This window comes from Amblyomma americanum, chromosome 8, assembly GCF_052857255.1.
Source record: "Amblyomma americanum isolate KBUSLIRL-KWMA chromosome 8, ASM5285725v1, whole genome shotgun sequence".
Taxonomy (NCBI): domain Eukaryota; kingdom Metazoa; phylum Arthropoda; class Arachnida; order Ixodida; family Ixodidae; genus Amblyomma; species Amblyomma americanum.
In genome coordinates this window covers 57,033,393-57,096,795 of record NC_135504.1, presented here as the reverse complement: position 1 = coordinate 57,096,795, position 63,403 = coordinate 57,033,393, and the positions used below count along the sequence as shown (strand labels likewise).

At 46.7% G+C, this 63,403-nt stretch overlaps 3 protein-coding genes across 3 annotated transcripts; 2 read left to right on the top strand and 1 right to left on the bottom strand.

Annotated features, from left to right (window-relative positions):
* Window positions 1–8,486: 8,486 nt before the first annotated feature.
* On the bottom strand, window positions 8,487–9,910 carry LOC144102407 (uncharacterized). Its single transcript, XM_077635687.1, has 2 exons — window positions 9,551–9,910; window positions 8,487–9,230 (listed from the first exon to the last, which is right to left on the bottom strand). Exons 1-2 carry the CDS (start codon window positions 9,908–9,910, stop codon window positions 8,487–8,489), a joined length of 1,104 nt encoding a protein of 367 aa, XP_077491813.1.
* Window positions 9,911–30,831: 20,921 nt separating this feature from the next.
* Window positions 30,832–35,421, top strand: LOC144100358 (uncharacterized). The gene is made up of 3 exons (XM_077633333.1): window positions 30,832–30,974; window positions 33,188–33,299; window positions 35,202–35,421. Exons 2-3 carry the CDS (start codon window positions 33,192–33,194, stop codon window positions 35,412–35,414), a joined length of 321 nt encoding a protein of 106 aa, XP_077489459.1. The 5' UTR covers window positions 30,832–30,974; window positions 33,188–33,191; the 3' UTR covers window positions 35,415–35,421.
* A 2,853-nt stretch (window positions 35,422–38,274) lies between these two features.
* Window positions 38,275–48,785, top strand: LOC144100356 (uncharacterized). The gene is made up of 4 exons (XM_077633332.1): window positions 38,275–38,636; window positions 42,558–42,819; window positions 44,942–45,211; window positions 48,707–48,785. The coding sequence occupies exons 1-3, from the start codon at window positions 38,424–38,426 to the stop codon at window positions 45,205–45,207; spliced, it is 741 nt and encodes a 246-aa protein (XP_077489458.1). The 5' UTR covers window positions 38,275–38,423; the 3' UTR covers window positions 45,208–45,211; window positions 48,707–48,785.
* The last annotated feature ends 14,618 nt before the right edge of the window (window positions 48,786–63,403 follow it).

Sequence of the window (63,403 nt, the reverse complement as noted above, 5' to 3'; positions counted from 1 at the left end):
ACATAGGGCAAGCATTTTAAAGCCAAGCTCAAACACCCCTTTCAGTGGCCCTTTAAACGAATAGTAAGATCAAAAAAAAGCAAAGACAATGCAAAATAAACACTGGCAGTGCAAAAAACTTTTCACTGAGGCCGCTTCTTCGAACCGGCGTCCACACTTGTACACGGTCACCAGGCTTGCATTGCGTTTGGCGACGGAGGAATACGCGGAATACGGAATAGTCGGCCGATGTGCCGAAGTGGAGGTGTGCTCAAGGTGTGTCAAAAGATGATTCAGACTTATCTGTTCTGGCTAGGCGGAACAAACACTGCTTCTAACTACAGGCTGTATACCCCACTCTACCATTGTAAATGAATTTTCGCAGAAAAGATGCGAGGGAGCTTAGGGGGAACAAAACTGGAAAACGTACTTTTCCTTGTGGCAGCTGAGTGGTAGGTTACTGGAAAAAGGTTTATTCTCTGAGCAGCACCCCTTGATAGGGGTTATTTTTTGTGCTTCAGCCTCCCAGCTTTGGCAGGATATACACAGAAAGTTCTCAGCCTTACTTTTTGTTCGCCGAAGAACTAATACTTTCGTGTTGCGTATACTGAACTAGAATACTAGTCCAGTATTCTAGTTCACTATAGTGTCGCTGTAGAATCTGCACACCCGGCGGGGAAATGAAAGCTCTCTCCTTTTTGTGGTACTTAAGTGCTGCCATCTATCGACAGAAAAAGTTCAAATTTAAGTGGCCTCGTAGCTCGTAGGTCTTAACTCCGCCAGACCCGGTTGGAAGGAACATGCCGCGATTATTCACGAACACAATGCTGTGCCCGGCAGTACTAAAACACTTCGATCCCGCGTTCACTGGCAGGTGCAAACACTGTGGGGAGGTGGCTGACACCTACCACATGGTTTGGGCTTGCCAGCGCAACTCAGCTCTCTCCCCCCACCCCAACCCTGCAAGAGTGGCAGATCAGGCTAGTTGGTAATTTTCCATAATGCGATACAGCGCGAATAAAGACGGGGACGAAGCGAGACAAGACACCACACCCCAACCCTACCAGAGAGGAATGGGAGGCGGCCCTGCTTGGCTGTTCGGACCTTCAGTCCCAAAAGGCTTTGGTCAAGAGGGCTAAGCTGGCGGCTTCGACCAATGGGGTCCAGGAATAAGGACTCCGCCCATTGCGGGGCTGTTTAAAGAGCCTCACCTCTTTCATTAAATAAAGGCTTTTCACCACCACCACCACCACCGTCAGCTTAGCGCCTCCTCTCCTGCCTCCTCCCTGGTCTGGAGGTGCTGCACCTGACGGCGCTGCGCAAGCCTGGGCTACCTGGGCTTGATATCTGCTCGCCTCGGCTTTCAGGGTGAGGACACCCTTCGTACCATCCCGCGCCGCCGTTTCCCCATAGCGGCGACATGTTGGGTCCCACGCTCCGGTCCTGCACTGCGCGCTATGCGTGAGGCACGGTTTCTGTGCGGCTGCGTGGCGACTGTAATAATGCGACTGAACTGGAAATAGACAGTACATAGTTGTTTCACTCGTGGCAGTAGTGCTTTGGCGATTCCGAGTGCATTTTATGCATGACGCACTCGCTCCGACTACACGCGGAACCTGCTCAGGCTCACGCAGGCTTTCATCACAAGCAGGATCTGCTACGCCACCCCCTTCATGGAACTTAACAAAGTGGAGGTAGACAGACTGAATATAATCATTAGGAAAAGTGTAAAAAGAGCCCTAAGTTTACCTGTAAATACATCCACTGAAGAACTAGAAAAAATGGGGGTTCATAACACATGGGCGGACTTAAGGAAGCAGTTAGAATTTCACAGCTTGAACGACTTAGCAAAACCCGGACAGGCAGGAAAATTATGGAATGGGTGGGGGTTCAGCCTGACAGCAAAATAGAAGGCAAGGTAGATAAACCTCTCGACATCAGGTCCAAAATAAAAATTCCTCCCGTACCGAAAAACATGCACCCTCAGTTCAACAAAGATAGACGAAAACATAGGGCCAAGGCTATGGCAAAAAAGTTCAGAGAGCTGCCTACTGAGGAGGTAGCATACGTAGACGCTGCTGGGGGTCTGGAGGGGGCTGCGGTTTCGGCCGTTGTAGACGGTCAGGGAAAACCCCTGATCACAGCCTCAGTCAGAACCCAGAACACGGAAACTGCTGAAGAAGTGGCGGTGGCGCTCGCCCTGGCAGGATCTAATGCAGGGTACATTCTTTGCGACAGTAAATCCACTGTCAGAAATTTTAGTAAGGGCTTGGTCTCTTGGGAAGCCAAACGCATTCTGGAAAGCATGCCAAAGCATAGGTCTGCTGCACTATTCTGGATACCAGCACACGAAGAAATAGCTGGTAACGAGGCCGCTCACCTGCTAGCCCGAGTAACCTACATCCGGGCAGCAGCGGAGCAACCGGTCTGCACAAATCTTAAGGATGCCCCAATCACGTACAAGGAAATTACGGATGGTTACAAATTAGGAAGAAGAATATACCCTCCTCCAGACGTATCCCTTACTCACAAAGAGGCGTATATCTGGAGGAGGATCCAAGCAGGGGTATACATATCGCCAGTCAAAATTGCTAAGAACCCTGGTGACGAAAAATGTATCGACTGTGGGGAAAGGGGTACACTAAACCACATTACTTGGGAATGTCTTAGCTCACCAGGGGCTAAGGAAGAAATAAATAGTTTTGAAGCCTGGAAGGCGCTGCTGCGGAGCGAGGACACCAACGCGCAGCGCAAAGCCACCCGCGTGGCGGCTGAGGCCGTGAAGCATCAGCTACACCGTCCTCAGCCGACGGCCTCTTCTCCTAATCGGGCTTAAGGATGCCCCAATCACGTACAAGGAAATTACGGATGGTTACAAATTAGGAAGAAGAATATACCCTCCTCCAGACGTATCCCTTACTCACAAAGAGGCGTATATCTGGAGGAGGATCCAAGCAGGGGTATACATATCGCCAGTCAAAATTGCTAAGAACCCAGGTGACGAAAAATGTATCGACTGTGGGGAAAGGGGTACACTAAACCACATTACTTGGGAATGTCTTAGCTCACCAGGGGCTAAGGAAGAAATAAATAGTTTTGAAGCCTGGAAGGCGCTGCTGCGGAGCGAGGACACCAACGCGCAGCGCAAAGCCACCCGCGTGGCGGCTGAGGCCGTGAAGCATCAGCTACACCGTCCTCAGCCGACGGCCTCTTCTCCTAATCGGGCTTAGGCTTCGGCCGAGCCTGAGAGGGGGTAGGGAGACCACCATCTGCCGGAAATAAAGTTTTTCTGAACTGAACTGAACGACCATCAAAAAGTTATGACGAACCGCTGTGTTTCCAAGTCAACGCCTGCACTGAAAAAGGAAAGCGGTTATTTGGTCTTCATTGACAATGATAATATGGACTACAGGGTCACTGAATTCCATAGAATTATGCTGCTTTTGTTGTTTTGAACGTAATGACTGTTCACAAGGCCCCAAGTTTCTCGTGTATACAAGCAGCACGCAGGTTGACTTACCAAATATAATAATTTTGCGTAGTTAACACCCACTTCCCAACATTATCTGAAGTGCCTTTGTCTTGTTGCTGCACCGTATGTGAAAAATTCAATGTAGTAATGTGAAATTTCTCTTAAAACTGGTCCGTCGCCTCACTGCTCTGGAGTTAAAAGCTGGGGACACGTCTGGAACCAAATGGTCATATTTTCAGGACTGGTTTCCTTAGTGACCTGTTCCGAAACAAAATAATCCAGATGGTTTAGTTTCCCTTTGGATGATGTTGACTACACGTAGGCTGATGATGCGATGCCACGGCGTCTTACTAATTCGTAGTGACTAAGTCGCTCTATTCGTAAACAAATTTAACTAAACAATCTATTTTTCTTTTCAAAATATGAACAAAAATCATTAAAAGCGACTGATTCACAAAGAGACCTCACAAAATCAGCCCCTGATGACTACTTATTTTTAATTCCACTGTCCAAACCAGGCTGAACTAACAAAGAGGAGCCGGAGCAACACAGGCCGCCTTACTCGCGTCCGCGCAACGGTCGGCTCCAGTTGCTAAGAGACGCTGGCATGCTGCGTCACTCGATAGTCGTCCGGCAGGGCAATAGGTCTCTCATTAAGAAATGGGTCTTGGTTAGTTGGGAAACCACATTTGAGGTAAAGCGCGCAGGAAGACGCGGGCTTCTGAACACGATTGACAAGCTCTCACCCCAGCTGCTGTCATCGAAAGAGACGAAAAAAAAGCAATCTATTGGACATGGTTGCCAAAAAACAAGCGTGACGAATTTTATTGGTGTGACTGCGTGACTGCAATCAGAAAAGCCTATTTCCCCAGTTGTGGTTTCTTTAAAAACAATGCGAAAAGGAAGGAAAACAAACCATCACTGGAGAAAAAGCCGCCTTTCGTTGGCGTCACGCAGCCACGACTTCTTTGCTTACTGACGCACAGAAGATTGGAGCCAGGATATTTGTAGTGATCTGGTCCAAAAAAGTACAGAGAGGGGAGAGGTTATAATGCCTTCGTAGCATTAAGATAACACAAATAATGAACTGAAAAAAAAAACGCTGCGACGAGAGTTTCACATACTCGCTTACCCACGAGAGCGCCAAATATAATACGGCTGCTTTTTTGAGAAACGTCTTTGGGGTTGTGAAGATGCCGCTCGGCAAATTTAGATGTGGCCTGGCAGGTTTGAACACTCGCCTTTCAGCTTTCCTGGTCTACGTCATCGGCGCAGGGGCTCCGGGTCTGGTGGACAAAACATGCAACTTCTGACAACGTGGGACCCGCCGCGGTGGCTCAGTGGTTAGAACCGGGTTCGAACCCAACCGCGGCGGCTGCATTTTTATGGAGGCAAAACGCTAAGGCGCCCGTGTGCTGTGCGATGTCAGTGCACGTTAAAGATCCCCAGGTGGTCCAAATTATTCCGGAGCCCTCCACTACGGCACCTCTTTCTTCCTTTGTTATTTCACTCCCTCCTTTATCCCTTCCCTTACGGCGCGGTTCAAGTGTCCAACGATATATGAGACAGATACTGCGCCACTTCCTTTCCCCGAAAACCCATTATTATTATTATTATTATTATTATTATTATTATTATTATTATTATTATTATTATTATTATTATTATTATTATTGACAACGTGGTGCATAACGTGCAACGTGTACCGTGACAGCCGTAATCGGGAGCAGAAAGGCCGCGACGCGCAACGACAACGAGGCGCCTCTAATCGGAAGAAAGGCGACGGATAACGAACGAAATTCGCAAAACTGAGGCTAAAACGGCAATTCGCTCATCGGGCCACGCCACTTTGCTTGAAGTGGGCTCGTGTTGTGTGTGCGCCGCAGCATTAGGGGATCAAGCTATGAGGAACTATTGTGTTCCCGGGTGTTCTGCCCACATTATTAAAGGGTGCCGGCTATTTCGCCTTGCTCGTGACAGCGCGCGCCGAAAAAAATGGCAATCGCAGGTCCAACAAGACGGCTGGACCAATTCAGTTAACTCCAAAGTATGCGAGGTAACGAATACGAAACGCTTGCTTTCCAGAAGAGCTACAGCTGGGGTACACTCGTGGCCTGGTATAATGCGCCACTTGACTTTGCATCCTCATAATTATTGAAATTAGCAGCCGTTAAAGGCGCCTTCTCGCATTGGTTTCATGGTAAACGAGAAGTTTTTATTGGCTTTGGCGAATATGCAACTGCTTCTCGCAATAAGTTCTCCTGATTGTTGCAGAAGTAATTGAAATGTAGAGTATACGAGTCAAGAGATTGCACTGGAATATGGTACGCACGTTGTAATCTTGCTGTTATGAAGGAACACAGCGCAAAAGGAACTGGACAGAACAGAACCAAAACACATGAGCGCACCGACTGTTCATAAGGCGCCGACTTTCTCGCCAGATTACCTGCGAAAGTTGGTATACTTCAGAGTAACTAACTCTGACTCACGGTTTAAACAACTTCTGGTACCACCCTGTCTTGGTAGAATACCAAACTTCCTGAGTTCCACGCAGCAGCTGCGGTTTTCTCTTCGAAACAGCGCGCCGCCGCAATGCGCTGAATGCATTCGAATGGGAGTGTGGGACCCAACGTGGCCCTGACGAAGCGGTGTATTCACCCTGAAAGCGGGGCTGGCCATCAAGGCATCCTACTCGACGTCAGCAAAGCGCTTCTTCAATGGAATAGAGCTATCTTTCTTCAAACAGGGGCAAAATATCCGACGCCCGCTTTCAAGCTCAGTGGTGGTGCAGGTAAAAAAACTAAAAGTAATTTTAAAGTAGTTTTCGTCCCCTAAGGCCAGTAATTCTAATGTAATGTCATTATTTTTGAGAACAGTAATTTTAATGTATTTTAATCGTCTCTACGATATTTCTAGGCAAGTAATTAGTAATATAATTTAATTACTTTTCAAAAGTAATTTTGCCAGGTATGAACAGGACCGCATTACAAGCAGAGCCGTCCCCGAACATTCCGGAAATCGGAGTACCCAGCTAGCTTGCGGCTCGTTCACATCGAGCACCACCCGCCATCATTTGTCACACCCGTACTTTGAGTTCAGCTATAATCCTTCAATCGTTCAGCGTATCAGGGTAGCATAGATGGACGGAAGGTATACGAGCGCCCCCTTTGAAACGGGGTGATGACAGTTGCCACCATGTTGTAAGGATGCATGGATAAGGCTGAACCCTCTAAATCGGGCGGTGGTTCAGGCCATCTATCCAGGGCTTGTGAAATTTTACTCTTGTCTTTATTTTAGCCACCAATCAGATAACCTTCGCTCGGTTACCTCTACCCGCTTGAAATCTACTTTCCCTTCGCTGTCCTTAAACCCCAGTGCTTTGAATAAATCAGCTCCGCTGCTTTCCACTCCAGGGTGAAGCCCTTTGCAGAAAAGTATCTAGTGTTCGGCCGTTTCCTCTTCCTCGCCGCACGCAACGCACAACGTGCCTATCTCGGGGTACCTTACTCTATGTCTTTCTTCTGTCCTGGCCTCAAACAACAAAGAGCTTCCCCTACAATTATCTTTTCTTGATATTTTCTGTGACAATTTCCTGCTTAATGATCCTGCATGTTCCCAGTGCCGATTTCTTCAGCATCCCTGTTTTATACCCCTGTCACACGGGCACTTGTAAGGCCTTAGAAATTAAGGTCCTTTGCCCCAAAGGCGCGTGACGCGCATCTACACGGCAAAGCGTCGAGACCTTTGCGATAAAGGTCCGTAGCAATAAAGGCGGCCGTCAGCGGCCTTAAAGTTGCTTAAAGGAGCAACCCAGACGGCAGCGCCAGCTAGCGAGCTCAAAGAATAAAAAATTGACGCAATTTTAATTTTGAAACCGTAAAAAAATATCTAATTTATCTTATTTATTGGTTAATTTTGCGTTACAGTGCACTTAACCGTAGAGGAGGCTATGACTAAAGACATCCACACTGCTAAGAAAGGACTGGAACGCTTTTCAGCAGCCGCATTGACACACACGTGCTTGCGCATCTCGCTTTGCTGTTTTTTCTTCGTTTGCACTTCGTTGTGTGCGTGTTTTGAGTTTGCTTGTGTGCACAAAGGCACAAGCAACAAAGCACGCTTCTTGAACACAACGAGGAGCCGAACGGAAAAGTGCGCTTACCGTGGTCGGACCGAGAACGATGAAAAAAAAAAAAACAACTGTTTCAAAATATCCCTTTCTCACCGTCAGAACGCTCGTTTATATCGTGATAGCTACTTTTTCCAACATAAACGAAAGCACTATTAGCTGAAGTGCTACCGTCTGCTTTAATTTCATAATGTTACTAGCGCCGCTTCACACACAGCGATGACTTTTGGCATTCACGGAGGCCGCGTTCTAGCTCCTTTAGATTTGCCGTGTAGCAGCGATCCTTTTCGGTTTTCCTCCTTTAGTGCAGTAAGACAACTTTACGGCAAAGGCCGAGAAGAAGTCCCGTGTGACAGGGGTATTAGCCCACGGATTTCCCCCCATTTTTCTGAATCGCTCCTCAAATGCTGCTTACTGCTAACTTCTTTGCCATGTGCTCCCAAAGCTAGCCTCCCTACTCCACGTTGTTTGATTTCTAACCTTGCTTGTACAAGGGCGTCTCTGCCTCGATGCGCCCGACCGGCGGAGGGGTCATTGCTGTTTACGAAGTTTAAGAACTGCCTCCATTTCTCCTTTTGCCTCCATTTCTCCTACTTTCACCATGTACAAGTAACTGAAAATTTCTCCGAATCCCTATTACTAATCTGTGCCTATTGCACAAAGAAAGCTGGCCGAGACAACCCAGTCGTGCTAGTAACCTCCCTTTTTGCCCTTTCCCAAGCGAAACCATTGCAGTAACCAGCGTCCAAAGCAAAATCTGTGGATCACTTTGGACTGAGAGAGCATGTAACCAGTAGTACGGTAAATATTGTTTTATTTTTAGCACTATGTACACTATTTACATGACTAGATGTAGATTTTACACAGCCGTTCACGGGGAAGCGGGTTGAAGGGATGACGCTCGCTTTAGAAGCCATAAGACTCCCCGAGGTCGGCCAGGTACTTGGGGTTCACCCGGCAGGTAGAGTAGCGCGACTTGCACGAGTCGCCGCTGCGGCCAGCCATCGATGCCTTCTTGTAAGGCGCCGCGGGCGACGAATCCGACTCCTTGACGCGCTCGAAGAACTGCAACACCTTGCGGCCGTAGGCACCGAACTCCTGTGGATCCGCGGCCATCGAGCAGACCATGAGGGCTACGCAGCGGCCCTCGTCGTAAGCTTCGATGAAGTTGAAGTAGCGGCCCACTACCCCAGGGTCGACGGAGCGGGTGGGACGATGCAGTGTGACGTTGGAGGAAGTGTTCTGGCCGGTGGTGGTCTTGTCTTCAACTTCAGCAGTGACTGCGGGAGTGCCGGTAGTTACTGCGAGAGTGCCGACGGCGGGAGCAACGGGAGCGAAGACCTGCTGCTGTCCGGAGCCCAACTTCACGTCGCCGGAATGGGAGCCGGCGGCGCCGTTGCCGTGACCCACGCGGAATCCACCCTGGATGTAGCCGCTGGCGTGCTTGGGGACTCCTCCCAGCATGGAGGCGGACTTGTGGCCGAGCCTGTTCAGCAGAGCAACCTTGGTCTTTACCAAGTCGGGGACCACAACGGGTGGCACGACAATCTTGGGCACGACCACCTTTGGGACAATAACGTTGGGAAGCGGCGGGAGACTTGGCAGCCGGATCACGGGCTTGGCAACGCCGGGCAGCCATTCAACCTTCACCTGTGCAAACAAATAGGACAAAAGGCGTTTCAACTTGTACAATTACTGAGGAAACAAAAGTTGCTTTTATTGACATTATAACTCTTGAGGAACCAAAATGCTAGTATATAAACATTGCCACCATTGGAAAAGTTCTTCATGATGCGCTTGGACAAGGCGTGTAGTGCGAAGATAACCGATGGCCCTTAAGGGAAACAGTAGACTTGAAAGTTAGTGAGCCGATGAGATTAACAAGTTTGCGGGGATACAGTTAATAAAGGGTTAATTGAAGAGATGAGAGAGACCTTTGCCTAGATGACATAAACAAAAAGTCTACTAACCTCATTCTCGACGTTCACAGGACTAGGGGCTGCGGTGATTGCCGCGACCCGCTCAGACCAGTCGGCATGATGGTGATCGCCGGCGGCGCCATGGGGTTCCTCGTAGCGCTCGAGCTGCGAATCGTAGGCGATGGTCGCCTTGAAGGAGCGGTTGCCGGTGATCATAGCGAGCGCCTTGGTGGCCAGGGACAGCTTGTAGGCGACCAGGGTTTGCGCGGCGTCCTTGGCGACGTTTCCGGCCCACACGAACGGAGCCCCCATGAGGCCCAACTTAGCGAGGATCGCCTTGGCCTCGGACTGCTGCGGTGAGGCGAGCAGCAAGACGCAAAGGCAGACAACGGCGGCCGACAGGAACTTCATGATGAACGTCTGGAGTAGACTTCTCGACGAGGAGTGATTTTTGCTGGTCCGGGCTCGCTATTTAAAGCAAACGCCGCACGTTCATTGGCTCGTCGGGGAAAGTGCTGGGAGGGGCCGATGTGACGTCGGGCACCCGTATCGCCCTCTGCCTAAACCCGATTCATGGTTCTTTGCACGCCCTCTAAACCACCCTCTCTCGTTGCCCGCTTACACACCTCTCTCCGCGCTCGCTTTCTTTCTTTTCCTTCGCCCGCTACCCTCTGTGTCGCGTTCCCTAATTCCACCATAGACCATGAGTCACAGCAAAAAAAAAAACACAGCAAAAAAAGAAAAGAAACGAAAGCTGCAATTGCTTTGTTTCTGGTGTGCACAGGCGAACCAGGGAAAGCGTGCAACATAAATTATATCTCTTACGCTAACTAGTAGCTTGCTACGCCTTTACGGAAATTCCGACCACTGTCGGGGACCATATGCAATTTTGCATGTTTTTTTTTATTCGAGAAGTGTGCCATGAGGCATGTTATAAATTATAACCAACCGAACACATCAAGAGTCCCAAGATGTATTTAAGCACGCCTAGGTCTTTTTTGCTGCAGGGATTATTTTTTTATTATTATTTATTAGTACCTCACAGGCCCCGAAGAGCATTGGGTGAGGGGGGCAAATACAGATGTACATACAGATGGAAAAAAAAAACCATAATATCGGTGCAAGAACGCGGTACAAGTCAAATACAAGAAAGGAACACGAAATTTATACAAAACCGAGTAAAAATAACATCAGACACGAAACAACGTTAAGAACAAATGAAACTGTTGTACATTTCGAACATCACTATGGCAATAAATGTACGCATAGATGTTTTTTAAACTCACCAGGATCAATGAAAGAGATTATGTTGTCAGGAAGATCATTCCAGAGTTTTATTGCTCTAGGTAATGCAGAGGAATTAAACGACAGGGTCTTCCCATATATCCGGTTGAAGCTGAGTTGATTGTGTAAGCGTTGCGAAGAGCGGAAAGGTGATGCCAGAGGTAACAACGAAGGACGGGTGTGAACATATTTATGGAATAAACACAGAAGTGAAATGGAGCGACGAATTTCAAGTATCTGTATGTCATTAAGGTATTTAAGCTGGGATGCACTTGCGAGGGGACTATAATTGCTAAAAATGTACCGGGCAGCATGGGACCTTTGGGACCTTTTGCGCATGGACCTTTTGCGCATTTTGGTAATCATTCTTTGGTAACACAAAAAAATAAAGATCGAGAAGTCTAAATCAACGTATTCTAGGCGGAAATGGGAGAGCTATAAGCCTCAGTATTTGCACACATATAATCAGCGCATTCGTGTTTAAAGCTAACCGAACACGAATACCGTTTATCGAAACGACGGTCCTGTTATTCCGCTATAACACGATCATAGCGCTTGTGGGGCCGCCGCGGAGGCTGAGTGGTTACGGCGCTCGGCTGCTGGTCCGAAAGACGCGGGTTCGAATTTCGATGGAGGCGAAATTCTAGAGGCCCTTGTACTGTGCGACGTCAGTGCACGTTAAAGAACCTCAGGTGGTCGAAATTTCCGGAGCCCTTGACTACGGCGTCCCTCACAGCCTGAGTCGGTTTGGGACGTTGCAAACAAACATAGCGCTTGTTTGCTAGTCCCAAGGGTGTTTCATATCGAGACCACGCTGCTAAATGCGTTCACCTTTCGTGATGTCGGAAATGCTCCAACATCAAAGGGCCCTCCGTGCAGTTATCAAAGTAACACTTGAAACATACGTGCACTTATATCGGAACGACGCTAACTGTCTGTATTCAGTATTTAATTAATTTTTATGGACAAATTATAGTGGGGCGGATGTTCACTATCTTTGCATAATTCTTGATAGTCCTGTTGATTTGAGGCTGCAGTTTGAGGACGTCGCGTGAAGCAACCTATGGTATATGCCTCGCAAAGCATTCCACGTTTACGCCAACAATATACAGGACTAACACTACATTAATACCCCTCTTTGGGCTAGTTGGTAAACACTTGAATTAGATAACAAAAACAAGCGCCAAACCATGCAGACCACAAGACATGAACGAAGACGAGACACAAGCGCTAACTCACAACTAAATTTTAATGAAGCCAAGAGCGCTTGTGTCTCGTCTTCATTGATGTCTTGTGGTTTGCATGGTTTGGCGCTGGTTTTTGTTCTCTAATTCAAATATACAGCACTGAGAACGCTGCAAAAGTCGTGGTTGCCTGCATGAAGCGTAGCAATTTTTTGTATATTTTGTGTTGTACTTTGTTGATCCACTCGTGTAATGGCTCGATATAGGCTGACAGTATAATTAAACAAACAAATAAAGAATCATACAATGACCTATATGAATGGGACGAAAAACCGGAGGAGCACATGACGCTGTGCTCTCGCTGCATTCTCATTAACGTCACATCAATTAACCCAGTTCAACACCCTGCTGCATAAATACTACTTTCTGAGAAGCACTCATTTTTATTTTCCTCAAAACATCAGCAAAAGTTACCGCGTTTACTGCGCGCGTGTTCGTTACGATAAGAAACAAGTGGCGAAAAGCAAGGGAACCCTGGCTTCATATTCTCTGAAGGGAACCTCCATTTTTTTTTTTTGCGCGGCTTGTATAGCTAGCTCTTCAACATCAGCGTCAAAATCAGGAAACACTGAAGAAACTTTCAACTGAAACCCTTTCGCAACACATGGGCATTTGTAATTGGGAATATGTGACACATCATAATTGGTACCTCTGTGTAGAAAACCGAAGTGCCACAACGGCTTGTCCGTAAATTCTGTGTGCTGTGTATTCACAGCACGGTCACGAGTGAATTGTGAAGAATATGGTTTATTTTGGCAGCTATTCTTCTCAAGTTCCTCATGAAACGCACAAGCATTTGACAGGGCTTATTTTATTCCTGAGTTTACATGCCAAAACTACACACCTCTGCTTTCTAGAGCAGAACGGAAAATAGGGATGTAAGCTACAGCTTTAATGTGCTTATCTGTACAAAAGTTGGTGCGAACTCTCTGGAAATGCTGAAAAATCGTTTCAGTTTGCGATGATTCCTCATGATACATTTTCACACATCTTGACAAATGTGCTGGCCGGGTTTCTTTTCTTTTATTTATTTATCACATTACCCACAGCGCCTGTTTTGTATTACAGTGGTGTGGAGTTACAACATAATCAGAGAACATAGTGTCAGGAAAGCAAAAAAATACTCACAGAAAGTACATTGCAGCATAATTTGATACAAATAAACCCAATAATAAAACTACAGCAACGCGGCAAACTATTCAATAGATTTTGTTCGTTAGACTTTCATGGGGAATGCTTTAAATGTGTTGGAATACTACGTTAAGGACACTTTTATTGTTTTTAATGACCAACCATTTCTACAGCGGAATGGAATTTGTATTGGTTCGTGTGTTGCTCCTGTGCTCTGTGATATATTTTTAGCTTGCATTGACCGCTCTTTAGACCATGTTTTCAAAGCAGGGAAGATTTTAAAGGTTTTTAGGTACGTTGACGACTTTTTAGTGGTGTTAAAGGCTGAGTCTTCCTACCAGGATGCGATTAATGAAGTTTGATGTGATTTTAAGCAACACGGACAAGGTCTTGCTTATACCCACGAGCTACCCCACAGGAACGTTTTGCAGTTTTTAGACATCCAGCTTGAGGTCCGTGAACGCCATACTTGCTGGGAATACCTACCACGAGCAAAGAAGGAACTCTTGCCTTTTAAGTCTTGCTTTTAAGTCGTGGAAAAGGGCATAGCAACTTCATGTATAGAATCGGCACTCAGAAAATCGTGTGTGCATAAATTGCAAGCAAGTTTTGATAATCAGGTGCGCCGGTTTTTGGCAGCAGGTTACCCTGTTTCGCTTTGACAGTGGCTGAGGCCATGATCCAGAAACATAAAACCAGAGCGCCAAAAAAGAGGGTGGCCGAATATGAAACTTACAGGCCTGTGGTGATGCCTTATATACATAAGGCCTCCCACCAACTCAAGAGAGTGGCTAGCAGGCATGGAATCCCTCTGGTGTTCTCTGCGTCGGACAATCTTTCTGAGCTGTGCTCCCGCAAGTGCGGTGATGGAAAGCATGGCTGCCAAATCAGGCATGAGACAACCTTTGTCCCTTGCTCCATCGGAGTCCTGTATGCTTTTGCACTCTCGTGTGGAAAGATGTACATCGGGCAAACAGGGCGCTGCCTAAATGAGCGACTCAGGGAGCATGCGCTAAATGTGAAGAACAAAAGTGACAAAGGTGCACATCTTGTGTCACACATTATTAACTGCAGCAATTGTGCACCACGATTCGAAGAGACGGCGATTCTGGGCAGGAGCAGAAACGAACACGCGCGGCTGGCTCTCGAAGCATTCCATATTAAGGAAAAGGCTGAAGGATGTGTTAGGGATACTTCCTTATCACTTTACTCCGCCGAATTGAAGTTTTCGTGCACGCATCGTTGCCAGTAAACTATCATGACTGGAATGTTTTGTTAGCTCGCGCAAGTGTGGCAAAATGTACATCTATGCGTTGGTGTGAGAAGAATAAAATAGTTGTTAGTGTTGCGCCAGTCCTTGTGTTTCTCCCGTGTATGTGGTTCGTCGAATGTTTTGCGCACATCGTTCATCTGTTTCACACTTGAGTGCGCAGTGTTGCACTGCATCGCCATGCATTCGTTGCTTCGCATTCGCGAATGCATGCCGATTGGGAAAGGTCTTTACAGAGACTGTATACTTTAACGCGACACAGTTATGTTTCAGTTCATGCCCAGGTTTGTCGAAACAATAGGGCACAGGCCGGCGGTGCTTGCAAATGACGATTGCCGAACAGGTAAAGGGTGAAGACTAAAGCGCCGGAGGGGAAACCGGGCCGTGCACGTGCTTCGCGTAAACTTTCAATGTGGCAAAAAAAAAACATTTATTTTTGTGCATGCATTCGTGTTCTCGTGTCATTCGTTTAGCGAACTTGCCCTGTAGGAAAAAAAAATCGTTGGTCTTAACGATTTGTCATTAGTTCGTGTCTGGAGCGGACCAAGTTCCCCATTATTCCTTTAGAAGGAGGTTTTTTTTAGCTAGCTGTAAGGGGCACTCACATTTTACTTGCCACTCACTACTTCAATAAATAAAGGATCAGCAGCACTAAAAAACAACGAAGCTTGCCAGGGTAATTTGGGGTGTGGGTAGTTCATTCTTCGGGCTAGTGGTGCGGAAGGGGGAAAATTGGTCACAGGGTCGTTAGCGCTTAAGCTGCCGCACCCGGGCACACAGACAAAGGATCATTTCCTGTCTTGTCAAGCCTGGCCTGCACCCAAAGATGTCATGTGAAAAGACAGACTGTGGACTAAGGATTGAGTGGAAATTCCCATCTCCAAGACAGCCTATTCTATGCCTGCTGGTGGGGTGCTAAGAAGCAGTGGACAAAGCACTCACTGGGTTCTTTGGGGCCTGGGTAGTTCATTCTTCGGGCTAGTGGTGCGGAAGGGGGAAAATTGGTCACAAGGTCGTTAGCGCTTAAGCTGCCGCACCCAAGCGCGCGCGCACACACACAAAGGATCATTTCCTGTCTAGTCAAGCCTGCGCAGCACCCAAAGATGTCATGTGAAAAGAGACTGTGGACTAAGGATTGAGTGGAAATTCCCGCCTCCAAGACAGCCTATTCTATGCCTGCTGGTGGGGTGTTCATTCTGGGTAGTTCATTCTTCGGGCTAGTGGTGCGGAAATGGGAAAATTGGTCACAAGGTCGTTAGCCCTTAAGCTGCCGCACCCAAGCCCACACACACACACACAAAGGATCATTTCCTGTCTAGTCAAGCCTTGGCCGCATGCCAAAGATGTCATGTGAAAAGGCAGACTGTGGACTGAGGATTGAGTGTAAATTCCCATCTCCAAGACAGCCTATTGTATGCCTGCTGGTGGGGTGATAAGAAGCAGTGGACAAAGCACTCACTGGGGGCTTTCCAGCCTGGGTAGTTCATTCTTCGGGCTAGTGGTGCTGAAGGGGGAAAATTGGTCACAAGGTCGTTAGCGCTTAAGCTGTGGCACCCAAGTGCACACAGACACAAAGGATCATTTCCTGTCTAGTCAAGCCTGGCCTGCATCCAGGGACGTCACGTGAGAACTGTCTGTGCATCGCCAATATGGAATGGGGAATGTATTTCAAGGAAGGCGAAAATTCCAAGAAACGCTACCACCAGTGGCTACCAAGAAAATTCCGAGAAAGGAGAAAACAGAAATTACTTTTAGTTTTATCGGAATGTCTCTAAGTGTGTTCAGTTCCAAGTGCCTAATAAAGCTACAAATTTTTTGAATGCTCTCAAGTTAACCATTCTTGACAATTGTCCATTGCTGCGCAATGTAAAAAATAGTTTCTTATTTATACGGGTGAGGCAAAATGCATTTGGTTTCTTCAAAATTAGCAATTGAGAAAAAAAAATTGCATCCAGTTTTTGTACACGGTTATGCCGGGCTCATTTGGTTTGCTCTGGATCACTTGTCTGCGGATGAAATAAGTGAACTTGATAAATTTTCCGTAGCAATATGTGAGCCAGCGCCTGAGGTATGTGTGATATCACTGCACGTGAAAGTTCCCGAAGTGGAGCAAATAACTCTGGTTCGCTCCGCTAGACCACGTTATTCTCTTTTTCTTTTGTTCTCGGTTTATGGGGGTTTAACGTCCCTAAGCGACTCGCGCTACAATTAAAAAATTGAGGAGGAAACTTTGTTGACCTAAAGTGCGATGAGGCGAAAGCCTTTAGCGCGGTGTTGCTGCTTGTGTCGATGATGAGTGGTGAAGATGTTGATTAAGTACACAATTGTTTGTGAATTTTAAATGCTGGAGACACTGGAGGGCGCTTGGGAGACATCGGTCTGATTCGACGCCCTTCCGCAAACTCTCTCCAGTGTCCTTACACTAGACAAAAATTACTGTGGGACTATAAAAATAACGAAAAGTAATGTCCCTGCCCATCGAGGAGAACTACATATGCGTTCGCAGGAAGCAGCGTTGTCGTTAGCCCGCTGGGCTGCGGAACGGAAGGATGGTGGTTCGAATCCCGCCGTGCATAAGACTTTTTTCTTATCGAATCATCGTTGTGACATGACCTGAGACCGGAGAAGGTCACGGCCGCAAGTATGAGCCATTAAAGGCATTCGCCTTAATAGAGTGGCATGCTTCGTGCGATGGCGAAGAAGAATGTCCCTTTTCTGCAATATAACTTCCGCTTCCTATTATAGAGCCTGCTCAGCGTATGTGAATATTTTCGGGAATAAACAACCGAAAAATCAAATGTACCGGAACATTCCTGAATAATTACTGAAACACGAAAATAACGGTCACAAATAAGTAAATGAGTACAAACTGGGCGAATAAGACGGGACGTAATTAGGGTACTTTGCGCTTTTTCTGCCGTTTTGTGTGCCTTACGTCCCGTCTTGTTTGTGCAGTTTGTACTCATTCGCTTCATTATGAACCAACTAGCCCGCCAGAACGTCCTTCTACAAATAAGTAAGCGCTCAGGAAATTTCAGGGGATGTTCTGACACCGAAAGTTTCCGCTGGCTACGACCCTGGTAAAGTACTTGGCAAACCTGACAAATTTAGTTCCAACAACGCAGATTACACCAGTACGAGTCAAAATATACTTCTGAACGCCCACCGTAAAAATTGTTTTAACCAAAACAATGAAATATCAAAGACACATATACTCCATTTCTTACATAGCAGGCAACGCAGTGGAGGCTACGGAAATAGTTCGTCTGCGAAGCCATATTACTCCGCCACGTGTCATTCGTCCTTCTCGAAGCCACAGTGAGTGTTTGGACGAAAACAAAAAGCGGTATAAAACGAAGGTGTAGTACTGAGAATTACGGCTGAAGCTGTGAGGCGCTCAGTGTTCGGGCCATCTGGCTATAATTTTCACTGATTGTGAATTATTTTTTTATGCGTGGATTGAGTATTAGCGATTTGCCCTGCCAACTGGGTATCATATCGCCGCATGCTATTCGTGCTTCTCCAAGTCTCGATGAGTAGCTGGACGAAATTCCAGCAGAGGGTAAAACGAAGTCCAGAAGGTGCCAGTCATGAGACTTAATGTTTTTCGCAACGAAATGTGCTTGTGTTCACGTAATTTGTACGCGAACTATTTTTTGGAGGGGTGGACTAAGCCTGCGCGAACAGGCGTGCTAGCTTTGGTAGAGTTGCCTCCTATGTATGAAACGGTGCTTCGAACTGCCGGCCTCTGCTGAAGCTGTCCTCGTGGTTCGCGGGGTACGATGGCTAACAGACTGGACTGAAAATGCTCCGGAGCTTAAGCGTTTTTGGTGCGTGAAAAGCTGAACCACGTGGTCACCATCGTGCTATGTTCAGTGAAATATTGTTCGGGCTTGCTAATAGGTGACACGACAACCAGTTTTTCCGGATAGCAAGATTGTTGTTTTATTAAGCAGCATTGCCTTTCGATTAGTTTGCTTGAATGCACTGCTTATACTTACGCGCAAATACTGAGGCGACTAATGGCGCCATTCTCAGACAGGGTACTCTGCTTTAGACTCCTGGGTCGTTATATTTTCTGCTACAAAACAATAATGATCAAACGCAGGAAATTACAAAAACCACATGACTACAGCATAAAGACTTACACTTTACACAGCAATATGTAAGTAGCATACATGTAACAACATGTAACAACATGTAAGTAGCATATGCAAGAAGGCCCAGGGAAAGTTGTATTTCCTCAGAAGAAGATTACGCAATGCTCCTCCTGCTGTAAAACTTGATGCATACAAAACCCTCGTGAGACCGTCCTTAGAGTACGCTGATATTATTTGGAGTCCCCACCAGAAATATTTAATAGGCAGATTAGAACGAATTCAGAACCTTGCAGTATGCTTTGTATACTCCAACTATTCTAGGCACTTCAGCATCTCTAACCTACTAATGAAAGCAGATCTACACAGCCTAGCTCAGCGTAGAGTGGTATCAAGACTCAGGTTCTTGTACCTACTTTATCACGGACACTTCAACATAAAAAAAAGAAACATATCTTCAGGAATCATTCTACCACTCCTCAAGGACTAACAATACGAAAGCACTTCGTCAACCCATAAGCCACATTAATGTTCAGAAATATTCCTTGTTTCCTTCAGCTATCCATTACTGGAATAAACTACCATCCTCTGTTGTGAACTGCAGCACAGTAGAATCTTTCTTACAACATGTTAGTCACCTTGATCCAACATTCTCACCGTGATGCTTCTGTAATGATGAAACTGTATTGTGTATTCATTTGTGCATATACATGTCTCCCTTGTTGAATCTGCCATTGCAATTTTTTGTGCCTTGTATCCACTCCTGCATGGGCCCGAGAAGGGCCTGCAGTATTCGCAAATAAATAAATAAAATAAAAAACAAGCACATCAAGGGCGACAATATACGTAAGGTTTAATACATTGCACTAAGTGCGGTTTTTTATGTTGCAGTGTATTAAACCTTAGGCATGTTGCCGCCCTTGATGTGTTTCTTTTTCTATTGGTGTGTTAATTCGCATGCCTTTATTGACAGTGGTCGTACTTGGCGTACGCAAAGCCGTGAGAATATGGTGCACTGGTGGAGAAAACCGTACCCAATGTTCTGGACAAAAGCAATTCTGAGCTTCAAACCATTTATGAGCGCAATTTTTTTCATTTCAACATAAGATTTCACTATAACAGTCAGTATATCTACAGATGTACCCTACGGCAGCCTTGAATTTGTTTTTGTATTACGTTTTAGCTATCGTCAAAAGCGTTTCCCATTGGTTTTCTATAAGAGTTTTTTAAGTGTTTGATGCAACCGATGGAAACACTAAAAGAAAGATTTTGCTATATATTAGATGAATAGACCATTACCATCAATATTACAAAAGCATCTTACAATTTTGCAATTTCCAAAGTTTCTTCTCGAAAGTGCTGGACTTTAGCAGCTCGCATTTGCAGACCTACAACAAAACTTTGGCAGCATTGCCATCATTTTTATTTTTTTTTTGTTTGCGGTGACTGAAGTGTCGGAAGCAGCGAAGACGACATGGAGGGAGCCATCAGTTCGCATGGGGTGAGAGCAAGCAGCTGATCGGGCCAGGACGAGGGAGAGGGTAGAGCACGTGGAGAGAGGCGCGTGTCCATGCAACGGGAGAGAGTGGTTTCTGGGCTCCAAAAGGGCGGCGAATCCTGCTTAGGGACAAGGCTGAAGGGGGCATGAACTCAGGCGCGACGTCACTTTGGCCCCTCCCCTTTACTGTTGCGGTCAAGCCAATGAGCGGATGGCACTGGCTTTAAATTGCGAGCCCGGACCGGCTGAAGCCACAGGTCGTTACAATGAAGCCCATGGCGAAGCCCTCACCGGCGTCAGAGTCAAGCAGGTCGCCTCCCGGCAGCAGTCCGGGGCCAGGCTGGGCTTCGTGGATCGCGTACAAGATTTCACTTGCCACCAGAGGAATAGCATCGATGATGAGTAAGCGATTCTTCAGTCTAACCATCACGCAGGCATGTGCTGACGGTGGCATGCTGATTTTCTCGCACACAGATTTGAAGCGCACCCGGGTGGTCACCATAACAGATGACGTGGAAGCGGAGGCCCCCACCGAGAGGAGCGAAGATGAGCTTGTTCTGGTAAGAACGCTATTTTTGTCAGGTTAAAACAGTGGCTGTTGAAATTTCTCTTGTTACCTTATGTAAATCGTAAGTAGATTGTCCTGATGGGTCTCCGGCCGAGTTTCCAAATGACCGCCCACCGAGGCCTATCATCTTTGGTTTGAGCGCTAATTCGTCCCTCCAAGACAGGAGCGATGCTCTTACCTTTCTGGTTAGGGCGGAAAATCTCGAGGTCCAATTACTGGATTTGTTAGGCTTGGCCAGAAATTAGACTTCTACCATTACCGGGCACAGGGAAAAGTTCTGTGAAAATCAGCATGCTCTGCTAGCTTAGCCAGCTGCACGCCACTGCTTCTTTCCGCAGCCCCGCTTCTAGGAACTGACCCGCTTGCTTTAATGCGTGCTGCCAGCTTCCTTGTGCCTTGTAGCTGTTGGTGACATGTGACAGCGGATTGTAGTCGTACTGAGCCTGAACGGAGAGGTGAGTGGACTGCGCGCTTGTGCCGTCGCCTAGCTGGTTCTCGAACTCTACGCAAATGACCGGTCATTGCACAGCACGGATGCCTCAGCGTGCTTTCTTTAGCCCCCCCCCCCCCCCCCCCCCCCTTCCCCCCTTTTTTACGAGCTTAACAGCGGGCGTTTTTCCTTAACGTATTATTAACGTCCGTGTTACTACTGCTGTTCCGAGTAGGGAGTTTGTTGGCACTTTAGACACGTTACGCCCTCGTCTAAAACTTGTGCTTGTGCGAAATAAGCTTAGCATGCATTGCTCAGATCTTTTAGTTTGGGCTTATTTAATCACCTCTTTGGTAGGATCCTTGCATATCGCGCGCTGGTCATGGAGTTGATTCTAATGAATTCGCTGAGCTCCTTCGTCACTCCTGTCTGATTGCTGTTTTCCTCAAGGTATGCTCAGGTTATGAGGATATAGATCATCTGTGCTGCCAGCTCAGAGTCAAGGGCTATCTGTGTCACATTCACAACCGTCACTCATTACTCTTTGATGGCGGGACACGTGCAGCTTGCTCCTGGTTCACTTCAAGCGGTTACTATTCTCTATCGTTGTTTGGAGTCCCTTTTGTAGTGTTCGTCCTGTAGCGTTCGTCACCAGCGCCGATTACTTCCTAGTGGCGTGCAAATCTAGCGGTGTGCCAGTGGAGTTCGCGGAATCGTTGGCTCATCCTGCCCGCATTTGTTCTTTCAGACTATACAGCCTTAGGAGAGGAGCTCCCACTTCGCACTGGTGGATTCGCCGCTGTGCTGCATACCGGTGTCTGCTGCTGCCACCTCTTGCGCCATGAGCAGCAAAAGTTTTGTTCTCATACTGTAACGCCACGAAATAAAGCATTTTCGTTTGGCTAACTGTGTGTCCGGGGCTTCGTGCTTTTCGCAGCCATGCGTCCCCAGTGACGCCTGGCTCTGGACGGTGATTTGCCGAGAGGCTTTGTAATTTCGTGATGCTCGCACGTTGCTGTTGGTTGCAGCGAAAGTGGAGATTGCGGATCTATGACAAAAAACATTTTATCCTTAAGGATGGAGACTGGATTCGACACGCAGAATAGATCAAATCCAGTACACTACGTCGTTAACGAAAAATAATTTCGGGTTTAAAGTTCGCCACTATAGAGCTGGACTTTATTTAAGCGAAAGGCACGTGCTTCGCGCTGAATGAGAATGTGATCGAAAAGTGTCTTTTCCCTTCAATGCGCATTCATGCTTCGTACACAAGCGTACATTCATGCTTCGTACACAAGTTCTCATGAGGGCTCATCCATACTCTCATTATTCAGTTCAGTAGGGTGTTGTTGATTTGATTCGCGAAAGTGTCGACTTTTTTTTTTGTCGGTCGTTCGCTTCTCGTTTTGGCCGATCGCTCACGGGTGTAAATATTGCGGCTTACTTCAGAAAAAAAGTAAGTTGTGCACAGCACTTAAGAATGAACAAACTCGTCCAAATGAAAGCATGGATAGTTGTCTACAACTGGAACTGAAGGATCAACGGAGGAGGTTAATTTATTAATTTTATTTCTGCGCTAGGTGTTCCGGTCACTAATGTGTTAGTGCTTTTTTAATTCACATTATCGGTATCGGAAATTGCTAAGCATATATTAAGTGCCCCTAACTTGACTATGGCGCTCATGCCTACGGTTACTCTGGCACTGGCGCCAAATTCCGATAGGTTCATTATCTAAATGTCTGCAGTGTCTACGTACGCTACCCCCCCCCCCCCCCCCCCTCAATACGCTAACGGCCCCCACCCTTTTCATCCCCGCACCTCATCCTCATACCTCATGGATGGATGGATGAAAGGTAGTAGCGCCCTCCTTGAAACGGGGTGGCTTTTTCATTATTTTTGTTTAGCTGTTTTGTGCTTTTCAAGAGGAAGCATGCTCAAAGAAAAAGCTGTTCTTTTTAGGAATATCGGGACCGTCACTACTCCAGCTGAAAGTACATGCAGCCGACATTCAAGCGATGTCTCTTCCACGAAGATACACAAAGGAAAGACATAGCAGGCCGGATGCCGGATTTTTCTGCGTTCTCAAACATGGATACATGATTTGGTCATGTCCCCTCCTATCTATTCATATCTGTGCTCTACAAGTAAAGAAAGCGCCCTATGGATTAAGTTGGTTGAATTTTTCCTGGTCTCTTCTTCCCCGCTGGCATTTGGCGTGTTGATTAGAAGTGCGCATGCCAAACCGCACTTGAAACGACATACATCGCCAGTCTGCCAGCTACATATTTGAATTGATGCTCTACAAATGAAAACACATACTACACTCAATGTGGTCTCTGCCGTGTTCGAACAGTAAGGACAAGGCGGGCTTAGACATAATTGGGTTTAGTTCATCGCAGCTACCGGGACGCGCGTCTTCTGCGTATCAGTGTCGGCCATCGAGTCCCATGCGCATTTCGGCTGCTCGCGCATGTGGCGCCATCTGTCGGTCCTGCCGCTCATCGCAGTCTCCATGGCGCAAGGCTATTGCCGAAATCATACACTAGGCTGCTAGTGGGCACAACGCAAATCAAAGGATTGTTTCAGGCCGGCATACGACTCACTTCCATGCTGGACCAAAAGCTTCCTTTTTTATTTTGAAACGGAGTTTGTACGTTGGTTGGTCCTATGTGTTTCCGAGCACTTTTTGTGACCAGAGAACTAAAGTATTCGCGTAAAAATCTCGACATGACGCGTATAATGCCACTGACTACAATTTCGTATCTGCATCACGAGTGAGGTCTACAAATCTACTGCGCCCTGCTGACGCATTCGCAACATGGGTTCAACGTGCAGCTCCCAGGCTGCAGAATTGAATAACACCCTTTGTTGATGGCAGATATCTTCATCATTCATGCATTCCAATTCCTTGCTCGTAATATACGCGCACGTCGAAAGGGGCTTTCGATTAGCCGTTTGCTGGAAATTGCAATTCCTTGCACTCAAACAGTTACCGTCTTTTTCAAGCCCTGTTTCAATAAGTAGAGCTGCGCGTTTAGCTTGCTGTTGAATAATGTAGAAGCTACCTTGATAGCAAGCGAGTAATGGCTCAGAAAACAGCGTACACCACTGCGCACGCGCTTAATATTCGTATTCGGGGCGAAGCGAGAACAACATTTAATCCTGTGCAGTTGAAGCTGAATAAATACACTTGGAAATATTAAATCTCTCTACTGAAAAATGTATATAGGTTTGAACGGGTCAGCAAATAGGATTATGGCACATTTGGTTTGGCTTTATAGGATGGACGTCCCAAAGCGGCTCAGTCTGTGAGCGACGCCGTAGTGGAGGGCTCCGGATAATTTAGACCACCTGTGGTTCTTAACGGGCACTAACAATATACAGTACACGGAATTTTCACATTTTTCCTGCATAGAAGTGCTACCGTAGTGGGCGGGTTCGAACCCACGGCTTGCATGCACTGTGTGATGTAAGCGCACGGTAATTAACCACGGGTATTGGTAGCTATACGGAGCCCTCCACTAAGGAGTCACTCGAAGGCTGAATCGCTTTGGAAGCTTCATCCTATAATGTTAAACGAAATGTGCCATAATCCTATTTGTCTCCTATTCAAACCTGAACACATTTTTCAATAGGGCTAGGGCCATAAAACATGCTTCCAAGCCGCTAGTGAACCCTGAAGAAGTAAATGTCCCTTTCAAAAGGGGCTGCTCAAGTTGGTCTACAAATCCATACACGGGTTGCACGAAACACAGCGGGCGCTTTGATAGTATGCTGAACACAGCTTCTACACTGCTGGCCGAAGCATAGGCGATATAATATAATAGTTGCCAAACGGGCAGGTTGTCTTTGTGCTCTTGGTCTTAAAAATGGCTAATTCACTGACGAGATAGCTTTATTAAGCTAGACAAAGATCGAAACTTATGCCCAGAATATGCAGAATTGTAATATACGGTACAACAGTGCACTGCCTCATGAGAGAGAAATTGTGAAAAGTGCACTTATAATCTACCATTTTTGTCTTTACGTTCACTTTGAGACTCATTTCACGTAATTTCCTAATGCTGCTTCAGTTCTTTAGGAGAGAAAAACTTGAAAAACTCTGTTTTTGGTTTTAACTTATTCATCTTAGGGTGAGCTGCTGCTGCCCTAAGTTTGCGCACATTTTAGACGGTTTTATCGTTTTTCTGAGAGTGTGTTTTAGAATTTTGAGAAACGCTTGAAGATACTTTTGTTATACGTCATTTACATTACATGTGTTGTGGAGAAATAATCATTCGCAATGTGATGCATGAACTACAATTTTGCAGCATCTGACACAGTGCACTGTAGCCACCTCCCCTGTACAGGTTTTATCATGTTCCAGAAAATAATAAAACAAGGATAATGATAGTTTATATCGCACGTTAGAGGACCGGCGTCAGGGATTGCAGTTTCGATGTTTTTATAAAATAAGACGATCTAGGGCAGGTAATGGTGATAGTATGACATTACAGGGAGTAGCAAATGTGTTCATGAAATCTGATGAAGACTCCTGAATACCTTTGATGCTAATGTCACCCCCAGGGATTATTCCAGGGTTGTTGGTGCGAATATGCTTTATAAAGATAAAAAAAAGACCGGCAAGAGGACAAGTTGCCATTAGGATGTCTGTATACAACTTACACAGTATTCGATCGAAATTTAAGTGTCAAGATTCTACAGTCCTCAGTCGTTTTAAAAATTAGAACGCAACTAGCAATTCTATTTTCTACACAAAGAGTGACGCCACCACTTAGGCGGGCCACACGATTAAGAATAAGTTTATGTACCCTTTTGACTAAAAACGTCACACTCATCATAGCACCAAGTTTATGCGAGCATTATTAGGCTGGGTTTGAAAGAAAACTGGCTAAGAAAACATTCCAGATTTCCTCTTTTAGAACGAATATGAAAGACAAAATAGAGTAGACTGCAGCTGATGGGAGAGAAACATTTCGTGCTACATCAAAGTTATGCAGTTATATTTATGCATAGTTACTTAGAGACTAGCTGAAATGAACGGTACCGTTTATTTAATTTAGTGAAAAACAAAGCTCCGAGGTTAATTAAGAAGTTCAAAAAAAGAGGCACCATGACGATAATCGGTCAGTTACTTTTATGAACGCGCAATGCTTCTAGAGGAGAGAAGTTCACGCGCAAAATTATCTGTCTTTGATGGCTGCCTGTGTTGCCAATCCCCATCGCGGGTATAGGCTACTTTCCAAGCGCTAAACTTGTGCATAACAACAACTATCCATGTGCATAGACCATGAAATTACACGTCGCCGCATTTGCTGTGTCTTGCTCGTCTTCTGCTTGTCTTCGTAAAACATTTTGTTGCCGATGCGGGACATTTCATTTTAATGACGTCCCTAGAACTTTCTGTCCGTCTTCATGGTGACGTCCAGTTGCCTGGACATCGCGCGAGGCTCACTCTAGACCGGGCGTAGCAGACCGGACCGGAAGGGAGTATCCCACTGGCAGTGGCAGCACATGAAGAAAAACCGAATTTAAAAATCTGCCTGGCTTTAGGAACGAAATATCAGTGCAGGAAGTAATAGCGCTTCCTGGCAGGAATCAGTGCAAGAGACAGACAAGCATATTTTCTTGGTTAGTGCCGATGGTATGTCGCCAAGTTCTTCACATCTGCTAACTCCCTTGCCACAGGAAAAGCCCCAGACATCGTCACTGCTTCCAACCGGCGAAATGTTCGACGGAATTGTTGTAATAAATAAGGAAAGAACGATGCGAACATTACAGCATTAAACGCGAAATTTAAGAATCCGTCCTGTATCCTGGTAGTTTAGTGTTTCATTTCTTCCGGTAACTTTCTACTTCCTAGTGCTTTGCCGCGGTTGCGAAAGTGTTTATGCCTCTAGTTAAGAAATTTGTACATGCATTTAAACCATTTCTACAAGAGAGACTAACTGACTGCAACGAGTGTAACGGTCAACGCAGCGGAAAAAAATGAGAGGGAATATTTCATGGCACGCAGAAAACGAAAAGGGAAGATGAGTTACGATCGGGACGACAAAAGAACCTATCTATGAGCGAGCCTGAAACGTGTGATATACGGCTGTAGAAGAAAAGAATCCGTGACAAATTCTCTGCTCAATAAACTCCAGGCGATGGCATGCTGTGTCTTGTTCTTCCCCTTTCCCCTTTGTAACAATACTGATGCGCCGCTAAATGCACTCTGATATTCCTAATGGTATATTTGTGACCACTATTAACGGTGAGGCATAGCATGCATTTTGATGGAGGCGAAACGCAAAAGGTGACCGTATGCTGTGCAATGTCAGTGCATATTAAAGATCGCCAGGTGGTTAACAGTATTTCGGAGCCCTTCACTGCGACACCTCTTTCTCCCTGTTTTCTTTCTCTCCCTTTTTATCCCTTCGCTCACGTGTCGGTTGAGGTGTCCACTGAGATGTCAGAATTACTGCGCCATTTTTTTCCCCAAAAAGCAACCTGTCCTGCAGCGCATCAACTCATAACGATGTGCTCTTCTTGCCATCCGTAGCGGAACAATTTTATTCCGCGTTTCGATAGAGGCGAAACGCAAAAGACATTCGTATGCTCTGCAATGTCATTGCTCGTTAAAGATCCGTAGGTAGTCGAAATTATTCCGGAGCCCTCCACTACGGCCACTTTTTTTCTTCTTTCTTTCATTCACTCCTTCAAACCTTCCACAACGGGATGGTTTAAATGTAGATCAAAAAGTGAGAGATTTACTGCGCCTTTTCCTTTCCTCAAAGAGGAATTTCAATCATCACTGCTCGCTGCTATCGAGTGGCAGATAAGATCACGAAATGAAGTGTGACAAAATAGCGTGCTTGCCACTCAGGCGTGTGATAACAGCACACTTCTGGAAGCTGTCGCTGTGGACACGTACCTCAAGAGAAAAACACGCAGTAAGTTTCATATGCCTAATCTGCGGTCGGCGGCAATAAAAGGAATGGGGCAGGAAGACAGGTGAAAAAAGAGCAATAGTGCTATTAACTTTTCTGTTTTACTTTGAGCTCAGTCGCGTTGTTCTGTCATTGTTTTGCAGTTCCTTTAGCGCGATGGCCCGTCCTTTGCCACGGTATGCTTCTCCCTCCAGGCTTCAATCGCCACCAACCGTTATTTAAAATCTAACCCAAGTCTCTAACAGGGTGTCGAAAAATAAACTTCCAAGGCAGAGAGAGGTTGGCCTCATGGTCCGTGATAATCACAAAGCGAACAAGGAAGGGCAAAGCCTCAGAATGTCTGCCAACGTTTCGACACGAGGACTTGTCTTCGCCTGGGCAAAGTGTTCATCATTGGCGGGATTTGAAGGGGGGCATTCCCCCAAGGAACGAGGTCCCGTGTGGTGAAGGAGAGTGTGAAGTGACAACGGTGTTAGGATGGGGGTGGGGGGTAATCATGTCTAGGCATGGCGGCTTCTAAAGTTGATTAACCGGTTGACTTGCAATAGTTTGAAACGGAAAAGACCAGCTCAGCACAAAGGAATCCGGTTGTCTGAAGCGTGGAGGCGTGGAGAGATCCGGAGCGTGTGCTTGAAAGGATGTGTATCCAGCTGTGACAGGTGCCTTGGTATGAATTACTGCGATGGCCTGAAAAACTCAGATAAGGAATTAGTCAACACGGGCGGAACGTATTACCGGGAAAATTACAAAAAAGGAAAAAGAGCAAATAGAGAAAGTGTGAAAGAACTTGGGGGGTTTGGGTAAAAACGAATGTGGAAGACAAGTATTCCTGAGAAGTGATGGTAAGAGAAACAGGGTACAAGACTTAAACCTTAGACTTCAATCAACCATATGACCAGGCGAGCTTCTGTAAAGGATACTCTACAATTGACCAGGCAGGCTTCTTTAAAGGATACTCTACAACAGATGATAGTCACAGAATCAGGTGATAGAGAAATGCGCACAAGATAACCAACCGCTATGCATAACCATTATATATTGCAAGAAAGCATTTGACTCAGTGTAAACCTCAGCAGTCATGCAAGCATTGCTGAGTCAGGGTGTAGAAGAGATTTATGTGAAAATGCTGGAAGATGCCTATGCAGCTGCACAGCTAGCATAGTCGGCCCCCATAAAGTCAGCAATAAAATTACAGTAAGGAAGGGCGTCAGGCAGGGAGACACGATCTCGCCAACGCTATTCACCGCCTATTTACACGAGACATTCCGAGGCCTGAATTGGGAACAGTTTGGGATAAGAGTTAATAGAGAATACCTGAATAATCTGCGATGCGTCGAAGACATTGCCATGATGAGTCACTCAGAAGATAAATCGCAAAGCATGATCAATGAGTTAGACAGGCAGAACAGGACGGTGGGTCTAAAAATTAACATACAGAAAACCGAAGTAGTGTTCAACAGGCTTGCAAGGGAACTACAGTTTACAATTGGTAGCGAAGCGCTGGAAGTGGTAAAGGAATAGGTCTGCTTAGGGCAGGTAGTGAAGGCTCATCAGGATCATGAGAGGGAAATAACTAGAGGAAAATAATGGGGTGGAGCGCATATGGCAGGTTCTCTCAGTTCATCAATTACAGTTTACCAATACACCGTCAAGAGAGAAGTGTACAACAGCCGTATCTTACGGGCGCTCACCTACGGGGCAGAAACGTTGTGGCTAACGAACAGGGTTCAGCTTAAGTGAAGGACAACGCAGCGAGCTATGGAACGAAAAATGATAGGTGTAACGTTAAGAGACCGCAAGCGGGCAGAAAATGGGAGGGGAGGGAACAAACGCGGGTTAATGACATCCTAGCCGAAATCAAGAGGAAGAAATGGGGTGTGGCTGCTCATGTAATGCGAAGGCAAGATTCAAGAGAAGGCAAGCGTAGCAGGGGGCGGCATAAAGTTAGGTGGGAGGATGAGATGAAGCTTTCTGGGATACGGCGGCCGTAGCTGGCAAAGGACAGGGTTAATTGGAGAGACATGAAAGAACTCTTTGCATTGCAGTGGGCGTAGTCTGGCTGATGATGGTGATGGTCTATAACGGCTGCATAGGCACTAAACTCCTCCATATGGCTAGCATTAAAATTCAAATAAGGAAGGTTGTTTCGCAGAGGGACGCTCTGTCGCCAATGCTCTTCGCCGCATGTTTACGGGAGGTATCCCGAGGCCTGAATTGGGAGCAGTTAGGGATAAGAGTTAATAGAGAATAGCTAAATAATTTGCGGTGCACCGATGACATTGTCTTGATGAGTCAGTCAAGAGATGAGTCGCAAAGCATGATTAATGAGTTAGACAGGCAGAGCAGGAGGATGGGTCTAAAATTAATATGCAAAAATTCAATGTTATGTGCAACATTCTCGGAATAGAGCAGCAATTTACAATCGGTAGCGAAGTACTCGAATGGGTAACGAAAAAAGTCGACATTGGGCAGGTAGTGACCGGAGATCCGTAATACGACAGTGAAATAATTAAAAAAATAATAAATATGTGGAGCGCATATGGCTGGTACTCTGCGATCATGAATACAATTGGGTTCGATTTGTGGGACTCTTCATGGTTACATAATTGCAACTGGTAGGTTGATTTGAAAACTTTCAAAATTCTTCGAGCTCTTCTTTTTTCACCAAAACGCTGTTTCGATATTTTACTTTAAATATTCTTCTGTCGTTTTTTATTGATACATTTTTGTGTTCAAAATTCACGCTTGGCGATAATATTTTGTCGTAATCACAAAAGAAAATTTGCTTGTTTATGCCACTACACCTTGGACAATCCCCCCATGTGGGCACGTGCCACGTTTTAAAAAGAAGGCGAGGCTGCACTCTGTCTCGAGCTCGCGCTAGCCGCCATCACGAAGTAGCTGTTCCGTACCTGCAAGCCGGTGAACATACAAGCACCACCCGTTTCACGTCCTCGGATCCGCGGCGGCTGTACCCCTGTGGACCTGCAACGTCACCCTACTGGAGGCTGAGCTTCAGAGGTAAGGCCTAGGCAGACGCTTCGAATAAATGCCTCCGAACCGTGCCCCCGCAGTGGCTCGGTGGTTATGGTGCTCGGCTGCTTACTCGAATCACGCGGGTGCGATGACGGCCGCAGCGGTTGAATTTCGGTGGAGGCGCAATTCTAGAGGCCCGGGTAGTGTGCGATGTCAGTGCACGTTAAAGAACCCAAGTGGTCGAAATTTCCGGAGCTCATCACTACGGCTTACGTCATAGCCTGAGTCGCTTAGGGACGTTAAACCTCCACAGACCAACCCAAACTAATGCCTCCGAACCATGTTATTGCGAAGTGGTTTTTGCCAAGATCAAGAAGCGTCTGAATTTCATAGCTTTAGGAATTACACCATTTGTTCTTTAGGTGATCATTCTCTAAGATTGAAGAGTGCCTGGTATTCGGAGCCCCATTTGGTGATGTTTGATGGGGTGACGATTCAGACCTACGAGAAACAGTAGCGATTATAAGTGTATCGGCTGCCTGATACGTAGCTCGAAGCTGAAGTTAGACTTAGTAGCATGCAATTTTTTTCGGATAATAAATTGCGCCTTTAATCGTTTCCCCCTAAGGCCGACACTGTAGGTGCATTGAAGGAAATGAGTTCCTCTTGTAGTGACGGCTTTCGACGTGTGTTATATATTTTATAAACTGCGCAAGCTCTTTGCGAGCATTTGTGGCGAGGGAGCCAGAAGAAACGAGCCCATACGCGTTATGCATTCGGAATGATGTTAGGTTTAGCAACTCTGGTTGGGCAATTGTGAGGATGCCACGCTGAGGGTTAGCCTCTCATTAGCGAGTTACTACGTCATGCAGAGGAAGATGGGAAAGAGAAAAAATTCAGCGGCAGCTGCTTTAGAAGGGCTGTTTTGCTTTTGCACGTTGTTTGCCTTGGCGGAATAAAGGACCTCTTTCCTCAAGAATAGTGTCTATCCTTACGGTCTATGTCCTTATGGTGTATGTCAGCTCTGGATTTGACTTTGGGCCGTGCCTTTAAGTTTGGCTCCTTGTGTTCAGTGCGCTGGTGCGTGATGCATCTGTTATACTCAGAAAAAAAAGCAGCTTTCGTCCGTGTGTGCGTGTGTATCTATGTGATGTGAGTGTGCCTCTTGCGATGCAGTCATCTACCTTATTTGCACTTTCGTTATTTCGGTCATTTAATTTCAGTAGTTCATTTGCAAGTGGAGGATGTGCAGAGCATTCGCGAAGATAGTGAACACGCAAAATGCATGTGAAGCAACGAAAGCTGTGTTAATCATGTTTTCGTTATAGTACAGTAGATACAGAATAACTCGAGGAGCCATGCGTGTTTCGTACTTGCTTCGAACCCGACTGCGGCGGTCGCGTTTCGCTGGAGGCAAAACTCAAGACTCCCAGGTGCTGTGCGATGTCAGTGCACTTTAAATATCCCCAGGTGGTCGAAATCATTCCGGAGACCTCATCTACGGCACCTATTTCTTCCTTGCTGCTCTTAGTCCCTCCTTTATCCCCTCCCTTACGGCGCGGTTCGGGCGTCCACCGAGATATGTGGGAGTTACTGCGTCATTTCCTTTCCTCAAAAACCATTTTAAATCTTAATTCATTGCGGAGTGGAGGCATCCGCCGTAATTATTGTTCAAGCTGAAAACCATGGCATGTGGCTACTCTTGCAAGCAGAAACAATTTCGCCGGCCGCTGGTTTAGGCACCACGGTGCAAGTTGCGGGAATTAAGCTCTGCCCGCGAAGGTCTCCGGGAAGTTCTACGAGAGATGGTTAGTGGTGCCCTTTCACGACACCACTAACCATTACAAACATGAGCGGAGAATTTACCCGCCCGCGGCAAGCAATTAGTGAAGGCGCAGGAATGCGTCTAGCGAAGATTGCAGACGAGATCTTTCTATAACCCATACGTGTTTAACAATATCTACCCGGACGTTCAGCCGGAATGCAAATGGTGTCAGGATCTGGCAACCTATCACCACATATTATAGAACTGTAGCATATAGCGCCGCCACCGGCGGATATTATGCGTGATCGTTTCCTCGAGCAGTGGGAGGCCATGTTGGCCAGCTCAGAGCCGGTCGTCCAGACCAGGAACGTGGAGTGGGCCCCCCAGGTCGCCGTCAGCCATGCGTTGATGGCCATCTAGCACGGAATCCTCCGCACATGCACTCTGACGAAAATAAGGTTTTCCATCCATCCATGCAATCGTCTGCATGCAGGACGATGAGTGCCAAGCAGCACGGCGGCGGCGGCCACTACTCCCGCTACCTGGCATGCCTTGGAGTCGCCTGCCCGCTACTGCTCAGCCCGATGCTCTTCCAAGAAAGCCAGGTGGGTTCAAAGGCGAAGTGACATGGGAAATTTTGAGCGGAGAAAGTTGTAGAAAAATCCGGAACGCTGTGATCCGTTGGAATGTATTTTCGAAATCCGTGTTTGCTTCCTACATTCTGGCTAACTGAGCTGAGCGTCGAAAACGCCTTATTAGGCCTCAATGTGAAGCGTGATAGTGAAGCGCAAATGCTAGAAGTAGGTATCAGGTGTTTCCTGGAAATCCGCCAGTAACATTTAACATAACCAGCAATTCTCGACAAAAGACTTATTGAACGGGGAAAAAAATTATGAACGCTAGTTTTTCATGTATTGTAAGATTTCACTGTAGCAATCAATATATCCGCAAATTTTCGATCGGCAGCCTTGCAATATTTTGCTATTTAATTTTTTGCTATCGTCAAAACTTCCCCGTTTGGTTTTCTATAGCTTTTGTAACTACTCGATGCGAGTGATGGGAAACTTTAAAACAAAGATTTTGCCACGCATCGGAAGAATGGACCATTACGTTCACTGTTTCTAAAGTTTAGCCGTACCTGATATTACTCCAATATTCAAAGTTCTCGCCCAAGGATGCTGGACCTTAGTATGCAGACAATTTCTTTTTATTGTAACACAAGTGTTGGCGGACATCATAAAACTTGTGCACAATGTTAACCAGTAAGCTGGTCCACTAATGTCTGAAAACTAACACTGCACAAGCAATGTTTCAGCGTATGTGTATTCTCCATGGCCCAAATGTGGGAGCGTGCGCATTTAGGCCGATCATGTATCTTAAAGAGGCGCTACAGTTAAGCATGCTCTCTCTCAGCAGTCCTGCGCAACAACGGAAAAACATTGCAAAGAATGTGTTTCGATAACAAGCTCCGAAGGACCACGAGACCACATCGTCGCTGCTGGTCTGCCCAATCATGCATGTCGCAGACAGCAGAACAAGAAACAGAGTGAAATAACTCGGTGTCGACAGCAGTTCCAGACCTTGTCTGCCTTGGCGCACTTAAAAAACTACAACGATCCGGGCGGGTGCGGCAACGCCTATAGTATGGCTGCAGCATCTCGGCGACTTGACAAGTCTATACCGCATGTAGTCATCTCTCCGTGTTGAGAAGAAGCACAAGGAACGGCGAAAGAAATCTGGTCGTGCCATCAGGGGTTGAGGATCAACGCCTAAATATATTCTTACTTCTTGCCAGAAAGTCATGCGGGAGCGCTTCTTCGGTGCTAGAACTCCGGGATGAGGTCAGCGACGGCGCTAAACGTCCTTAATTTATAGGCGCCGCCACGTCTTTTCGTCCCATCGCGCCAAGGCAGGCACGCTCGTATACACTTAAATCATCACACCATTCTCTCACTCTCCAGCTGAGGCACGGGTCGCCATTGGTCAGGCTTGGAGATGCTTCGAGAAGATTCGAGTAGTTTTTTGGCCACTCGGCGCAGTCACCTCCGCGGGGAGGTGGCGGCGCCGGGGTGGGAAACGCAAAAAGGCGCCCATGTGCTGTGCGGTGTGAGTGCATGTTAGAGTATCCAAGTGGTCGAAATTATTCCGCAGCCCTCCTCTACGGCACCTCTTTCTTCGTTTGTTCTTTCACTCTCTCCTTTATCCCTTCCTTCACGACGCGGTTCGGGTGTCCACAGAGATATGTCAGACAGTTACTGGGCCATTTCCTTTCCTCAAAAAGCAATTTCTCAATTTCTTCGTTTGAGTTTCGGTGACCAACTCTGGGCCGTCCAGCAGGCCCGCGAGGCGATGGCGAGGCAACACCTCGACGTCCCCACGTGGGAGACCTAAGGCCCCGTCGGCGAAAGCTCTGCAGGACTTTTGAATAAAGTTGTTGCCAACTAACCAACCAAACTTGAGTCGACGAGAGGCACTAACACACTCATTCGTACTGTTGGTGGATGCAGGAGTCCCGCTGCTGCTTCTGCTTGGCGACAGTGTCCATCCTACAACTGACTGAGGCGCTGCCGCCGCCCATCATGGCGCTGCTGCCGCTTTTCGTGTTCTCCGACCTGGAGGCCACCCCGAGCACCGACGTCGAGCTGACGGTACGCGTCGGCGGACAGCGTCCTGAATCACCGCCGAAGAATGCCTCATCGTTCTCCTGGCAGGAAGTGTAAAATTCTGTTGAGCGTCTGGCGCTAGTGTTGAGGAAGAGTGTACGCAAATTGGGAAATATTGACTATCAGTTACGCGTTCTCCTAATAAAATTGTTAAATATCTAACGCACAAGTCTCGTGTAAAATCATCGCGTAGATACATTGAAGGTGCGAGCAACCTATGCACCGTTCATTAAGTAGAAACAATTTTCACACACACATGGGGCGCGTGTATTTCCTGATTGGCGCAGGACCAATTAGCCTAATGCTTTACGCTTGTTAAACGACTTTCCTTGGTTGGTCGAGATGATTCGCGGCGGCTTCGCGAATCTGTGTTTATATTCTTGCGGAGCGCCGAAAGGTGCTTTCCCTTGTCCTTAAACTCTAGGAAGTGACCGTAGAATGAAAAAAGCGCTTTCTTCTCCAGCTTACATTACGCTTAAGCAACTATGTTTAATGCAGTTTGTCAAGCGTATATCTTGCTTCGAGTGATTTAGTTACACCATATTAGTTTCTTAAGTACCTAATTTGTGTTGCAAGAGCTGACGGATGAGCCTCAGTTGAATGGCGTTTATGGGCATAGCGCAGATGAGCCTATATACAGTCGTAGACCTTTTGAATGAAGCGCGCATTGGATAAAGCGACAGCAACACGCGTCCAGTTGTGCTGAAATATCATTGAACGCATAATAATGATTCGGCGGAAGAATCATTACCTTCGGATTGAATGGGTTGAATGCGGGCATTAGGGTTTAGTGCCACTCTTGCTGGGCGAGAGAGCTGCGCGTCTCAGGAAGGTAAGCTCTTAGCCCACTGCGCATCTAAATTTGCTCGCTAAATTATTTGTATTTTTGTTCGCCCGCAGGATAATAGAGCAGTAGTGAGTGTGACAATGTTATTTTGTGCCATAACGCCAAGGTGTAAGGATTTCGGCAACAGACAATATTAAAGCGGTGGGATTCGAGAGCACGAAACGTACACGAGCAATGCGCCGTGACAGAACTGTGAACATGACGCGCCCATTGGTTTCATCCAGAAGCATGACCTCCGAATCATAAGAGTTTCGTGAGGCCGCAGTTCTAGAATGAACACCGTCTGACCAACTGTTGGTTTCAGAGAATGAGCACAAGTCTGCGAAGTATTTCACGCGTAGTAAACGACGTGCTTCCCATTTCAGCTTTCATCGAAATGTTGTGAAACAGTGGAAAAGTGAGGTAGAAATCCACGAGTCTCGTAAGCTGAGTGAGGCTCGTGGGATGCCTGACGTGTGAAAAACGTGTTGTGAGAAACTTTAAATAGTTTGGTCTGGTTTATGGGCGTTTAACGTCCCAAAGTGACTCAGGCTATGAGAGACGCAAACTTTAAATGATAGCAATTTTCAACGCGCAGGCAGCTCTGTTCAAACCAGGCCTCCTCGTTTTTCGGAAGTTCTGGGGGCAAAACGACCATTTCCTGCGACAAATCGTGCTTCTCGTTTTTTCGCTAGTTTCAGTTTATCTGTGACGTGTTTTGTGTACGGATGGCAGATTACGCATGCACCTTGTAAAAAAGCCTGCAATACTTGTGAACAACTTTTCTTTTCCGGGAGAGATGGTGCAAGCCTAAAATTTGTTATAAAGGCTTTCGTCAATGATAAGTTTCTCTTGCAGTGAATGAATGTAAAAACGTCAGCCGAGCATTTGAACAATCGTGGTGACAAAATCTTTAATGTACGTTGAACTTGACCAAAACCTTCACTTTGTATAAACTGGGGAGCTTTTTCTCTCTTTTGTTTTAACTAGAGGTAAATATTTTTTCAGGATTAAGGTTTCCTGCTTTCGGTCGCACTCGAAGGACATCGTTATGAGCTCAGACTGCAAAACAGATACCGTCAACGCATTTAGCCGTATGTACAACGACGCAGTCGTCGGAATTTTACGTGACGGTAGACTCACTGCCAGCAGGTAATTCGTTAATAAGCACAAGGCATAAAAGTGACCCTTATAAGAAGCATTGTGTCGCTTTCAATAGCCCATGCACTGCAGCTGACATAACGCTGCGCAGATCAACATACTGGTGACGGAAAGGTGAAGAACCAGTTGTCCAGAACAGAGTATTATGAGGAATGGTCAAAGGTCATAATTTTTACAAACAACTTTTCTGCTAACAACGTAATATGCCTTTTGCGAGTCCAGGGAGTGTGCCTATGCTCGATTACAACTATCGGAACAATACATATATCGATCCTGGTCCAAGCTGGCTGAAATATCAAGGGTAAATTCGGTAACTGAAATTAAACACGATGAACAGTCGGTAGTGCCTTGCTGAATAGATAATAAAGTTGTTCTTGTGTAATTGCTATACCACGCGAGGGTGTAGGACATGTTGAAATGTGTCATAGCAAAAAGAGAAGTTTAAGATATCGGTCTGCAGCTGCATACATGTGGCCGATCGCTTTCTTTAAAAGGACCCTGATTTGTTGTCGACGGGAATATTATAGCGCAACAAATCTGTAGAGGTGGTCTTTGTGGGATTTCGAGTCAAATTAGAAAGCTCTGCGTAGACCCTATAATTTAGAAACAATTTTTAATTATCGCTGCTCGCAGCAGCTCGCAGCCGATTAGGGCGACACACCGCTCCGCGCGTCCCTTATGCGGATGACGTCAGTGGGCAGACGAGGCGAGACTGGAGACCAGCTCTTCTTCCCAGTGACGTCATTGGGGTAGGGGATGAGCGGTGAGGTGTGTCGCGCTAATCGGCTGCGAGCTACTGTGAGTAGCGATTAAACAAAAAAATATTTCATAACTATAGGGTCCATGCAGAACTCTCAAATTTGACTCGAGTACCCTATAAAGACCACAACTACAGATCTGTTGCACTAGAATATGCCCATATAAATCATTTCAGGGTCCTTTTAAATGTGTAGTACCCGTGGTGGTGGCGAGTTGTTGCTCGCCTCTTCAGAGCACTGGTAAGCATCCCGCAAGCCTTGCGTGTGGGACCCGTGTGTGCTGCGGTGCAGGGCAGCCTGCTGGTGGTGCTGGTGGACGTGATGATGGTGCGCGTGCTAGGCTCCACCAGCGTCCTGCAGCGCCTCTCGCTGTTCCTGCTTGAGGAGTTCGGCACACGGCTCCGCAACGTGGCGCTGGTGTGCCTGTCGGCGGCCGTGGTCGTGCCACTCCTGGTCCACGACACGCTCGCCGTGCTGCTCGTGCTGGCGCTCGTCAGGCGACTCGTCTTCGACATCATGAACGAGAACCTGCAGGTGCGCATTTCTTGCCGGGTGAGAGTAGGGTTGGGATGGTTTCCCGGGGATGTCATTTTCACATGGCTAGAGTCCCTTTTGCTCGCAGGATGGATATGGTAAAATTGCCTTGTGTTCTAACTAGATTATGTCTCCGTTCAGCGCCAATTTCTACTTTGTCTCTTGACCTTTTTCTATCACAGAGGTGTGGATAACGCGCGTAAACTGTTATCTGTCCTGTCTATAATGTACGATTAACGAAATTTTTAGAAAATTGTGGCTTTTTTTCACTATTCGCCTAAGATAAGGAGTACTTTTATAATCACGTAACACATTTTGGGGACTCAAAACAGTATCGGCGAAGTGCGCAGGAAAAATAAAAAAAAACTGGTTTTGGAGGAAAATGGGTCTGTATCGGTCTCAGATCTCGATGGACACCTGAACCGCACCCTATGGAAAGGGATAAAGGAGGTAATTAGAGAAGTAGGGGAGGAAGTGGTGCCCTAGTGGACGAATCCGGAATAACTTCGACCGCCTGGCGATCATTATCCTGTTTTCAACAAGACGTCGGGGCATACAGCTTGTGTGTCTCAGTGCCCTGTGCACAAAGTTTTGTTCAGGCCACCACACCACACATTGAAATGCCAAGTGGACAGGACGCGGCTGAAATAGAGTAGCAGGCTGCCTAATAATATAATTGATCCAACACAAAACCTGTTTCCTAAAATCTTGGTCGTGCCTATTTTTGCGCAAGCCCTCGGAATCTGGACAAACGCTTCTATTTTGCACAGCTGCCACAATATGCCGAGTGGCGTTGAAGTCTCTAAATCACCGTGGAAATTTCGGATGCTCGATACAACGCTTTCATTTTCGATGGCCTTTGGAAACAGTTGCTGTGAGCGGATAAGGAATTTTATAGGTCAGATTTTTCAGCGAGGAGCAAGAATCGGCTATGATAGCCACTATGTTGGAGCAGTATCTCTCGTGACTCCAGTTTTCCCACAATAGCAATTTTAAGAGATTGTCTTTTAGGTAAGCGGTGTAATTTAGCAACGGCCAACACGTTTAGGAACAAAAGGCTTAATTTCTCTATCCTTCTGATGCCTAAAATTTGCTCTAGGGTCGGCGGGGGCCTCAGGGCGCTAGACAAGATTTTACAAGACGACTCGTCTTCGTCTTGAAAAGTGCTGCCCTCGCTGGAAGGGGTTAAATAGGGCATTCACTCCGAGGGGGAAGCACCGGTGATGAATCTGATGGTGTGCATTACGGAGGGTAGTAAGATGGCGAACGTGAGCTTTAAAAGGTCTTGATCAGGCATGGAGGCTGCGCCAGGCGGCAAACGAAAGGGGAAGCTCAGTTCTTGACAGCAAAGGCCGCAGAAAACGACGAACACGAAGACGGGAAAAGACACAGAAAAGCGTTAACTTTGAACTGAATTTGGTTTGAAATATTGGCTAAAATATATAGGAATATGACAGGGAAGAAAAATGGAGAGGAAAGGAAAAAGAAACAAATAGCTTACGACACTGAACTAAAGTCAGGTTGTTAATTAATTAGTGCACCGATACCTAATATTCTTTCGCGAAAGAACGACTAGGGTAATAGCTTGCTTACGTAGTCACTTCCTGTCCTGTCTCTCTCCAGCGCCTCGAGCACCTCTATTGTCATCTGCTTTCGATGGCCGCCAATAACTGTACATCTCTCGAAATCAGGAAACACAGTACTCGCCTCCTTCGAATTGACAGTCGCAACAGTGAAACGCAAGTCTCACGCATCCTTTGCACATTGCTAGCATGCTCTTGGAGTGTAGTTCATAAGAAGGGAGACGCCAAGGACTTGAAAAAACAGGCCGATCAGCTTACTATCCGTTGCCTACAAAGTATTTACTAAGGTAATCGCTAATAGAGTCAGGGCAACGTTAGACTTTAATCAACCAAATGATCAGGCAGGCTTTCGTAAAGGATATTCCACAATAGATCATATTCACACTATCAATCAGGTGATAGAGAAATGCGCAGAATGTAACCAACCTCTATATATAGCTTTCATTGATTACGAGAAAGCATTCGACTCAGTGGAAACCTCAGCAGTCATACAGGCATTGCGTAATCAGGGGGTAGAAGAGCCTTATGCCAAAATACTGGAAGATATATATAGCAATTGCACAGCTACTATAGTCCTCCATAAAGTCAGCAATAAAATTCCAATAAGGAAGGGCGTCAGGCAAGGAGACACGATCTCGCCAATGCTGTTCACCGCATGTTTCCAGGAGGTATTTCGAAGCCTGAATTGGGAACAGTTGGGAATAAGAATAAACGGAGAATACCTAAATAATCTGCGATTTGCTGATGACATTGCCTTGCTGAGTCACTCAGGAGGTGAACTGCAAATCATGATCTACGAGTTAGACAGGCAGAGCAGATCGATGGGTCTAAAAATTAACATGCAGAAAACCAAGGTAATGTTCAACAGCCTAGCAAGGGAACAACAGTTCACAATTGGCAGCGAGAGCCTAGAAATTGTGCCGGAATACGTCTACTTAGGGCAGGTAGTGACAGCTGATCCAGATCATGAGAGGGAGATAACTAGAAGGATAAGAATGGGCTGGAGCGCATATGGCAAATTCTCGCAGATCATGAGTGGCAGTTTACCAATTTCCCTCAAGAGGAAAGTGTACAACAGCATAATCTTACCGGTACTCACCTACGGGGCAGAAACGTGGAGGCTAACGAAAAGAGTTCAGCTTAGGTTAAGGACAACGCAGCGAGCCATGGAAAGAAAAATGATAGGTGTAACGTTAAGAGATCGGAAGCGGGCAGAGTGGGTGAGGGAACACGGGTTAATGACATCCTAGTCGAAATCAAGGGAAAGAAATGGGCTTGGGCAGGGCATGTAATGCGAAGGCAAGATAACCGCTGGTCCTTAAGGGTAACGGAGTGGGTTCCAAGAGAAAGTAAGCGTAGCAGGGGGCGGCAGAAGGTTAGGTGGGCGGATGAGATTAAGAAGTTTGCAGGCAAAGGGTGGATGCAGCTGGCAAAGGATAGGGTTAATTGGAGAGACATGGGAGAGGCCTTTGCCCTGCAGTGGGTGTAGTAAGGCTGATTATGATGATATGATGATGTTGACAAGATGTTATCGACAGTTACTATGACGCTGAGCAGGGCCTCCGGCTGCTGATTTCGTCGACAAAGTCACCGTCTTTATCATAGAGGCTCATTTTGATGCGCGGCGGTCCTGAAGGACGAAAACTCAGACAGCTGTCTCAAAAGTAAATAGGTCCATAACGAAATTTGATATACACACATGCTGCTTCCTCACAGCGCATCCCCTATTTTATGCGCCTAGGATTTTTGTGCCCCACCAAGAATTCTACGATGCTCAGACAGTAAACTTTCTCGTGTTAATACCGTATTAAAATTTGCTTGGACGAACATATGGGGCACGGTCGCGGCTGTTTTTGTTCATTGTATTTGTTTGTTCAATGCTGGCTCACTTATCTGTGCTTTCGCGCGTGCGTGTAGTACATTCAACCGTAATTCGTTTCATAAAGTCGTCAGTATGGACATATATAAAGCTTATAGTTCATTTAATGTACCACCCCTCCATCCGGTGTTCTCCTCGAAACGATCTCGCATATTATTACTTGTGTGCATTGTCAAACGCCGTGCCATTTTAATACCGGTGAGACCGACGGCGCTTTTAAAAGTATTGCGCTCACGTGAATGCGAGTGAGCAAAGTATTCAAACGAGCGGATAGGTAGCGCAACTGTCACCTTAGCTGTAACAACGTATCTTAACTAATCTTTTCTATTATTTAGAAGCCGCGGCAGCGGTACGGTATTTTGTGTCCGCTCATCTTTTGTCAACACTTGACCGACCGCCAAGTTTTCCAGAGTCACGAAACTACTAATCTGTGTAACTCTGACGCTGCATTCTCCGCAGTCGATGATGGCATTCCAGGCTCAAGAGCTGCCATGGAACGAGGTGCATGCTTTGCGACGTGGGCGTTCTGACGGTTCTACTGGCGGTGCGAACGCCAACCCGGCGCCCAGCAACAGTCGGCCGGCACAGCGATTGCCCGCGGACGTGGAATCCCCGGCGTCGCCTGTCCCTCCACGGGGCTTGACCTCCAGAGAGGAACGGGACGCGGCCGCGCGATCGGGAGCCACCACCAACGTCTCGCAGCCAGCTGAGAATCCAACTTGTGCGCACTCTTTCATGTGCAACTATCGCTATGGTTCACGTAGTCGGATATAACTAAAGAAACTGCAAGGCAGATGCTCCTCAGTGGAAGCTGTTCAATCAGCTCCTCAGCCAATGCCACGGTGGCACTTTCAGCGTCCTTGTACTTGTCATCCTGGAATCGAACGTGGCTTCAAGCTGCATTGGCATCAATGACAATGCCACAAGTATAGTTCGCTTCCATTGGCTGGACTGGCTCCTGCGAGGAGCATCTTTCATTGTGGTCTTGAGTTGCAGCCGAATATACAGCCACAGTGCATAAGTGGTTTGGTGCCTGCCTTTTCCATCACACGGTGATCAGCCACACTTACTTTTTCAGAAACGTCGAACGCAGCAGAATTCGCTGATGATCGCAGTACCAGGCTTTTTAAAGCATGAAATCGCACAATGGGAGCTACATGTCATTTCGCGGAAGATAATCCGCAGGATCAACAAAAATTACGAATGAGGCGCGATCTATAACGGGTCTATAAGTAATTGCAAGTTAAACCAACGCAACTGTGTAAACTGTCTTTCTTCGCTTTCATCCTACACCGGACAAATGGTAGACAACGATGGCTTAAATATGTACATCAGTTAATGGTGATTTAACGTCCCAAAGCGACTCAGGATATAAGGGACGCTGTAGTGAAGGGCTCCAAAAATTTCCACCACCTGTGGTTCTTTTACGTACACTGACATCGCACAGTACACGAGAGTAGTATTTCGCCTCCATCGAAATGCGACCGCCGCTGCCGGGATCGAACCCGCGTCTTTCGGTTTAGCAGCTGAGCGCCATAACCACTGAGCCAACGCGGCAGCCTCAGTTAATGATGAAGCGCTCACAAAACATTACGTATATATGAAACCATGCATAAAGTGCTCTCCTGTATGCGGCCCTCTATTTTGCGGTAGCGCTACTGCACTCAGGCTTTGGTTGTTGCTTGGAACACCGCACAAACAATATCTCTTAGCATAGGCGTTTTTACCAGTCGTCTTGGACAAATACCGGTTGTCGTGAGCCATTATTATCTACTCCACTTCAATGGTCTACCTGTGAATCCCTCGGTGTGGAGGCGAAGACGCAGGAAGGATATTTGAAGCTGGGAAGCAGATGAATGCCTGCGGCTCAGCTCTGCGGTCCATCAGTGCGGATGCCTAGAACACCAGAATGGAGGAGGAGGAGGCTATGAGGAAAGGAAAGGCGGAATAAATCCCTCGCTCTAGGTGGAACCCGGAACAGTGCAGAAATTATCAGGTCAGGAAAGACAAGGAGCAGGAGAGACAATTACGATTACAAAACCACCTACATCCAAGGGTGCGCGAGGGAAGATGCAACCTACATCTGTTCTTGACCTTTGGTAAGAAAATTTACGATGCGCCTGCACACAACACATGTTACGGGGGACCAAGCAGGGCAAACGAGACGGTTATTCCTCAGATAGACCAGGCTTTCTGTCCGTAATGTTTTTCTCACGCATTTTCTTACGTGTACTATCGGCACTTCATGTATTATTTAGGCTTATTAGAGCCCATCTCACGCTTCGCACGGGCACTGCTGCATCTGCTTCTTGTCTGCGCCTTTAGGGCTGTTAGAGATGGCCTGACCAAATATGATTTCCATCTTGTAAACGGTACACCATGCCACTCATGAAGGAACCGGAGAGCAGTTTTCTTCGAGTAGATCTTTACCCGCGTGTGAAAGAACACGCTTAGATTTCGTGGGCTTCTATTCAAAGACACTTCCTGTGAGCGCTTCATGACTGGCGCAAGTTCAAGCGCCTCCCGACATGGCGGCTGATCACCAACCTGCAGTCTAGCCAGTCTACCTGCTTACATAGAACAAATTTCGTTCAACCTAACGTGTTAACGTTATTCACTGAAAAGATAGCGACACAAGTTGAGAAACACAAAAACGTCATAACGGGGTCATGAGTCATGAAAGATAGGACCTGATGACGCGTTGCTGCGATACTGCCTTCTGGACAGAACCAAGCCACTTTGCTCCTTCCTTCAGTAGAGAATTCGCGTACTCTTTCCCTCATTCATGCCATATATGCGTATCAGGCATTGTACGCGGCTCAAAATGGCATCTGATGTTGCAGACCCAAGCTGCCGGTTGCCAGCGCCCGCCGAGCAGCAGCCTCCCGGTGATGACTCGGCACTGACCGTCGGTACATCTTCGATTTCGAACGCGGGGCCAAGCAGGATCTCGGACCACGGACCGGATGGTGCCTGGCTGGGTCTCGCCTCCCAGCCGCACCACTGCTTCGGCCGCAAGGCTTCGGAGTCCGAGGCATCCATCGAAGGGGCGTCTGCACGTGGGAGCGCAGCCTCGGAAGTCGTCGCTAAGCTCCACCAAGAGCGCTAAGAAGGTCTGCCAGCCATAGTCCCAACGTCAATTATGCGCTTACATGGGCTGATTAGTTTTGCGTAATTTTACGTTAAAGGAAGAAAACAGAAAACAGAGCCAGTGCGAGACAGTTGTGAATACAGCTGAGGCAAGTTCAGCTGGGCGCAGAGCGTGAAGCCGGTTCATTTAAATATAAGTGCAATGTCTTATACCGCTCTTTAACAAATCAAAGAAAACAATAAAACATTCACTTTATTGTCACTATGTCACTTTTCAGGCAGACATATCGTGTATTTCACTGCGGATATTAATTCAATTATTAAATGCATTTTTTTTTATACAGAGTGTCTAATGTAATTTGAGTCAAGACTTGAAAATTGGCACGCTCCAGACGTACGGCACCAAGAGCCTACTCTTTGTCATTGTGTGCCACGGCATGGTGTATTTTTGAATTCAAGCTAATTAGATATTCAGCAAAGAATAATTATGAAAAATATATAATATTTTTCTTTGACCCAAGCCCGTTGATTTAAGTTCTTGAGAGGCTACCGATACACGGGTAGATTGAGGTCAGAAAGGATGACCTCCCCTGCAATAGATCCGGTGCAGATGATTCAGTGCTTTGCTGGAACTTACTTTCAGGCCGAAATTAAAATGCAAACGGGATGATGTGGCTTTTAGTGTGGCCCGCGCCGCCTAGCAGCACTAATGATAAGCTGCTGACGTGTGCAATGAATACGCAACTTCGTCTCTAACCGGCCCTTCGCTCGACTTAGTTTGGTGATCTTCGTCTGGCGCCGATTCCACAGCTCGCTGCCCGTGGGGGGGGGGGGGGGGGGGGGGGGGGAGAAGGGGGAGGGGGCATAACGCTGCTATTTTAACTCCTTTTGCCGTTCTTCCACCCATATGCAGACACAAAAAGTAAATCGCAGTTACAGAAATCACGCCAAAAGCGGCTATCGCTTGAACGTCGGTGTCCTAGCTCATTCTTCATAGAAGCGTAATCAGACAACGGGGTCTGCAACAAAGAGAACATGAGAGCATTTTCCCCCTCTCCCGGCCCGCTGCTATCGGAATGAAGGCAGTGCGGCTAGCGTCACGCCAGCGCTGTGTGGGGGTTCTCTGAAATTATCAGTCGAGAGACACGCCTGCTGAGAAAAAACTACCAGAACAGCCCCACATCAAAATATAAAATTTGCACGGTGTCATCCTCCTTTCAAACACTAATCCAGAATAAATCAAAGTAAAGCAATTCGTCACCCAGTAATCTGTCTATATCTCTCTGAAAATGCCGCGCTTTCGCTTGCAATTTCTCAGTAGTATCCTTTGCTTCAAATAGCTCTAAGCTCTACCAAGTTTTATTTGGTTGTTCGCATTATTCAAAGAGAGCGCTATGTTTCATTCCCTCTTTTTTCATTTATTTAGGGAGAAGATCATTTACTTTGCTCAATAGAGTCTTGTTCAGTCCTATTATTGTGTAGCATTCCATCATGGTTTCGGTAAGTGCCTGCAGTATGGTTAAATAGGTAATAATCAATATATCGTGCTACTGAAAGAGGGAGAAGAAGAAATCTTCAGCCAAGTCACAAGACATTAAGCGGCAGAGCTCTTATGTAATCTTTAACTGCTCGCTGTGGCATGAAAAGCGAGGTCGCAGAACTGCGAAGAATGCAGCCGAAGAACACGGCTTTTTCAAGCTGTGGAACCAAACTCTAGGGACGGTACACATTTTCACCGATGAATACGTTGCCCTGGCATGCTGGGAGGCAGGCCTCTGAAAGACAAATAGATGAAAGGAGGTTCAGAAAGGCCGTTCAGGAATGCAACCGGTATCCTATCCGTCCTTCGTTCCTAGGTGGCGAGATGGTGTTGTTGCTTTGTAGCGAGAGCTACACTACGCCCGTTCTTCGAGCCTTCAGCGTGGCACTCCTTGAGCTCCGTGACAGCGCCGTGGTCACGTGGTGCGGAGCAGCTGCTGCTGCCGGCGTAGCGGCGCGCCGGCGAAACCGAGCTGTAACAGCTGTGCGCACGTGCCGTGTCGAAAGGGGGGGGGGGGGTGTGGAGAGGGGGGTGAATCCTCGTCCAGGGATGAAGATGAAGAAGGAACGTGCAGCGAAATGGAGCGGCGACGGACTGAATTTGCAATACGGCTGAGCGAGTTACACTGGGCCAGATGTAGCTCTCGTGTCACTCTGGAATTAACCAGAGCTACACCACACCCATTCTTTTCATGGTCCTTCAATTGCGTATTAAAATGTGAGGAAGGAGTCAGCCCTTGGGCCATATGTGCCGCCGCTCAGTGGTTCAGGCTCAGTCAACTCTCGATGGACTGCAATGACAGTCGCAGCAGAATGCTAGAAGCCAGTTTTCGATCCACTAATATCAGAGAAACTTTTCAGATTGTCGCGTTCTTTTTGTGTCAATAAGTGGCAGCTATCGAAGCAGGCAACCGACTGCCCCTCCTTATGACTGCAGGGCTCTGTGGACCGGACGACGGCAGGTGGCGCCCTCTGTCGCCACTCGTGCATCAACATGCTCCTCGTGCCTCGCGCTCACAAACGCAACAATGTTTCAGGGCAGCAGCTGAGCGCTGGAGTTCTTTTATTTTTATATCAAAATTTAGAATAGCTATTGCCCTATACCTATTAACGGCTGGCAGCGCACCTGCACCACGTTCATGCTCTCTTCCTTGCATATTCGCACAATGTAAACAGTGTGAAACAAGGGTGACGTACAACGTTGCTGCCCATGCGCGCAGTGACTTAGTGCGGCTGCCGCCTCACTGTTCCAGCAGGTGTGTGCGGTAACACTATGCTGTAACTTATTGTAACTAGTACTGTCACTGTGACGCCGCGAAGAGGACGACGATGTGATTGTGACCACTTTCGCATCGGCAGAAGAATAGCAATAAATTTTTTGTGGTGGTTTGAAATTGCTCACAGACAAAAGGGAAGTTGCCCGCCGGTGGTCATCCCAGGTGATCCCCAGTTGGTCGAAATTATTCCTGAGCCCTCCACTACGGCTTCTTTCGGCTACTTCTTTCGCTCCATCTTCTACCCCTTCCCTTATGGCGCGGTTCAGGTGTCCAAACGATATATGAGACAGATACTGCTCCATTTCCTGAGCCCAAAAACCAATTAATATTTTTATTATTGTTATTATTATTATATTATTTACAGGAGGTGAGCGGTAGTGCCTATGGGCTACCAATTCTCATATCTATTGCACTCTTGATGCGATAAGGAATTGCAATACATCATTTGATCTGAGTAGGGTAAACTTATTGTGGTCATTTTCATATTGATTCCGACAGAGGTCCGGAGTAGGTCTTTAATGCGGCTGCTAATTCCTGACCCCCGTGGCACACACAGTAGCTAAGGTGAGGGAGCAGCAGGGCGCTGAGTCATCGATGATTTTCTTAGAAGTGCTAGAGCTGAGGACCCAAACAAATGCAATGACCCTCCTGAGCCTATAGGCCTGTCGCTGCTCACGATGCCGGTGGCTACGCACGTTGCAGGGCAGTAAGCGGACCTCTATCGTGGAGGGTGGTAAGGTGGTGCTGCCCGGTGTCTCTTCGCCCACGCCCAAGCCCACCGCGGTTCATGTGGACTCCATCAGCGGTGAGCGCTAACTCTAGTAAAAGGGAAAATGGCGTTTGCTGTGGATGACCCTCCGTCGCCGGCGGCGCCTTATCCTGCACAAAAATGATGGGGGCGTTTAGTTGAGAGCGGAAGTGTTCATTACACAGAGTAAACTGCTCTATAAACTCTTCAATAGTCCTTAGATGTCTAAGTAAGCGACAAAACGGCAGCAGAGCTACACCGCAGACAAATGAAGCCGCTCGAATAGCTAAGCAGAGGTAACAATCGCAGGCCGCGTTGCCAACCTCAGGTGAACGTTTCCAGGCGCCACTGTTTCTTTCAGTTGAAAGTAATTGTTTTACATATATATACAAAAACAGTATCTTCAGGCCCTCGAGCAAAGCACGTAGCATTCAAGCGCAAAATACCAGTGGTTTATGTTTTGCGAGGATGATCAAAATTTCTTTCATAGTGCCATAGTGCTTACAGACAGTACCATCAGGATTCCTTTATCATTTTCTAATGTGAAAATGCTCATTATGCTCTAAACTGGGGAAAAGTACGCCTGGGGTTACTCTTGACAAAGAACGTTTGGCGAAAATGGCGGTGACCATGCTAGCAAGCTCATTGTCTTGAGCAAAACATATATTGTGTTCGCTATGGAACCAAAAACAGCAGTGTAACAACAAAAGGAAGGATGCTAATTCGCCCGAAAGAAAGGCATCACTGCTAGCTGAAGCACATTTAGATAAATAGCTGCTATTGCAAGTAGAAAAAACTCTTTTATTCAATAACCTCACAGAGGTTTTTCATACAAATGTCACACATTCTTATAAAATCTTACATTTGTAATACAATGCCGCATTATTTTGCCGATAAAACCCTCTCATTACCTCAAGAACCTTTTTTATTATTGATGGGCTTCCCTGAAACGCTTGTATATTCATTAATGATAAAATAAAAAAGTAGTAGGACGGAAAACACGCGCACTACACACCAAATACATCTCTAGAAACTTCCTTGATAAAGTTTGCACTTCTGCTATGTTTATTTATACTAGAGCACGTTTACATAAAAGGTTCTCAACATTCTGAACAGATCTCATCGAATTTAAGTCCGGGATCTTTTCGGGACAACAATTTTTGCGCTCAGCTTTAGTACTTCTCTTCGAATGAAATGATGCCCTGCAACAAAAATTTTGGGGTCTTATTTCTGCGCACTTTGTTGTTGTTGGGTTTCTAGGTTCATAGTTTTTGGGTTTATAGTTCGAGCCTGCACTCAGTTCAAAGTGACAGAAAATAAGACCAGCTAAGAGGATGAGCCTTTATTTGAGTGGACCGTAAGGTACGAAGAGTTCACTGAATGCGGAGGTACGTTATATTATTTTGCGCAAATACGCTCGTGTCTCAATCAGAATACTTTGAAAATTGTTGCAGGCTTCCACTCTGCTTCAAGACGACCGATGAAAGAGAGCTTTGGCTGGAAATTCCAGTAAGGAGATTCTTTTCTTGCTTTTCAATTTGTGCGCTTGTTTTTAAGGTTCGAAAGTTAATACATCCTTTGCAATTGTCCCTCATAGAACTTTTCGCCCTTAGAAAAATTAACAAGACAAAAAGTACCCTATTTTCGAGTACAAGGTGTGCATTTTTGGGAAATCTGAATGTTTGAATGAAAGAATGGTCCACAAAAACACGAAAACTCTTTCCCCACGTAGGTCATCCGTTGCGATGAGTTGGACAGAAAGTTAAAGATAGTTCTTGTTCTGAACTTTGGTTAAATTAATTACATCAGTCGAGCTTTTAGTTGCTGCAGTTCGAATGCACCTGAGATCAGAAAACTGAGGCGATCCTATTGATACACTATTTCGTTTGGTAGAAATCTCGTTGCAGCCCGGTATTCCGAAATCTTCGCCTCTCAATTTAAAACTCATCTGGCATAATTGCGTGCCGACGGCTTAAACATTATTTGCCTAGAACTATTCTCTGTGGGGCAAACTCTCGACTGTGGCGTTTATAACTAATATCTGTAGTCCCTTCACTTCCGCCTAGCAAAGGCTTAGAAACGCCATACGCACCCAGCGGCGCAATATTTATGTGTCTAGCGCCGGTTGACGCTATCTCGACCTTGTAATTGCACGAATTGAGCTGTTCATTTGATGACGAACATATCGAAAAATTGCCCTGATACGATAAGTTTTCCAGACGAAGTACTTAAGAGACACCCCGCAACCTGTTTAGTTTTTCACCGCTTGCCGTTGCCCTGAGATATCTCTCTTTTATATCGCTTTTTTTTCTTTATTTCCTGTTCAGGGTAAAAGAGAATACCACAGAGTGAAAATAACAATTACAGTGTCATAATATTAACTTAAACCAAATAATAGACAACTTTAGCATACCGTACGGCACCGTCTTATCGCTACCGTTAACGGGTTACCGGAAGCCCGCCCGCCACCAGTCCGCAAGCGCTGCTTGGTCCCGATACGGTAGGCGTCCATGCCGTGCAGCTACCTGGTACCTGGCGCCATCTGGCGCCCTCAAGGCGCTCTGGCGCATGCGCTCTGAAGGTGCACGGGCTCCCGATACTCCGGAAACGGTAACGGTAGCACGATACCGTACGCTATGCTACAGGATTCGCCCATCGCTGCAGCCATTCTCCCGCATGGTAAACTGCCAGCCTCTCATGCCGCGCTTTGGATATCGTCGTATTCATGAACTTTCATCCGTGCTCGAGTCAGCCCAAACGCACGAGTATGCGGGAACTTGCACGAGTTAGCCCAAGGTCGAACGCGTGTCTGTGCGACCGCTTGTAAACGCAAGAGTAGGGGGGCAATTGGACCCCCCCCCCCCCCCCCATAAAAAAAATATCCGCAGAAAAGGAATAATGAAGCGTCATATGACGAGCATGGAGCAAGTCACTCGGAATGGCGGGAGATTCTTGAACCACTGCAACATAACAAAGAAAAATAATCATTCCTGTATTTGAACTCAGTTTGGCAACACAAAGTACTCACGAAATCAGAGCCGATGTGGTAACGCATTCCCTTCGTCAGAGTCACATACAACCGGCGCAAAGACGTATCCAAGCCCCCTCCCCCCTCCCCCAGCAGGGTTCTTGTTAGGCATGGGCCTTGCCCTTCCCCCTCACCCTCCTCGCTTCGCCCTATAGAACTGCCTAGCGCCCCTCCCGAAAAAAAAATTTCTTGCTACGTGCCTGTACCCACATGTATTTTTTTCGTCGCTTCGTGAAAGTAACCAAGTCTGAGCCATTCGCGATGATTCCCTGGGCGATTTCATTGAGGGCGTTGAAAATTTCCTTTTTGGTTTTTTTAAACACGCAAAAAAAATCGCATGAAAAAACAATTTTCGCATTGAAGTCATGCAACCAAGCGGACAGAGTATGCGAACTTAGTTTTCATTTTCAACCTCTCAAATTACCTATAAACAAGCGGTACATTTTTGAGCCGCTGAAATTAACGCGCATGTTTAAATTGGTAACTTGGGAGTTGTCGTATTTTTAAGATGCGACCGTTGGCAGAATTGCTCCAACACGCAAGTGTTGTGATACCACGTGTTTCAGGGAAGACTTTCAACAATTTTCAAAAATAGGCTTTTAGGTGAAAAAATATGGCTTTTGCGGCATAGAATTTCCAGTGTTGGCGGACACCAGAAAGCCGGTAATTCGTCTGAAGTAAGCTGGCTGACTAATTTTTAAAAAATAACTTTATAACTAATACATCTTGGTGCCTAGCTGCAATTGAGAGGTTTGTAGCTGGTCGTTAGTAATAGTCATATAAGTTTTTAGAATTTCGAAATCGCGATTACCTTCGGCGCTGTAGCTCGGCAAAATTTAGCCATTTTAACTAGTTACGTGCTCTAGAAAGGTTGCTTTGACTGCATGCTTTTCCAATGCCCATGTATTTTGGCGCGATGTAGCCAAATTTTTGAAAATTTTGAGTCTCCCCTGAAATATCTGGTATATTGAGCTTCAATTTTCAACTTAATCCGCATATTAACGTATCCAAGCTGGTAGCGGCTTGCGCCAAACTCCTCCCCAGTGCGACCCGATTGTTGTGTGCGGCGTTTCGTCGATATTGCTGGACTATACTGAGGGGTGCACAGCTAACCGCTTCGCTTAATGACCAATGCCATTGGCAAACGAAACTGGAAACGCAACAGCTGCGTCGTGACAGTAAAAGCTTGGCGTCGACCGTCTACACCTTGCATGCACAATTGCGAATAACGAGTGGAAGACACACAGCCGAATATCTCGGAATGTGTGCGTGCTAACACTTTACCACGTATTACAGAAAGGTACAGTACCGCGACCGCCTCTACGTTTTCAGCGCAAACATGCAAGCTGAATAAATGACTATGAGATCATTATTCATTTATTCAATAGGCGGCCGGCCAACATGACAATCATCCAACATGACAATCATCCAACGTGACAATCGAGTGAGTGGATGACAATCATCCGCTCGCTTAGTGTCCGCCCTGGTCGCTCGACTTACTTGCCAGAACGGCATTCGTGAACTGCTCACTGAGACTTCGTAAAAAATGCAAGGAAATATAATTTTGAACACCCTGTAATGTGCTCGGTTTGCTCGGTTTCGACTTTTCAGGTTCTCGTTCATATTCACTGAGCGTGCTCGCCAGTGACAATTTCGCCCACGCCAGCGACATTCCGAAAATAGGTCGAACCTCATAGAAGGCGCCTCTAGGTCTCCCCATGGTCCGCGTGAATGGGTTATTATGGGCTCCAGAGCGCTTTTTCTGTTCGCAGGAAGCTCTGCACGATACACGGAGCAGCTGGCCAGGGCCGCTGTGCTCACCTGCACGCTTGCCTCAGCCATCAGCCTGAACCGGAACCGCGCGAGCGTCTTCTTCACGGAGTACTTTCGCGCGTAAGTCAGCTTCGACATGGCTGTGGATAACAGTTTGCTACAGACCTTACCCAATCAAGATTCTTAGTCATTACTTTAATTTCGGGACAAGCACTCCAAGTTCCATTGGCAGCCATCAGGTGGCGCATCGCTTTGAACAATCAAAAACAATGCGTTGACATCGTCCGTACCGTAATAAAGAAAGAGATGGACCCAGTGTCTCCCGTTGAAGCGCTTAGGCCGCTAGCCCTTGCGACACTGCATGGACGTTGTCCTGAGTTTCTGTCTCATTCATTCAGCCGAATAGCGTATCTGTGCCCGAACACTCGGAGTGCTAGGTCCTGAGGCTGGGCTTGACTCTTTTTCTGTTGGTGGCTTTGCAGCCGCTTCAAGGCGGAGGTCACCAACACCTTGTGTGGACGGCAATGCTGATGCCCATGGAGTACGTCTCATGGCTGTTGGCTTGGCTGCAGATTCGAACCTGCGTGCTGCGCTATTTGTGAGTGGCCTGTTATGTCGCCTTACGGGTTGAAACGTGGGCCGCATCACTCTCGATGCTGTGGATGTCTAGCTAACCTTTCATATAGGAAAAGAAACTGATGATGATGATGATCATGGATTTTTATGGCGCACGGGCACCTATGGCCAAAGAGCGCCATGGCGCAAGGTATTTCTTTTACTCAAGGTGGGGTAAAAGACCAATTTCACAAGCATTTCACCCAGATAAGGCGAGCACCAGACCAGGGTAATAAAGCTTGTGCCCATTGTATCACCGCACCACCGCATCACTGCATTGTATCTGCACGGGAGTATTTACATGTTTTTGTTTTTAAAGAAACATGGACTGTTTACTCGCTGTAAATGTGTTTTTGCGCTCCAGTGAAAGTGTGTATCACATGATGCATTGTCTTAACCGCCTAGACTGCTAACTGCGATTACAAGGCACGCATCCCCTGTCACCGATAAAAGTAGCGCGTCTTGCTCCATTTGCCCGGTGGAAAAAAAATGCAGAAGTGGGAGCCAAGAACTTATTTTTTTAACCTACGGCAACTTCTCAAAACGTGAAGATAGTAAATTGTGGAGCACACCAAGAAGTTCTGGACAAGCTAATTTTTTAACAAGAGGTTGTTTATGAAAGCATTTTATTTATATAACATTCCACCATAACAATCAATATATCAGTACATCCCCCCCCCCCCCCCCCCCCCCCCCCTCAGTATGCTTGCATATTTGGCTATTAACGTGTCTTCTAGCGTCAAAAGCATTCCCCATTGATACCATATGCCAATCTTTACTAATCGATGCGAGCGATGTACAAACTTCAAAGGAATAATTCTGCTGTTCATCGGAAGAATGGCAATTAACGTCAATATTTTTATAACAGTACCTTACAATATTCCACAGCTGCCTAACCAATAAAGTTCCAAGAATCCCACCAAAAATCCAGGACTTGGTTTAACGTCCTGAAGCGACTCGTGCGCTATAGGGGCTCCATAGGGGAGCACACCGGATAAGTTGATGCCATCTGGGGCTCCTTAAAGTACGGTGACATCGCACAGCACAATAGCGTTTTCGTAATTTTGCCGCTATCAAAACGCGGTCGCCGTGGCCGGCATTACATCCCATGACATCCGGAGCAGCAGCCTGAATCCTAAGCCACTGAGCAACCGCGGTCGGTTACGGTAACTTATCGCCTCTGGGGATCCCACGGATAGTAAAGCAAAGAGAATTAAAGTGCACTATTATTTCGAGCAAATCCAGTGGGGTCAGCTATGAGACAGACCGAAAGCCCGGTGCGCTACTTGTTGTGACTCGTGAGCGAGGCGCAGTCTGAAAACGGAATCGAATCTGCAAGACAGAAGTGTTACAGTGCTCTGCCCATCACCGGAGGGCCCGCTATCTCCGGCGGCATATTCCCTTTGTGGGACCTCGGAGGCGCTTGAGCAAGGGGACTGCATGGCACCAGGAATAGTCGGGTGCCGCGGGTCAATGCTCATTGGGGTCCGAATGCCGACAGCTTGGCCGTCATTTTTATTCACACACACTGACAAACATTGAACTGATCAAGCACGTCCCGCAAGAGTGACAGGGGCGCCGGAAGGAGGGGAAAAAAACCCAAGCCGGCGGGGCCCGGGAAAGGCGCAGAATGCCGCAGGCCCTGGCGCTTGGGGACGGGTGCAAGGGAGACACTCCAGCCTGGAAAGCGGGATCGCCCGCGTGAACGGGAAAACATGAAGTAAAACGACTGCTACAGGCGGCAGTTTCAGAAACACGACTATAGACAAAAGACGTTTTTAGCGCACCGGAGACGTACTATCGGAGACTTATACCGGTCTTCCACGCGACCCTCCTGCGCACCCCTTTCGTTTCATTTCTCCACTCTGCCTGCTATCATTTATTCCGCTGCACCAGCTCAGGCGCTTCAGTATCGATGGCTGATGCCGGGGCTAGCAAACATCATTTCCTTCCTTTTTATTACTATTTTAATAAACCAATTACTACTACTACTACTGCGCACGAGCAGTGGAATTGTTGGCGTCAGGCAGGGCCACTGCGCGTGCGCAGGGGGTTCCGGTAAATCGGTATACGTCTACGCTAGAACGTCTCCGTTATGCTAAAAAATTCTGACCACTGCTCAATGTAAACGCAATCTTAGCCATTTATTGCGTAGTGACCTCTGAGCGTTTCGCCTGTTCCACTCCTTCTCACAGCGACGGGGAGCTGAGCAAGAGCGCCGACGCCAGCATCCAGATGTTTCTACAGCGGAAACGCCGAGGCATGGGGCACATCGGGTGCGTATTTTTAATGGGTGCGTCAATAACGGGAGCTCTCTGTGACGCAGCACTTCCGGCTTCTTCGTCTTCGTAGCATTTCGCGGGGCCTCCTTAACATCACGCGGGGCCACCGAGCATGGTTAGAATAGACAGACGATGAAATGATTGCCAGCACGATGAATGAGATGATCTGATGAACGGTTGCCCCAAGGGCTGCCTTACTAATAAAAGAGGGGTGACTCGTTTAAAACATCAAGTTCAAAGCGAAAGACTAGAGAAGTATTTATAACTTTTACGTCTGCCGTGCATTGAGCGGTGCTAAGCGCTAGAGCTGAGGCTCTCCGCGTATATGCAGTGTGGACTCTGTGTGACGTAGATCTGAACTTTCCATTTTTGAATTTATCTGGCGAGCACGAGTGTCCGATGCCTCGGGCGTGTCATTGTTTGAATGTGGTGGCGGTTTGTAGTGAGTCCTCTTTGTCACCATCATTCCCGTGGGTTGTCCACAGCAGCGTGATGTCATCGGCATAGAGGGTACGCTGGAGGTGCGGTATTGTGGTCAGTTGTTTTTTGGCGAAGGGATCGTGGTCGTGCTGAAAAGCAAAGAGGAGTGAACTGAGCTTCGAGTGGATTCGACTCCTATTGAGGGAGTAAGGAGGTGTTGCGTGTGGCCAAAGTGGACCTCAGCCGTGGGGGGTTGGTAAGGGAAGGTAAATATAGTAAGGTAATGTAGAGTATTCACATTACCTATAATATATAGGTAATGTGAATGACGAAAGCAGTTATGATCGCCTGAAGGTCAACGCGATCGAAGAATTTGGACAAATCCAAAGCCAGGGTGCTCTTTGTATGGCTCGGGATGACCGGCTCAAAGATGTTCGATCGTGGTTTCATTTCATTTAATTCATCCTTAAAGGCCCGAAGGCATTAAATAAGGAAGGGCTTACAAATGAGTTTGTGTAAATGCACTCATGATGAAAACATAGGCACAATGAACTTAACACTGGAACTGTAAACACTCAAAAAAGACACTAAAAAAGGAGGATCAAGCGGTTACAAAATGGTAAAAAAAAATAAAAAGGAAAAAAAGAAGAAAAAAGCACAAAAATGCAGGGAAAAATGCAGGAAAAAGTACAGGGCAACTACACTTTCACGTGTTCTGAAAATGACTAGAGAGTTTCGCGCGAAATGTTTTGCGATCGTTGCATGAAACTATGTCGTTTGACAGGGCATTCCAATGGGTTATTGCATCAGGAAAAAAAGAACTGCTCATTGCTAAAGTAAGGCTCTTGATGCTGGCTATGGGGTGGCTGTGGCTGAGGCGACTGGAAGTTCGGATTGGTGGTTTCAGCAGGGGGTGCTTTGACGTCGGATGGTAAAAAAAGCTGTGTAGTAGGCAAATGCGCGAAATAATGCGGCGTGAATCAAGTGTGGGGAGGGAGATAGAACGTTTGAGTGCAGTGATGCTAATTTCTTTAGTGTATTCAGAGGTGATAAAACGGGTCGCGCGGTTTTGGATGGCCTCAAGTTCGGCGGTGAGGTAGGCTTGAGAGGGATGCCAGATGGATGATACAAATTCAAGTTTGGGACGAACAAATGTTAGGTAAGCAAGTTTTTTTACTTCGGGAGATGCTGACTTGAGGTTACGTAGTAGATAACCTAAGACACGGGAGGCATCTGAAGATATTCTTTGGACATGGTTTACCCAAGATAGTGAAGATGTCAGATGCCATCCAAGATACTTATATGACGTTGTTGGGGACAATCGGAACTGAGTTTATATTTATGAATGATGAATAACGGCGCGTTTGCGAGAGAACGACAACAGTTGGCATTTATCGAGGTTTAAAGGCATAAGCCATGTGTCGCACCATGTGGCTATTGTGTCGATATCTTTTTGTAGCAGGTGACTATCGGTGGGATCACGAAGGGGGGCTGTATATTACACAGTCGTCCGCGAACAATCTTAATTTGGGGCTTGTGTTTAATGGAAGATTGTTGATGTAAATGAGGAATAGCAGTGGGGATAAGCCAGCCCCCTGTGGGACACCTGATGATACATCGGTAAGGGATGAGCGGTAGCCATTGCATGAAGTGAATTGCATGCGCCCATTTAAGAAATGACCAATCCAGGTTTTTAGGTTATGGGGAATGCCTAGGAAGGAGAGTTTTGCGAGCAGGTGCGAATAAAGAACACGGTCGAAGGCTTTTGAAAAGTCTAAAAAGGTAGCGTCTATTTGAAGGTTATTGTCCATAAAGTGTAGGATGTCATGAGTGAATTCCGCCAAGTGTGTTTCACAGGAATAGTGTTTTTCGAAAACCGTGTTGGTGGGGATAAAAGAAGTTAATTGAATCTAGATGGATCATTAAGTTTGACGATATAACAGGTTCAAGTAATTTTGAAGGAATGCTGGTTAACGAAATGGGACGATAGTTGGAAGGTTTTGTGCGGTCACCTTTTTTAAATATTGGAATGATTTCAGCTATATTCCAGTCATCGGGGACTTCTCCGGATTCCAATGATTGGGTAAAAAGCAGTAATATCGTATTCTGCGCCGACAAATGGAGACGGAAGCCCATTATGCTGTGGGGGTAGAGGTTCTGGTCCGTCAAGTGTTGACTGAGTCTCGACAGCACGACGTGTTCGAAAAGAATTCCCGAGACACGAAGTGAGAGAGATTGGGCTAAGGTAGAATAGCGCGAGTGGTTTGTTTGCTTCGGGGATGCATATAACCTCAGCGTGACGCCAAGACAGGAGCAGGGTGTCATCCGTCCAGAATTTGTTAAAGTAGTCCGTAATAGGGGTGACCGACGACCATACAGGTTGCGGAGCATGGAGTTTGACATTTTGTCGACACCAGGAGTGGGGGAAGTACGGAGAGTCAGAAGGGCCGCTCTGACTTCCACCTCCGTAATCTCGAAATTGAGGGTGGAGTTTGGCTGGCCTGTGTACGGAGGAAGGACGTGGGGTGGACGGCTTAGCCCGAGGTCTGATACACAGGGTAAGACGTCCCTTGTGCTGAGTTTTCCCGGGAGCGTATCCACATGTTTAGTGACCGCCAGGTTTACCGAGCCGAGTGACAGCTCTGTCCAACACCGCACTCCTCCTCAGACAATTACCAGCAAACTTTATGGACCTTATATTATGTGCTGCTACCACCAAGCCCGCACCACCCCCTCCGGCACCCTCTGCAACCATCCCACTTCCACGCCCGCCCACATCCTATTCCAATGCCTGGCGGATCATACGCTGTCCGGCCTGGAGCACCTTACCACCTGAGAGGAATGGCAGACCCTGCTACGCTCCGAGGACCGGCACAGCGGAAGCCCCCCATGGAACGGGCTGCCGAGGTGTTGAACTGTAGACACATCAAAGCTAGAGTGTAGTGGGGCCGTGCGAGGGCCCAGGGATGTGCCCCAAATTCCTATGTATGAATAAAAAATTTTTACAACTAGTATTTCTACCATTATGTTTCTCGGAAATGTTGAAAAAGAAATTAGTATTTGGGATGGATCAAATACTAGAAAAAATCTGAATATTTAGCAGTGATTTTAGTCTGACCGTGACAGAATAAAAAATCTGGCCAAATTTTCGGAACATCGTGTTTAAAGTGCCAGGATAACCGCATTGGTGCTTCTTCCGTATACGCCCTCTTATCTGCCTTTTATCGCTTGAACCGGTAATAATCGGACGCTAATAGTTAGACCTATCGCGAAATTCTATTAGCAAGCTTTTCTACATATCTCACGGGATGAGAACGAGATGGCCAAACACACGCTACGAGCAATCGCAGCAATGTAGCGCGTGTTTTTTTTTTGTCTTCCATAATGTGCTACACACCTAATGCCTGCGCTTATGACACCTGTTTTTTTTCACTTTCGAAACTATTCAAAACCTGTGCTGCGCCACATAGTTCTTGACAACTGTGACACTCCGGAAAGCCTACTTGCTGTACTTTGCATAAGGCTTCCCAAAGAAAGATGGGGGGGGGGGGGGGTTTGAGGGGGGAATTATGGCTTCACCGGCCAGGCAAGCAGTAGAGTAAAAAATGCGCCCATCGCATGGCGCATTGTAACTCATTTTTCTTAGATAAGTGCATAATGGCAGCCATGACGACCAGAGGAAGACCCCTGTCGCCAGGTGTGAAAATAGCTGGGCCTCTTAGTTTCGCTTTCTGAACTTAGCCGCCATGTTGTCCGAGCAGATATGACCACGCATGTGCCACCCGTTCTAACCCAGCAGTGCGCCGCTGGAAAATACTGTAATGGCGCGTCGCAGGTCATTGCTCACTTACGTCCGCGTTCTTTTTCCAGTACGCAGAAACTGCGCGGTCCAAATCGGCTTCTCGCCTTGCGTGCAACGTATTCTCATCGCGATGCTTAACCAATTTTTCTCACTTTTCATTGTTTCGGCAGATGGCTGGAGGAATGAAAGAGGCTTGATCTTTCTATAATCGGGGCATTTCTTCGGGTCTCCTGAAGTCCTCGTTTATTATGGCTTTAATACCGGCCATTTTATCTCTACCTGCCAGTCATGGGTCATTCACATGTTTCAATTTGTTACACTTTTGGTTTACCGAAATACATGAGGCAATCGTTAAAATATCTAATCAATTGTATGCGCTTCTGCGCATGTCATGTTTTTTGTGTATTGTGCTGGGTCGTATAGGTCTGCTTATGTCGGATGTAAAGAGGATACTGACTTTTGGTGAAAAAAAAAAACTATAGAGTGCAATGTTTGCCTATTGCTCGTTTTCGAAATAATTTTTCGTACTGAACAGGTGTTTGTTATTCGAAGGCATCTTTTAAAGCGATATTTTTAAGGCCCCGTTATGCACAAAAGCTGGCGTCGTCGGTGTTGACCGTGCGTTGGCCGTGAGCTAAAATGCTATCGCTTTAAAATCCCGGCTTGGTCTGCTGGCGTGGCAGTTTGTCGCAATTGATTTCTACATTGGCGCCACCAGGCAGCGGCAGCCAGAACTAAGTTCGCTGTTGCCTTAACAGAAGTAATCAGTTTTCTCTCTTGGCTGAATTGCAGTTAGTCGCGGCCGGCATTCGTTGCGCATTCTTACTATTTGCTTCGTATTCTTCTGAGCAATCGAATTGCATATTGTAGGTCTTCGCTTTACTTGTATTCTTAATTACATCACCTAAATGCACGCTACGCCTAGAAAGCTATCGCGCCTTACTCTTGAGGCGAAGCAAAATTTCCCATTGAATTTTTTTTACGTGGATCGAAAGAACAGCAGTAAGCTTTAATAGTTTAAATTTTACACCACTCCATTGCCCTTCGGTTTGAAGTAAGAAAAATTCCTCGGCGAGTGTTTGTTACGCTTTTTGATACATTGTATTTATCGTTTTTGTGGACAACTCGAGCGTCTACATCTTCCTAGTTCAGCAACCCTGTGCTCTTCCCTCACAGATGCACCCAGATTTTCTTGCCTTGTTCGTAAAATACAGGATGTTTCAACTAAGACTTTACAAAATTTTTAAACATAGGCCTTAGTTAGAAGGCCGCTTTTTTGCATGACATTAATAGGTGGTGCAGTAAATCAGCATACAGCTAAGAGGTGCTAACTAGCAGGCTGATTAATATTGAATAGTTAATTTTTAACTATTACTGTTGGGCTCCTTAATTCTTCAGAAGAGTTCGCCGTCTGTATGTAATATGCGTATCAGTTTTTAGAATTTTGAAAGGCGGTTACCTTCCGCGCCCAACAAATTCTGGCTAGATCGCGCCAAAATACATGTGCTTTCAAGAAACTTGCAGGCAAAGCAACCACTCCAGCGCACGTAACTCATGGAAATAGACAAAATTTGTTGGGCCGCAGTGCCGAGCGTAAGCGCTTATTCGAAATTGTAAACACACGGGGCGGCAGAAAGTTAGGTGGGCGGATGAGATTAAGAAGTTTGCGGGGATACGGTTGCCGCAGTTAGAAAAGGACAAGCTTAATTGGAGAGACATAGGAGAGGCCTTTGCCTTGCAGGGGCGTAGTCGGGGTGCTGCTGCTGCTGATGACATACTTCTCAATAATTAAGGAGCCTGGCAGTAATTGTTATAAGTTAACTATTCAATATTAGTTAATCGGCCAGCTAGTTAGCCCGTCTTAGCTGTCTTAGCTGTATTCTTATGTACCGCACCGCTGCCAACGCTGTGCCAATAAAAGCGCTTTTCTTACTCAAAAAAGCCTATTTTTAAAATCGTGTAAAGTCCTAGGTGAAGCACCATGTATATGATCTGAATTTGTCGGCCCAGTGAACCTTATATGACGAGGAGTGAATGACGCTTCCTTCTTTTGTTGTTCATTTTTCATCTAGCCGGCTTCCCGGATATGAGAAAAATTATCTGCACGGTGCAATTAATTAAAAGGCCTCACAGCAGCTATTTCTCCTTTGTCATGCTTTAGGCCCGTGGAATGCCTGCGGCTCCTGCTGTTCGGCTCCTGGGTCGTAATCCTCGCCGTCGCCGACAAGCGTGTCGGCGTTAAGACCAACGTTGACGAACTGTAAGAGGCGCATTGATCAGTCGGCTGATAAGCGGTATATCCCAAATAGTCACCCCATAAACTCAACAGCGGGAGAGCTGCAGCCCACAGCGCTGGCTTAGTGGCTGTTCCGTTCGGCTCATGAGGGTATATTTGAAGCGGCTGCTGCATTTCTATGCAGGTAGAATTCAGGGTCGGCTGTTTATTGTGCAATACCAGTCCACGATAACGAACCCCATGTGATCGACATTATTCTGTTGTCCTCCACTAAGGCGTCCTTCATAGCCCATGTGGAAGCTTTTGGCGGCAAAGGGACACTAAAGGGTAATACTAAGTCTGGCTAGACTGTTAAGTTAGCAAAATGGAAGCGTAGCTTTTATAATCCATAAAACGGCTCAAAAGCCACGTACTCGTTACGCCGCCACGTGATAATTAGTAAAACGGCCACTGTTAATATTTTTATAGGTTTTGTCAAAGAACATTACTTCGTCT

What these genes read in the sequence shown, in the direction of transcription:
- LOC144102407 (XM_077635687.1), bottom strand. Translation starts at nt 9,910, where the DNA reads ATGAAGTTCCTGTCGGCCGCCGTTGTCTGCCTTTGCGTCTTGCTGCTC. An exon ending in CTGTGAACGTCGAGAATGAG is followed by an intron (nt 9,231 to 9,550) that starts GTTAGTAGACTT and finishes TTGTTTGCACAG; the next exon opens with GTGAAGGTTGAATGGCTGCC.
- LOC144100358 (XM_077633333.1), top strand. Translation starts at nt 33,192, where the DNA reads ATGAGTGCCAAGCAGCACGGCGGCGGCGGCCACTACTCCCGCTACCTG. An exon ending in TGCTCTTCCAAGAAAGCCAG is followed by an intron (nt 33,300 to 35,201) that starts GTGGGTTCAAAG and finishes TGGTGGATGCAG; the next exon opens with GAGTCCCGCTGCTGCTTCTG.
- LOC144100356 (XM_077633332.1), top strand. Translation starts at nt 38,424, where the DNA reads ATGATGGTGCGCGTGCTAGGCTCCACCAGCGTCCTGCAGCGCCTCTCG. An exon ending in TCATGAACGAGAACCTGCAG is followed by an intron (nt 38,637 to 42,557) that starts GTGCGCATTTCT and finishes CATTCTCCGCAG; the next exon opens with TCGATGATGGCATTCCAGGC. An exon ending in GCCAGCTGAGAATCCAACTT is followed by an intron (nt 42,820 to 44,941) that starts GTGCGCACTCTT and finishes CTGATGTTGCAG; the next exon opens with ACCCAAGCTGCCGGTTGCCA.